Source organism: Rutidosis leptorrhynchoides, chromosome 9, assembly GCF_046630445.1.
Source record: "Rutidosis leptorrhynchoides isolate AG116_Rl617_1_P2 chromosome 9, CSIRO_AGI_Rlap_v1, whole genome shotgun sequence".
In the NCBI taxonomy this organism is placed as follows: Eukaryota; Viridiplantae; Streptophyta; class Magnoliopsida; order Asterales; family Asteraceae; genus Rutidosis; species Rutidosis leptorrhynchoides.
This window is the reverse complement of record NC_092341.1, coordinates 242412086-242484174: the sequence shown is the minus strand read 5'-3', so window position 1 is coordinate 242484174 and position 72089 is coordinate 242412086. Positions and strand designations below refer to the sequence as shown.

The 72089-nt window shown below is 34.4% G+C and overlaps 2 protein-coding genes, 1 long non-coding RNA gene and 1 other non-coding gene across 4 annotated transcripts; all 4 read left to right on the top strand.

The window, feature by feature from the left end:
• Window positions 1-35475: 35475 nt before the first annotated feature.
• LOC139867130 (uncharacterized) lies at window positions 35476-37057 on the top strand. Its single transcript, XM_071855464.1, has 2 exons — window positions 35476-36077; window positions 36750-37057. The coding sequence occupies exons 1-2, from the start codon at window positions 35532-35534 to the stop codon at window positions 37032-37034; spliced, it is 831 nt and encodes a 276-aa protein (XP_071711565.1). The 5' UTR covers window positions 35476-35531; the 3' UTR covers window positions 37035-37057.
• Window positions 37058-37344: 287 nt separating this feature from the next.
• LOC139869425 (uncharacterized) lies at window positions 37345-38077 on the top strand. Its single transcript, XR_011766056.1, has 2 exons — window positions 37345-37817; window positions 37903-38077. It is a non-coding gene; the product is annotated as an uncharacterized lncRNA (long non-coding RNA).
• Window positions 38078-38758: 681 nt separating this feature from the next.
• On the top strand, window positions 38759-39328 carry LOC139868632 (uncharacterized). Its single transcript, XM_071856964.1, has one exon. The coding sequence runs from the start codon at window positions 38759-38761 to the stop codon at window positions 39326-39328; it is 570 nt and encodes a 189-aa protein (XP_071713065.1).
• Window positions 39329-52645: 13317 nt separating this feature from the next.
• Window positions 52646-52752, top strand: LOC139869594 (small nucleolar RNA R71). The gene has a single exon (XR_011766197.1). It is a non-coding gene; the product is annotated as a small nucleolar RNA R71 (small nucleolar RNA).
• Window positions 52753-72089: the final 19337 nt, after the last annotated feature.

Genomic DNA, 72089 nt, shown 5'->3' with positions numbered 1-72089 from the left:
TTGTTGAGCGAGATGGAGTAGTGTGGCATATATGTATATACACATGTAATTGTCCTTTCGTTTTTATGGTTTAACCTATTTTGTTTTATAGAATGAAGACGAGAAACGGTCCCGATCATGATAACGGAAGTACAAGCGAGGACGCCGAGTTTTCGGCCAAGGTTGAGGCCGTCTTTAAAAAGTTAAAAGCGGATTTTCTTACGAACGTCCAAAAGGTCTTTCAAGATTCGGTTGATGAGCAAATAACCGATCTAATTAATGAACGAATGAAGGCCACTATCGAAGAGGCCCTTGACGCTAGGAATATCTATCCTCGCGGTGAAGGAGGCGAAGGAAGGCGGGACTTCCACTACAAGAACTTCAAGGATGCTCAACCCCCGATGTTTAATGGGGTGCGGGATCCTTTAAAAAGTACATGTTGGATCTCTGATATTGAGGGAGCTTTCCGTACCGAGGAATTTCCTCCCGAAAAGAAGACGAGGTATGGTTCTAGCATGTTACGCGAAGAAGCTAAGTTGTGGTGGGACGATAAAATCAACTTGTATGGTGAAGAACACTGTATGGGTTTGACTTGGGAAGACTTCAAGAAAGAGTTTTTCAAAGAATACCGAACTTCTTCCGACCTCGATAGAATCCGGGACGAGTTGCACCATTTGCAACAAGGTTCCATGGATTTGGTTACCCTCAAGTCTACATTCTTGGCAAAGACTCGTTTTTGCCCGGAATATGTTGGTGATGATCATAAGCTCATGAAGGATTTCTACCGTACTTTGAATGATGAGTATAAGGGGAAGATTAGTCGGGGTATGGCTAAGACTTTTGATGAATTGTTTGAGTTGGCTCGGGGTTTTGAGCTGGAGGTTCCAAGAAAGAGTGATTTCATGTTTTCCAAAAGAAAGTTTGAAGGTTTTAGTTACTCTAACACCTCAAGCAAGAAAAGCAAGAGCAAGAGGGGGGCCGAAAGTGTCAATAGTGCAAAGAAGGGCACTACCGGTGGGTTTTCTTATACGTGCTACAATTGTAGGCAACCGGGACATATGGCTCGTGAGTGTCCGAAACCATCTTCCGGAAACAAGTTCACTTGTTTTAATTGCGACAAAGAGGGGCTTAAGAAGCCGGAGTGTCCCGACTTGCGAAACGACAATGTGAAGCGGTTAGAGAGGGCGGCGGGTACGGCTAGGGGTCGTAACTATTTGATGACCAATGATGAAGCCAAACAATCGCACGAAGTTGTCTCAGGTACTTACATGGTTAATTCTAATCCGGCAAGGATTCTTTTCGATAGCGGTGCAAATTTGTCGTTTGTGTCTCCTAAATTTGTGCCTAAACTTAATAGACCGTTAGCTAAGTTAAGTCGTCCGATAGAAGTCAAAATAGCGGACGGCAAGACGGTGCTAGTGGTTGATGTGTGTGAAAATTATGATGTTGTTTTTGGTGCCGAAACCTTTAAAATTGATCTTATTCCAATGACCTTGGGCGACTTTGATATTGTCGTTGGTATGGATTGGCTCGATCGTTATAGAGCCGATATTGCATGCCATGATAAGTTTATTCGTGTGAAGACCCTAAGTGGGGGAGAGTTAATTATTCATGGTGATAAGCGAAGGAGACCGGTGCCGATATGCACTTTTGCACGGGCACGTCGTTTTGTTGTTACCGGTGGCATGGCTTTCCTTGCTCATGTTGTTGATACTAGCAATGACCCACCACCTATTCGTGAAATTCCGGTTGTTAGTGAATTCGAAGACGTTTTTTCGGACGAATTACCGGGTGTTTCGGCAGAAAGACAAGTTGAGTTTCGTATTGAGTTGGTTCCGGGAGCTACTCCCGTTGCTAAAACTCCTTATCGTTTAGCACCAACGGAAATGCAAGAGTTGTTAAATCAAACCCAAGAGTTGCTCGAGAAAGGTTTTATTCGACCGAGTGCTTCACCATGGGGCGCTCCGGTGTTATTTGTGAAGAAGAAAGATGGTAGTATGCGTATGTGCATTGATTACCGTGAGTTGAATAAAGTGACGATCAAGAATCGTTATCCATTACCTAGGATTGACGATTTATTTGATCAACGTCAAGGTGCAACGTATTTCTCTAAGATCGACCTACGGTCCGGCTATCACCAAATGCAGGTCCGTGAGGAAGACATAGAGAAAACGGCTTTTCGAACGTGTTACGGGCATTATGAGTTTGTAGTTATGCCCTTTGGTCTTACGAATGCACCGGCGGCATTCATGGATTTTATGAATCGAGTGTGCCAACCTATGTTGGACAAGTCGGTAATAGTGTTCATTGAAGACATACTAGTCTACTCGAAAGGTATGAACGAACATGAACATCATTTGCGTGAAGTATTGAAGACGCTACGAAAGGAGAAGTTGTATGCAAAGTTCTCCAAATGTGAATTTTTTCTAAGGGAAGTTCAATTCCTTGGTCATATTGTGAATGAAAACGGTATTCAAGTAGATCCGGGGAAGATCGAGACGGTGAAGAGTTGGGGACGACCAACTACGCCTACGGAAATCTGAAGTTTTCTCGGATTGACCGGTTATTATCGTCGGTTTATCCAAGATTTTTCTAAGATCGCTTCTTCATTGACGAAATTGACAAGGAAGAATGCGAGGTTTGTTTGGGAGAACGAGCAAGAAATTGCTTTTAAATTGTTAAAAGAGAAGTTGTGTCAAGCTCAGGTGTTAGTGTTACCGGAAGGTGTTGAAGACATGGTGGTTTATTGTGATGCTTCCTTAAATGGTCTCGGGTGTGTTCTAATGCAAAGAGGTAAAGTCATCGCTTATGCCTCTCGACAATTAAAGGAACATGAAACGAGGTATCCGACTCATGATCTTGAGTTGGCGGCGGTTGTGCATGCGTTGAAAATTTGGCGCCATTACTTGTATGGTGTCAAGTGTACGATTTATTCGGATCATAAGAGTTTGAAACATCTCTTTAATCAACGAGATTTGAATTATCGCCAACGTAGGTGGATGGATGCGGTGAAAGACTATGATTGTGAGATACTTTATCATCCGGGTAAGGCGAACGTTGTCGCGGATGCATTGAGTCAAAAGAGTCAACATCCGGCGATACGAGTTGGATCGTTACGCTTGATTATTACCAACGATTTTCTTGAAAAGCTTGGTGAGATTCAAATAGAGGCTTATGTTCACAACAAGCATACGGAGCGAATCGTGGGCCAATCGGAGTTTATTACTATGGGCCCGCGTGGTTTGTTGTCTTTCCAAGGAAGGGTGTGGGTGCCTAAGATGGGTGATTACCGACGAGTGCTACTTGATGAAGCACATAAGTCAAAATATTCCATTCATCTGGGCGCGATGAAAATGTATCTTGACTTGAAGAAAGATTATTGGTGGCCGGGCATGAAGCGTGATGTTGTGAAGTATGTTGAGCAATGCGTCACGTGTTTGCAAGTAAAAGCCGAACACCAAAAGCCGTATGGTAAATTGCAACCGTTAGAAATTCCGAAATGGAAATGGGAGCACATTACCATGGATTTCATAACAAAGTTACCTAAGACGGCGAGAACCCAATTTGATACGATTTGGGTGATAGTTGACCGGTTGACGAAAAGTGCTTTGTTTCTTCCCATTAAAGAAGCAATATCGTCGGAGGCCTTGGCTAAGTTGTTTATCAAGGAAGTGGTCTCTCGACACGGGGTTCCTATATCTATTGTTTCGGATAGAGATACTCGTTTTACATCTCGGTTTTGGGAAAAGTTTCACGAAGATATGGGAACGCGATTGAAATTGAGCACGGCGTATCATCCTCAAACGGACGGTCAAACCGAACGTACGAATCAAACTTTGGAAGATATGTTACGGGCGTGCATTATTGATTTCGGTGGTAGTTGGGATGAGCATTTGCCTTTGGTGGAATTCTCGTACAATAATAGTTATCATACTAGTATCGGGATGCCACCTTATGAGATGCTTTACGGGCGGAGGTGTCGAACTCCCATTTATTGGGGAGAAGTGGGTCAAAGAGAAATCGGGAGTACCGATTTGGTTTTAGAGACGAATAACAAGATTGATATTATTCGGGAACATTTGAGAAAGGCTCAAGATAGACAAAAGTCGTATGCCGACAAACGTAGACGAACGATCGAATTTCAAGAAGGCGATATGGTGATGCTTAAGGTTTCGCCATGGAAGGGTATTATTCGATTTCGAAAACGGGGAAAGTTAGCTCCTCGGTTTATTGGTCCCTTTAAAGTTTTAGCTCGTGTTGGTGAAGTCGCGTATCGTTTGGAATTACCCGAAGAGCTTGCGGGGATTCATAATACATTCCATGTTTCCCATCTCCGTAAGTGTCTTGCGGATGATTCATCATGGGTGCCGTTAGACGAAATTGAGCTAAACAATAAGTTAGAGTATATTGAGGAGCCGATTGCCATACTCGATGAGAAGGTCAAAAGGTTGAGGCATAAAGAGGTTAGGACTTTTAAAGTTCAATGGCTTCGTAGTAAGGGTTCCGAGTTTACTTGAGAGCCCGAAGAATTCGTGTTGGTTTATCTTCCCTCTTGTCATGCGGCTTGGATAGCGAGGACGCGCTCCGAATAAGTGGGGGAGAGTTGTAAGACCCTAATCAGTTTGTACACTAGTGTAAATATGTTACATAGAGTGTGGGTGATGTTGTGCAGTTAAACAGAAGTCACTGAGTGAGCTGAGCCTAGTGCGCACCGCGCACACTAAAAGGAGCGCGCCGCGCACCCCTTATTGTAGCCGGGTTCCAGCTTTTTAAATCAGATATTTTGATGGGCATTTTGGTAAATTCACTTATGGACGGGTTAAAGACAGATAGGTTAGTTTGTGGAGCACCATTACTCCATTATCAACAACCTTATCACTTTAACTTTAATTCTAGAGAGAGATTGCGATTTTTGAGAGAGAAAGCTTAAATCCAAGAGGAAGGAGCTTGTTTGGGTTAAAGTTCAAGCATTAAAGTCGTTCATCTTATCTCTAGCTTCGTTGTGGTAGTTGTGGTATGTTCTAATTTTATTTTCCTTACTTTGATTTAGTGTAAGGGTTAGGGTTTGAGAAAATGATGAACACAAAACCCATTATTGGTGATTTTGGGTGTTCTTGGGTAAAATTGAGTCTTGAATACTAATTGGTGACTAGTCTAGGGTTTCAAAGTATTAAATGATGTTTATGAACCCTAATAGGTGAGTTAATTGCTAACACACCTAGTTATTTAGTAAATGGGTGTTGGTTAGTTAGTGGATGACCCGAAATGGGTGTGTTGTCTTAAAATGGTTATTTGGGTAATAAATTGACCTAGTTTGGAAAGATGGGTATGAATTACCCTAATTATGTATTAGTTGGTGTTGTTGGACCTTAATCACTAGCTTTTAAGTGATTAGTAGTGGTCTTGACTTTAATTGGGCGGTTTTGGTATAAATGGGCGATTTAATACATTAAGTCATTAAATGCTCATGTGTAAGTGTTAGTATTGAGTCCACTTAGCTTGTGTGTTGATCAAGTACTTATTATATTAGGTACTTTGCTTTGAAGCTTGTGGAGGTTGAAATCGTCATCTAATTGTTAAGGTGAGTGGAATAATTATATGCGTATGTATATAATGTATCTATTTGTTGTAGCGTGAAAGGTGTAGTGTCGAGGTGTTAAGAAACCAAGTTTCACGTGAAGGGTGTAGCATCGAGGTGTTAAGGTGCCACTCTGGTGTAGCATCGAGGTGTTAAGATGCCACCTAGGAGTGTAGTGTCGAGGTGTTAAGACACCACTCCGTAAAATAATGAGTGTTGCATCGAGGTGTTAAGATGCCACTCGGGGTGATGTGCCGAGGTGTTAAGGTGCCACCCTAGGGGTTAGTGGTGCGAGATGTTAAGTGCCCTAATGGATGTTATGAACACCGATGGCATTTTCGCGAGCGCCATTCCCTTGTACTATTGGTCGACCATGGTTACTTGTGTTGTAAGCATATTATATCATTTCGAGTTATATTATTATGCGGTTGTTGCTAGCTTGTGGTATTGGAGATTATAGCTTGTTAATGTGACGATATGCTAATTGTGTTGCTAGCATGTTTGCGGTTTGTGTAAGTGTATGCAAGTAGGTATAATTATATATGTATTCGTATAATTATTGCATTCACTAAGCTTTGCTTACCCTCTCGTTGTTTACCATTTTATAGGTTCGGTTTTGGACAAGGGTAAGGGCATCGTATTGGACTAGAGATCCCGCTTGATACTAGGGGACGCTTTTGGCTTTAGTAGCTCTTGGAGTTTGACAGGTAGTTGGGTAGTTTAATCCCAAACGCCATGCTCATTGTGTAGTTTGGAACTTAAACTTTTTGGTGGTCGAAACTCTAAACTTGTATTAAACTTGTATTTTGGGTCGTGTGGGCCCCGCTTGTAAAACATCATTTTTATGTTTGATTCGTGTTAGTTTTACATATATAAGTTTGTTGTGAAAAGCATTCGGTCTAAAAATGTCGGGAAGTGGTCCATCTTTTTGAGTGTTAAAAACAGTTCGGACAGAAGCTGGAATGCTCTGTGCGCGCCGCGCACTACAGGGGATGCGCGCCGCGCACTCCCCTATCCAGCAGCTTTTAATTTTTTTTTTTGGGACTGTTTATGGTCGGTTATCGGGATGGGTTGTTACAGTAGTATTTGGAAACCGATGTATTATGGGGATTATTTCTTAAATAATTGCCCACTTGTTTAAAACATGCATTATATATAATAATGGTGTGCTTTTTATGAAACGAATGCAATAATTTCTAAAACGTATCATATAGAGGTCAAATACCTCGCTATGGGACCAATGAATAACGTACTGCATTTATAATGATATGAATAGGACGTTTCAGTTGGCATCAAAGCGGTGGTCTTAGCGAATCAGGTGTTGCATTAGTGTGTCTAACTGATAGTTGTTAGGATGCATTAGTGGGTCTGGACTTCGACCTTAGCTGTATGTCAAAAGTTTTGCTTATCAATTTTTGTCAGAAATTACCTGCTTATCATCTTAAGTCCAGACGCGTCTTACTGCATTCATTGCATAGATGGTGTATAGACAAATTCATATCTTTGCATATCTATTACAGTAAACTTTGTCTGACATCTTTCGAAAAATCCTCCGTAACTTATGAGATTCTGGTATTATAAATACATATGTAAATTATGTATTAAGAAATACCAAACTAGTCCTATAATTTATTTCATTTCAAAAATCTTTTCCCTACTCTGTACGAGATGGATCCTTCAACTGGTTCAAGTTCATCGGATTCCGACAGCTATTCCGATATGGATATTCACCTGAGCTCCAAAAGCAGTGTAACCGGAATGGATCAACTGATTAGCCATCATCTATTCTGGATGGATTGGGGATGGGTTTGTAGCCGACTCAGTCAATGGAGACGAGAAGAAGACGATCCTTTCCATCAACCAAATTTCCCTCTCGGCGAAGAACCTGAAGCACTTACTGGCGAACCAGTCCGAAACACCATTTTCACCCTCATTTCCAGAGTATCTCGCCACGATTATATATTATCTAAACTTCTAGATCTTATTCATCCTCTCGTTCCAACCGCCAATCATCCCGATGTACTAGAAGAAGTCAACGAGCTTCACGCTAGAGTGGTGGCTTTAGAGAATATGATGCAGAACTTACAAGCATCACAAGCCCCACAAGCACCAACTGTACCACCTGCATCCACACCAATGGTACCATTACCACCACCAACAACATCCGCATCGCAAGCCCCAACATCACAATCTGTCCCACGAGCATCAACGTCATACGCCCTGTAGATATCAAGGAATACCAACAATATCAAACGATGAAGTATTGATTCATAACTTCATCGGAGAAATATTCTACGGTGATTATGTAATCTCTAAAGTTTTAGTGATTATTTATTCTAATCATAACCTTAAATCTAGATGAGTGGATGGATAGAGATGATAGAGGGAAGAATAGAAACCCTGACAGAAATGGTGCGTGCGTTACAAAATAGACTTGTTATACAAGCAGCACCAGCAGTACCGACAACATCACCAGTACCAGCAGCACCTACAACATCACAAGCTCCGCCAGTTCCATAATCACCGACATCATCACAAATCAAGAACGAGCATATTGTATCAACGAGTTATGAAGTATTAACTCATTCCCTCTGAAAAAATTTATATATATATTATATATATATATATATATATATATATATATATATATATATATATATATATATATATATATATGAGTTTTTAAACCACAATATATCTTTTCGTACTAAGCTATTAGGTGTGAATGTTAAAGGGTAGATACTAATTCATATTACTAATATGCTATGATATACATCCTTCGTTAATGACTTAACAATCATTAATTATGATCTTTGCTTCAACTCAATAGATTCCATTTCATAATAAACCAAGTGTATTGTTCGAGTACGTGTTAGATTTCACACTTTCATTTTCGATGTACTCGAAACTTTCTAGAAAACGTCATTCATGTCTTGCGAAGTTCACAAGAATTCTACGAATACCAACATCAATCACCGAGGAAATATCAATAAAAATGAATAATGAAGTATTGATTCATAATTTCATTTACGTTGAAGAAATACTCCGCAAAAATTATGTAATCTCTAAAGTTTTAGGGGTTATTCATTCTAGCTCCAGCAAAAAAAAAAAATCAAATGAGTTTAATAGTATATTAACTCATTAAATCTATATTACATCTGCAAAAAATATAAAAACATATATTTTCATAAAGACTGTAATAAAAATTCTCTTGTACAAAATATTACTTGTGAAACTTTAACGGGTAGGTAATACCCGAGAATTATACAAATTCACAATTAATATGTTATACTGTACATTCTTCAATTCTGATTCAATAATCATTAACCATACTCACTACTTTCACAACAATGTACATTCTTTCATAGAAACCAGAACAACCATTCTCATTCAAATTCAATTACATATTCTGGTTTTGACAGATCAGAATCCAAGTCAAGATTAAACAGATAACATTACTCTTAGATTCCTACATCCTTCAAAATCATACTTTAAATTCAAACTATACTAGAACATCACTTTCATTCACAAAACTCATAAAGATATTCGTATCATTCAAGATTCACGACGAATTCATTATACAGATATTGACGATGACAACCTGCGTCTAAACCCTTCAAAATTCTTGAAAACACCTCAACTAAGGAATAATCGAGAGAATGAACCAATCACACGATACACACGAAGAATATATGCATATAGATATGCATCCGGAGGACACTTGAACCTAAGCAAAGGTTCAACACGTATCCGTGTCAGATCCTTTAGCATTATTATTACCCAAAATAACTTTACAATCCCTTTTCAAAATAGCGAATTTTGTCACAGCTCCAAAAAGACAACTTCGACTTTTCATCCGGAGTAGCCTTATTAACCTTGATATATACGTTGTCTTTTCGCCATCGTTACCAGGGAACCTTTTATATTCCACCACATTAGTAGTAAGCTTACCAGTAACTTTATTGCTCTTTGACTTAAATCTCTCTGAAAGATCACTATAAAACCTTGTCATGTACCCATCTACATCTTGTAACAATAATTGTCATACCAAACCCCAGGAAGCATCAATAATTATTCTTGAATCTCACATCATTTCTGCATATACATATAACGTTATTTCCTGAAATTATAATTCTGAAATTCGGAATAGCACTTCAGCCTACGAATCAGTACTATGAAGTTTTGAAAAAAAGAGCTGAATGAAGCAGCAGAAACTGTAGACAACCGTAACAGTCAAAAGTTGATGATAAAGAATATTGTGTTAGCAAAGCATAGAAAAAGAGAAGGTTTGGAACTGGAAAACGGATTGAGCAAACCCTGAAGGAGGCTGTGGACAAATCACAAGGACTAAATCTGCCTTCAAAGAATCCAAATAATTCAGTGTCTGCTGAAGCCTTTAGCGAATACCTTGCTCCTTACTCTAAACCCTTGTGGACAATATTCTTCATCATCCTCTGATCTTAGATATTCTAAGATATCATCGTATCTTTCATTATAAATATCCTCCATATTTCTGAAGATATTTTCATAACCATTCTTATCTGAAATAATTCATCTTTTCGCGCTATCTATGTTACATCATAAAAGAAACTATTTTAGTTTCTAAATTCTGGAACCTTCGAGTTTAAAATATGAATGTTTTGAAGTAGTGTTAGGAACTGAAGCATGAGTTAGTATAATATAATGACACTTGATCAACGTAATTATATTACAGTAAGTCATGATGAGTTTCTAAATGGATCGTAATGATTCACAGACCATAACGTCATCATGTGCCATGTTACATGACTCTTACATTCAATCTAATCTCTGAACATATCAAGAACATATTCTATTGATAGTTCTATCTTTTCCTTTGGATTCTGGTAATTTCACAAGTCAAATTGTGCTATTACAATTTCTCTCTTAGAGCATTAGCTATGTTCATTTCGAATTTCATATCTATGAATTCTAGACCATTATTTGCTTGACTTGAAGTCGGGAAAAGAAGACGGAAGCATGAAACTCCAAAATATAAGGAAAAATATAAGTACAACGACAACACATAAATTACAAACCGTGTATATCGATGCGTATAGCAATATAAAGACACGAGAAAACTAAGAACACTATAAACCCAAGAGCATAGTAGAAATTAACGGATTCCTCCGGTGGAAGATGAAAAAGAAGAATGACAGATGTGATAGTCAAGAATATATCAAGAATTAAAACTGGATGGAGCATATTGACAAATGTTTTGGAATTACGAAGAAAGGAAGAAAGTATAAAAGATAGGAGATGTGGAAATAAGGAAACGTAGGAGGTTGATTTATAGTAAAATATCCGACACAGAAATCGGGACAGATTATTGCATTAAATCGAAGAGGATCATAATTTCCTTAATCGTCGAAGAATCAAATCTTATATAGATTACAATGATTTTCTTTAATCCGGAGATCAAACGTGATGACGTCAAAAGATAAGACGAATTTGTATTTTCTCATTTCACTCTTTTACGATAGCTTCACTCATACGTTTCGAGTAATCGAATTATTTTATCCATATTTCTCAATCATAATAAAACCCTATGAATCAACTTATATTCGTCATAATAACATTCTTATTGTTAGCCATGACGACCTCGATCAGATTTCGGGACGAAATTTGTTTAACGGGTAGGTACTGTGACGACCCGAAAATTTTCGACCAAATTTAAACTTAATCTTTATATAATTCCGACTTGATAAGCAATGAATTTTAATAAATCTTGAACCTCCGAAAAGAGTTTTACACAAGCTTTTGGTCACCCTTTTATTCCGACGATTCACGAACGTCATAACTTGATTTAATTGTTTAATTGTTTAATTATTGTGTGTATATATATATATATATATATATATATATATATATTTAACTTGAAAATATGATAATTAAATATCTCATTAAGTATATTATATATATATATATATATATATATATATATATATATATATATATATATATATTCATACTACTAATTTAAAGAGTTTTCAAACAATATATATGTTACTATTTAAACAACGTAATTAACTTATGTTAAAATGTATTTACATATAATGTATTACGAGTGTAAATACATCCTTACAAGTACTGAATACACTTTATAATATACCAATACATATAAAGGATAGCTATACTCGTATTTCCATTCAATTTCCTCAAGAATTCTACTCGCATTCATACGGTATTTTTACCCGTATTATACACAGCTTCTAGAAGTATTTACTATTGGTATATACCAATAGAAATATGCAATTATTTGTGTAATATGTCATCCATGACCTAACCAATTTAATATGTCATGCATGACTTAATACAATTTAACTTATCTTAGATATTTTCACTAAAAGCCAAAATTATAAGCTTATAAATAAGGACCATTTTAACTCATTTTTACTCCACATTTTCTTAAACTAAAAACTCACACTTGAATGCTCTCATATGATACTTTAATCTCAGCAAATTTCCTCTTCATAATCAAGGTAAAATACTTCTCAAAATTCTTGTTCAATTCCTTGTATAGTTGCTATCTTATTATACTTATAAAACTTGTAAAAACTAGAACTTGTTTTGGTGAACACCAAGCTTTTTTGAAAAATTAATCTAGTCTTTATAACTTAACTCTAATAACACTTATTTATATGTATTATGATGTTATATTAAGTTAATATAAGAACTTATAACTTGTACATATGAAGAACACCTTGAAACTTAACATATATTCTTTAATCTCCATTTGGTAAAAAGCGGGCTGTTTTGGGTTGGGAATTAAAAACCTATCTTAGACTTTGAGTTCGAGGCTAAGACTTTGAAAATATGTTAATATATGTAAATAAGACTTCCAGTATTTTTTTCATGATTTTAGACAAAGTGGAAGTATTTTATCAAAAATCATATATTGGGTGGATGCAGGGATTTTTCCAAATCTATCCACCGACACAAAAGGAGGGTAAAGCTCTAAAAATTACTACTTGGGATAAACTTTTCGAATTGATTTTGTAAAATTTACTTCTTAATAAATCCATAGCAATTTGATTCACTTTAAACGGAGTTGTAATGAATATTTGACGAGCAAAACAAAATCTGCTAAAATTAACGTTGTATGGACGAAATTTATATTATAAAAACTATATTAACCATATCCTTGTTAACTTTTCCTATATCCTATATATATTTGGACATGTTATCAGTAGTATAACAAAATATTATAATCTTGGTTAATTATGTGATTGTATATATGTGTATAATAATATTCTTGGTACGTCCTAACACAATAAGTATACAATACGTTTTGATAAATCCTAAGACAATACATACATAATATGTCTTAGTTAATTCTAAGACAATACGTATACAATACGTCTCTGGGTTGATGCAAAGACCATACGTATACAATACGTCGTGGGGTAATTCTAAGATTATATATATATATATATATATATATATATATATATATATATATATATATATATATACACACATATATATATATATATATATACCGATTATTGGACTGTTGGACTTTTCGGACTATTTTGGACTACTAACAAAGGACTACTAACAATGAACTACTAACATAAAATGTTAAAAATTATTATATAAGTATTCTATGAACTTGCTTTATTTTATTCATATGTCGTATTATTATCTGAATCATTATTATTGTTATAGGTTCGTGAATCCAAGGATGACGGTCATATTTTAATAAGTTGAAAGCTTATTATTAATATACTTTTACTACTGTGAGTATATAGTCCCATTTTTAAACTCTACAAATATTTTGGGATGAGAATACATGCATTTTATGTTTTACGCCATGGACACAAGTACTTAAAATATATTCTACGTTGAGTTGTACCACTTTGCATATCTTCCCTAATAGCTTGGTAACTAATATTTACATGTTGTAAGAACATGTAAGCGCGAATCCTATTGATAGATCTATCAGGTTTGACAACCCCAACCGGGCTAGTCGCTCTAGTATCGTAAACGGTTGCATAGTACTTCGTTTTTACTACACTTGGTACAGTGTAGGGAGATTTCATAATAAAGGGAATATGCCACATTAATGGTTAAGTATGGTTACCGAAGCGCTCAACAACTTATAGAATACTTTTATACACTTGCGAGTGTACATATATTTATAACTATGAAATCTTGTGGTCTATATTTATATCGATGCTAAACCTATATATCTCACCAAACTTTGTGTTGACTGTTTAAGCATGTTTATTCTCATGTCCTTAAGAAAGTCTTCCGCTGTTGCATTATCTGAGCAAGCTGTGCATTGAGTCTCATGTTTTTGTTTAAATGAAGTGTTGCATTCAATAAAACCTTCGTCATGTATTATATTCAACTTTTATGTCACGTGTGTAGTATTTGGAAACCGATGTATTATGGGGATTATTTCTTAAATAATCGCCCACTTGTTTAAAACATGCATTATGTATAATAATGGTGTGCTTTTTATGAAACGAATGCAATAATTTCTAAAACATATCATATAGAGGTCAAATATCTCGTTATGGGACCAATGAATAACGTACTGCGTTTATAGTGATATGAACATGACGTTTCACCATAGGCTGTTGATATTTACGTATTTTATACTTATTTTCATAATTAAATCACGTTTGTATTTTAATTGTTTGTTGCGAAGAGCGTTTGTCTTTTAACAGATCTTTTGATCCTTATCATTTTATAATTTAATGTTATCAATATTTAGTTAATTTAGTTAATAATTAGGTAAGGCATATTGTGTCATTTTTAAATTGAAAAACGTGATTTAAAATTTATATAGATTAGTAAAATATATTATACCGTCTTATAGTTATAACTAAATAGAGTAAGGTTGTGTTTGGACGAAAGTAGCTGGAGCTGGAGCTTATAGCTGGAGCTGAAGTTTATGAGCAATAGCTGGAGCTGGAGCTTATTTTTGAAGCTGGTAGCTGGAGCTTATTATTTTTTATAAATGTTTGGTAAACTAGCTGGAGCTTATTTTCAAATTCTTAAGCTCTACTTTTTTCATAAGCTATTACAAGTAGCTTATTATTTCAGAAATTATGATTTTCATAAGCTCTACTTTTTTTGTCTACCAAACGAAGCTTATGACTTGAAGCTTATGAAAATCATAAGCTCAAGCTCCCATAAGCTTTCATAAGCTCCAATAAGCTACTCGCCAAACACACCCTGATGTCGAACGAGGTGTATATAAAATAGTTATTATTTTACTAGGAAAACACTATTAAATACGATACAATTTTACACAAGATATTTATTTATTTATAGAATGGATATACTTAAACCTTGCTACAACACTTATAGGCAGTGTACCTAATCGTACAGTAGTGTAGTTTTTAGTAAGTCCGGTTCGTTCCACAGGGAAATCTTTAAACAAAGCTCAACGCTATATTAGTTTACTTTTATAAAAATACAAATATATATATAAGTAATATTATTATTATAAAGGGGGGTTTTTACCGTTTAATGACCGGTTTGTCGATTTTAAAACTTTAGTCGTAGTTAAAACCTAATGTAAAATATAAAATAAATACAAGACTTTAAATTAAAGCGTAAAGTAAATAATGATAATGAAATTGCGAATAATAAAAATGCGATAAAATTAAATTGCGATAATTAAAAGTACGATAATTAAAAGTGCGATTAAATAACAATAAATAAAAGTGCGATAATTAGAAGTGCAATTAAATATAAAATAAAGGAAATAAAATATGAAATAAAAGAATTATGCTTATTTAAACTTCCGTAATCATGATGTTTGACGTGTTGATTTTAGTTTTATGCCCATGGGTTAATTGTCCTTTGTCCTGGATTATTCAATATGTCCGTCTGGTTTTTGTCCATAACAGTCCATCAGTCATAAATATAAATTGCAAGTGTCCTTGTCAAATTATTATTATACCCGAAGATAAATATTCCAACTAATTGGGGATTCGAATTGTAACAAGGTTTTAATACTTTGTTTAATGAATACACCAGGTTATCGACTGCGTGTAAACCAAGGTTTTACTACTTTGTTAACAATTACACCAATTACCCTTGAATGTAATTTCACCCCTGTTTTAATTATTCTAGTGGCTATTAATCCATTCCCGTGTCCGGTTAAATGAACGATTATTCGTACATATAAATACCCCGCCCATCGTGTCCGATCGAGTGTATATGGTAATTTATAGGGACGCCCAATTGTAAATCTTTATATTAACATTAACAAACTTTCATTTAGTTAAACAAATATAAAACCCATTAATAGCCCATAGTCTAGTTTCCACAAGTGTCGTTCTTTTGTCCAAACCCCAATTATGGTACAAAGCCCAATTACCCAATTTTAGTAATTAGCCCAACATCATGATTACTTCGTTTTAAATAAGCATAATAATAACTTAGCTACGAGACATTAATATAAAAAGGTTGAACATAACTTACAATGATTAAAAATAGCGTAGCGTTACACGGACAGAATTTCGACTTACACCCTTACAACATTCGCTAACATACCCTTATTATTAGAATTATAATTAAAATTAAAATATAAATTATAAATATAAATATATTTACGTATGAAGAGGAAGAGAAAAAGATGGATGATAAATTCGATCAGAATTCGGTTGGCTTTATAGCCAGAAGTGAAATTTGGGGCTCCGCGACTCGCGGCAAAATGGCCTTAAAACTCCGCGAGTCGCGGAGAGGTATTTACAGTTCACACCCTTGGAGTTTCTGGCTGCCGACGGTTTTTAATATATATATATAATATATATATATAATTAATATAATTAATTATATATTATATTATATTTATATACATAGTTAACTTGTAATTTTTAGTCCGTTGCGTCGAGCGTTAAGAGTTGACTCTGGTCCCGGTTCCGGATTTTCGAACGTCCTCGCGTACAATTTAATATCTTGTACTTTGTGTTTTGAATCTTGTACTCTTGTGATTTCGAGACGTTTCTTATCAATAATTGGAACCTTTTTGATTGTCTTTTGTTCTTTTGAGCTTTTTGGTCGTTTGCGTCTTCAAATCGTCGAATCTGTCTTCTGTCTTCACCTTTTATTTTTTAAACGAATATCACTTGTAAATAGAACCATTGCAACTAAAAGCTTGTCTTTCTTGAGGAATAATGCTATGAAATATATGTTCGTTTTTAGCATTATCAAATATTCCCACACTTGAGCGTTGCTTGTCCTCAAGCAATATTGTCTTGAAATACTAGAATCACTTCTTTATTCTTCACACTTTGTACATCAGTGATTTCTATACGGCGGTATAAACAATGGTAGTAACGATATGGTTTACAGTCCCACATGACTATAAAAATTTAGATCCATTAAGGAAATTGGATCTTTATGAAAACATTTGATCTTTTGAAAATTAAATCTAGTTTTTACCCTAGATAAGTTTTCCGGAATAACCCTTTACCGGTGTTTGCAAAATATTTTTGTGGGTTTGGTGGGTTTCAGATTTGAAAATTTTAGCTCAAAACTTGCGGTTTTGTGTCACCCACTTGCTAACCTTGTATTTGGAAAGCAACACGTCCAGTTTACTTGTTCCGTATATTACCTTTCGGCAAACTACCGTCCGGTTGTAAAGGAAAGCGTTGAACAAGCAACTGTTAAGGCAATGTCCCGTGACATGCTTTTGATTATGGTCTATAACGTGTCGGACGCAATTACTATCCTTGGTAGGAGCAATAGTAAAGCTCACCCTTATAATTTGTCGGTTTGGCACAAGGTCCTGTCTTTGACCATGCTATGCAACCACCGTTCTTACGGTTGACACCCGATTTGGTTCAGGTGACCTAATGAATTCCAGGTGAATTCCTAGGATTTTACGTTCAATGGTAATGAACGCATTGAAAATAGGGTTTTCAGAAAACAAATCGGTTTATAATTTTGATCAAAATATTTTCTCGTTTAAGCTCGAGTTTAGATATCATTGAATTCCATGAGTTTGTAATTCTCAATCTTTAAGGTCAATCTCTAGGATTGAGTAATATCAGTCTTAAAAGCTGATTTTTAATCTTTAAGGAGATTATCCTTTCTGGGGATTTGATTCATTAGTCTTATCCAGCTAATTTGCACGGTGCCCCCCCATTGTACGAGATAAATCCTTCTCATGGTTAGGATAAATCTGACCACTTGGCGACCCTGTTTAATGCTGAGGTCCGTGGATTTCCTGCTGATTTTAGTGATGACTTTTCTAGATTTTTCGTCAACCTACAGCTGGTCTGGACGACAACTTCATGACCTAAATCAAGAAGCACGTGTCTTTTTCGGAAGACTTTACTTCCTTTTAATGATGGAATTGATTCATCGTGTAGATCCATCTCTTCTTTTCTTTCATCGGGTAAAACAGTTTAGTTTAGTCCAAAGCAAAAGTATTTTCAGTTATTTGTTACAAATATATGTGGCATATGTTTAAAATAACTTGGTAAATTTTCCCACACTTGGCTTTTTATTTTTCTTTTTATCGTCCTCTATTCCATTTTAAATGAATTTTAACATTTTAGTTTGTTTCTCAATTTATGTCCTTTCCGAGGTAACAATAATTTCGGTGTTAAAACCTAGTTTTATCGTTCATAAATATGTATAAACATGATTTTGAATTCATTTATTTAAAAATTTTTACTAGAATTGGGTAGTCAGTATATAAGACTAGGGCTGTTCTTTTTTATCAGAGAGCACTAGATTCTAATACAACTACTGCTTTACTAGTATTTTTAATGGTAACCAAGTGTATAAAGTAAAAAATTTTAAAATCCGAAAGAATTTAACCCCTTCCCACACTTAAGATCTTGCAATGCCCTCATTTGCAAGAAATCAGTAACAATTTAAATTATTGAGGGTGATTTGTGTGAAAATGATTAAATTTTTACCAAAGTTTCCAAATATATTGGCGTTTGTTTGCTGAATGATAAATGGTGCACATCATTTGTTCATCCCGTCTTGTTGTTATTTCACATATATTTTTCATCTTGTCGTCAAAATTTGTTGCTTTTGCTGAACTTAATGCCAGTCTTTGAAAATGCGTTGTTTTACCCTGTTGTATACATAAGATAAACTGCAAACATATATACATATTTTTGAAGTTTGGTTTATTACCCCACATTCAAAAATTATTAAAATCTAAGAATAAAAGTTAGATAATTATAAAAATGATTACAATATTAACAAAAATATTAAATGTATCAATAATTACAAATTACAAAATAAAAAATAATAAATAAACTAAGGATGATATTGGTACCAATAGGGGTTCCACGCATAACCATAAGTGCTATAGAATGCTTCGGCAGGGTCATACGTAGGATATGGTGGCTGCATCTCTATCGACCAAGGAGGGAAGACGGGTTTCGGTGTAGGAATATAGTTTCTACCTATATGTTGGCAATGCGCTATGATCTGGTTCTGATGAACTTGCCAATCTTCAAATGCTCTCTGTCTAGCATTTTCGTATTCCTGAGAAGCTATAAACCTATGCATTTCTTGCATCTCATTCCCCCCTCCTACATTACCTTGTTCCTGGTTTCTCTCTACCTGTGGATGTCTACCATTGTATCGTACTGCGGCGTTATTTCGCCGCTTCAAAACTTTTGCACCATGGTATACATTTAAACCTATAGTGTCGCGGGGTTCCGGCTCTTCTACTAATAATCCCCCCCGACTTATATCCACACCGAGATATTCACCAATCAAAGTAATAAAAATACCACCTCCTATTATGCTATGTGGACGCATCCCTCGAACCATAGCTGATAAATAATAACCCACACAATATGGTATACTTACAGCGCTGTGTGGGTCTCGAATACACATATGGTAAAACAAATCTTGTTCATTTACCTTTTCTTTGTTTTTACCCCTTTGTGTAATCGAATTAGCTAAAAACCTATGTATTACTCTTAATTCGGCTCTATCTATATCCAAATAAGAGTAGTTTCCCCCTTTGAAACGGTGATGGCTTGTCATTTGACTCCACACACCGTGTGTATCAAAATTCTCATCTATCTTTCTACCGTTTAGTATCAATCCTCTACAATCGGCAGACGCTAATTCCTCAGGCGTGTATATACGTAAAGCCTGAGCCATGTCCAGTAAAGACATGTGGCGCATCGAACCGCCTAACAAAAATCTAATAAAAGAACGATCGGTTAAACTAGCTACCCGATCATTCAACTCTATACTACATAATAACTCTTCACACCATACTTTATATACAGGTCTGCGTATGGTGAATAAACATATCCAGTCATTAAAAGAAGAATTACCATACCTTTGTACCAGTAATTCCCTAATTGGCCCGGCCAATTCTACAGCTTCCAAGGGTCCCCATTCTATGACCCTCGGTACCTCAACAACCTTAGAGTGAAGAGTATGCAAACCCCGTTGATATTTTGGATAATCTATCCAAAGTCTGTCAAATCGCAGGTTCGGGTGCAACTGTTCCAAGTGCATATCTGAAAAGGTCATGACTGGATGAGGTACATCCTGCTTGTAGTAGTTATCTACCTCCTGTTGTTCCAAGTTCTCAGCAGGAGCATGGCGGGCTTGGGATGAAGATTCACCCCTTTCATTCGTTTTTCTTGAGTAGTTCTTAGATATCATCCTTCTCATCATGATTTTAGCAAAAAATTTGGTGATTAACGGTTAAAAATTGAGATTTTTGGGGTGATTTTCGTGGGTTTTCGGGTTCTTTTCGAGCTGTATTTGGGTGTTTTTGTGTGGGGGAGGTAACTGATCGTGCAGCTCTTTTATTTTTTTTTCTGGGTTTTGGACCCTCCGCGAGTCGCGGAGGTTTTGTACTGAAAACTCCGCGAGTCGCGGAGTTTACCCTTTTTTTTTTTTTTTTTTTTTTTTTATAATCTTTAACTTATAAAACAATTAAGAAATTAATTTTAAAATTTTGTTTCCCTTGTTATTTAGGACGAGGTCGTTTCGGATCGATGTCCTAGTCCGTCCCTCGACAAAATTTTAAAATTTGTCTTTTTGTAGCGATTGTTTTAAAAGCTAAGATTTTTGGGTTTTTTCAATGTTTTTGGCATACTTTAAATCAATAAGATTAAAAATAATGATAATAAAAGTTCTCGTCCCTCCCTCGGGTAAAGCAATTTCGGTTCAAAGACCTAGTCTTCAACTTACGACGAATTTTAAAAATCATATTTTTAACTTAATGAGATAAAGTAAATTTTTGTTTTTAAATTCACACAACTTAAATATAAAATTCAAAATTAATATTAAAAATTCACACCAAACTCAAAATTTAAAATTAAAAATTAATATTTTAAAAATTAAAAATTCACACCAAACTTAATTTAAAAATTTATAAATTCATACCAAACTTATATTAATTTTTCAAATATTTACAATTTTAAAAATATTGTTTTTACAAAGTTTACAATATTAATTTAAGATTTAAATATTAAGATTAAAAACATAATAAAATTAAAAATCTTTTTTTTCTTTTTATCCCACTTTAATCAATCAAATATTATCAAAATTATGCGCCCCTCTTTTCGGTAAAGTAATTTCGGTTCCAAGACCTAATTTAACTCATGACGAATTTTTGAAATATTTTGGTTTGATTGATTAAAGATATTTATACCTTAAGAATAAACGTTAAATTTCGCAGTGATGTAATAAATTTTTGAACGATATCAATAATTTCGGTCGCCAAACCTAATTTTATTTAATACCAATTTAATACTTTTTAGCGAACAAATTAGCGTTTATTATCAAAAGGTTAAAAATAAAAATAAAAATAAAAACTGTACAGACATACCTGTGAAATAGATTTCTTAGTTATATGATCTATTATATTCATAAGATAGTCGGTTTAATTGGTTTTCCATGGCTGCATAGGCGTAACCTCGAGCATTCATTGTCTTTTCTTCTAAACATATGAACGGTCCGTCTCTGCATAAAGTAACAAATTCGGTATTTGAATAGGTTTGATTATTTGAACATTTACCTCCATGTGACCATTTTCCGCATTTGTGACATTTTTCTAGGTGTCGTGCTCTTCTTTTCGCTGCGGATTTTGATTTTCCTTTACCAAATTGTAACTTATTATCTTCGCATCTGGATCCTTTTCTAACTCCGTCCATTCTTTCTCTGATTACTGATACTATTTCACTCGGTAGTATGTCATTATTACGTTTAGTGATCAAAGCGTGTAGCATTAGACCATGGTTTAGTTCACAGGCAGTCTTCATTTCGTAAAAACCTAAAAAAAATAAAAATTCAGAATGGGGGGAGAAGACTAGTTCTTTAGGGTCTGCTAGGGAAAGACCATACGTGTTCCATTTTCGAGAACTACACGAAAACAGACAATCTAACTCTAACAGAAATACATATTATCCTTTAAAGACTTGATTCTCCCTATACTTAGTTAGCTGTGGTATCGAAATTGTGATTAACTTCGTTGTCGACTTCCATCGGACCATGTATGTAATGTTTAACTCTGTGACCATTAACTTTAAATTCAATCCCATTTGAATTTATTAATTCTATCGTTCCGTATGGGAAAACTCTTTTGACTATGAATGGTCCAGACCATCTTGACTTCAATTTTCCAGGAAATAGCTTGAATCGTGAATTGAAAAGAAGAACTCTGTCTCCTTCTTTAAATTCCCTTGAACTTCTGATTCTTTTATCATGCCATTTCTTCGTTCTTTCTTTATAGATTAACGAATTTTCGTATGCTTCATGTCTTAATTCTTCTAATTCGTTTAGTTGACTTAATCGTAGACGTCCAGCTTCATGTAAATCAAGGTTACATGTCTTCAAAGCCCAAAATGCTTTGTGTTCAATTTCTACTGGAAGATGACATGCTTTTCCATACACAAGTCTAAAAGGTGTGGTTCCAATTGGAGTTTTGTAGGCTGTTCTAAAAGCCCAGAGTGCATCCTCCAATTTAATGGACCATTCCTTCGGATTTGATCCTACGGTTTTCTCTAGAATTCGTTTTAAAGCTCGGTTGGTATTTTCAACTTGTCCACTTGTTTGTGGATGATATGCGGTGGAGATTTTATGAGTTACTCCATATCTTTTAAGAACTTTCTCAAGTTGATTATTACAGAAATGAGTACCCCGATCACTTATTAAAGCTTTCGGTGTTCCAAACCTTGCAAAAAGACGTTTTAAAAAGTTGACTACAACTCGTGCATCGTTAGTTGGGAGAGCTTGTGCTTCCGCCCATTTAGATACATAATCAATGGCTACGAGTATATATAGATTATTATGAGATTTTGGAAATGGACCCATAAAGTCAATACCCCAAATGTCAAATACTTCACATACTTGGATGACATTTTGTGGCATTTCATCGCGTTGACTTATTTTTCCGGCCCTTTGACATGCATCACAGGATTTGCAAAGAAGGTGTGCGTCTTTGTAAATTGTAGGCCAATAGAATCCAGCTTCATAAACTTTTCTTGCTGTTAGTTGAGGCCCATAATGCCCTCCTGTTGGTCCTGTGTGACAATGGTTTAAAATTTTACTAGCTTCATCTCCAAATACACATCGGCGTATTATTCCATCGGGACAACTTTTAAACAAATGTGGATCTTCCCAGAAATAGTGTTTTATATCACTGAAGAATTTCTTTCGTCTTTGGTACGATAATCCTTTTTCAAGGAATCCACAAACTAAGTAGTTTGCATAGTCTGCAAACCATGGGATTTCTTTATAATCTATCTTCAATAGATATTCATCAGGAAAGTTGTCTTGTATGGCCGATTCATTCAGAACTTCTAATTCGGGATTTTCAAGACGAGAAAGATGATCAGCGGCGAGATTTTCTGCTCCTTTTTTATCTCGGATTTCAATATCAAACTCTTGTAAGAGTAAGATCCAACGGATTAATCTTGGTTTAGCATCTTGTTTTGAAAATAGGTATCTAAGAGCAGAATGGTCGGTATAGACCACCGTTTTTGCTAGAACGAGATATGATCGAAATTTGTCAAAAGCAAAGACAATAGCAAGGAGTTCTTTTTCAGTAGTTGTATAGTTCGTTTGTGCTCCTTGTAATGTCTTACTAGCATAATATATAGGTTGAAATCGTTTTTCAATCCTTTGTCCTAAAACGGCTCCCATTGCAAAATCACTTGCATCGCACATTAGTTCAAATGGTAGATTCCAATTTGGTGTTATCATGATTGGTGCATTAGTGAGTTTTTCTTTAAGAATATTAAAAGATTTGATACATTCATCTGAAAAGATGAATGGCGCATCCTTTTCTAGGAGTTTATTCATAGGAGTGGCAATTTTAGAAAAATCTTTTATAAAACGTCGGTAAAAACCGGCATGCCCTAGAAAACTCCTAATTCCTCTAACATTGGTGGGATGTGGAAGTTTAGCAATTACATCTACTTTAGCTCTATCCACTTCAATTCCTTCTTTTGAAATTTTATGTCCAAGAACGATGCCTTCTTTAACCATAAAATGGCATTTCTCCCAATTAAGTACTAGATTTGATTTTTCGCATCTAATTAGCATTCGTTCCAGATTAACTAGACATGATTTAAATGTATCACCGAAGACTGAAAAGTCATCCATGAATACTTCCATGCATTCTTCTATCATGTCATGAAAAATCGCCATCATACACCTTTGAAAGGTTGCAGGGGCGTTACAAAGTCCAAATGGCATGCGTTTGTAAGCAAAAGTACCATAAGGGCACGTGAATGTGGTTTTCTCTTGATCTTCGGGTGCTATTGGAATTTGAAAATATCCGGAAAATCCATCTAGAAAACAATAGTAACTATTTCCGGCTAATCTTTCCAACATTTGATCTATGAAAGGTAAGGGAAAGTGATCTTTTCTGGTGGCGTCATTTAATTTTCTATAATCAATACATACACGCCATCCTGTTACAGTCCTAGTAGGAATAAGCTCATTTTTCTCATTTGTAATAACAGTCATGCCACCCTTCTTAGGCACGCATTGAACTGGGCTTACCCATGGACTATCAGAAATTGGATATATCAAACCTGCATCTAGCAGTTTAATAATCTCTTTCTTAACTACATCTTGCATATTAGGATTTAGTCTTCGTTGGCGTTGCACATACGTTTTATGACCTTCTTCCATAAGGATTTTATGTGTGCAATACGAAGGACTTATTCCTTTAATATCATGAATCTTCCATGCAATGGCTGGTTTATGAGCTTTCAACACAGAAATGAGTTGTGATTTCTCATTTTTAGTAAGAGAAGACGATATTATTACAGGTAATTCAGATTCACCATGTAAATAAGCGTATTCCAAATGGTTTGGAAGTGGCTTTAATTCTAATTTCGGAGGTTCTTCTATCGATGATTTATATCGATATCTGTCTTCTTCTTTTAGCATTTGAATTTCTTCTGTTGTTGGTTCATATCCATTAGCTATAAGTGTAGCTAACATTTCAGCTTCATCAATTGGTTCATTACCTTCTCCTAAAGAACATTCTCCTGTTCCTTGTAATTCTGGAAATTCTTCTAATAATTCTGCATGTGCATCTATAGTTTGAATATAATAACATGTATCATCTGCAGATTGTGGTTGTTGCATTGCTCTATCAACTGAAAAGGTAACACTCTCATCCTCTATACTTAGGGTCAGTTTCTTACCGAACACGTCTATCATTGCTTTAGCCGTGTTTAAGAATGGTCTTCCTAATATGAGAGGAACTTGAGAATCTTCTTCCATGTCCAAAACAACAAAATCTACTGGAAATACTAAAGTACCAACTTTAACTAGCATGTTCTCCATTATCCCTCTAGGATATTTTATTCATCTATCGGCTAGTTGTATGCTTATTCTGGTTGGTTTTAATTCTCCAAGGTCTAGTTTAGCGTATAGTGAATACGGCATTAAATTTATACTAGCACCTAAATCAGCCAATGCTTCTATTGAACTAAGACTACCCAGAAAACATGGAATTGTGAAACTTCCTGGATCAGATAGTTTTTCTGGTATCTTATTCAACAGCACTGCTGAACAATTAGCATTCATAGTAACAGCCGAGAGTTCTTCCATTTTCTTTCTATTCGTGATTAGATCTTTCAAGAATTTAGCATATCTTGGCATTCCTGAAATCACATTAATGAAAGGAAGATTTACATTTATCTGTTTAAACATATCCAAGAATTTGGATTGCTCGGCTTCAAGTTTTTCTTTCTTCATTTTACTCGGATAAGGAAGTGGTGGTTGATATGGTTTAACATAAGGTTTAGCCTTAACTGTGTTATCTTCATTAACCTTTTCAACTACCGGTTCTTTTTCCTTATCTTGATCAGGTTGTGGTTCTTGTGGAGTAGGAATAGTTTCATCAGAAGTTACAGGTATTTCAGGTGGTTTAAGTGTTGTACCACTTCTTGTGGTAATAGCTTTAGCTGTTTCATTCCGGGGGTTAGCATTTGTATCACTAGGTAAACTTCCCGGTTTTCTTTCACCTATTAACCTTGCTAGGTTACTTACTTCTTGTTCTAGATTTTGAATAGAAGCTTGTTGATTTCTAAATGCTTGAGCATTTTGTTCATTGGTTTGTTTTTGAGATGTGAAAAACTGCGTTTGAGTTTCAACTAGCTTCGTCATCATATCTTCTAAATTCGGCTTTTTATCATCGGTTTGTTGTGGTGGTTTGTTTTGAAAATTCGGTCTTTGCTGATTATAAGTATTATTGGATACTTGTTGATTGCTAGGACCTTGTTGGTTGTTGTATGGGATATTTCGGTTATAATTCTGGTTTTGATTGTAAATCGGTCTTGGCGGTTGATAATTATTCTGATAATTATTTCCAGGCCTTTGGTTTATGTATGAAATATTCTCTCTTTGTTCCATTGTTAATTCAATGCTGAGACAATCTTTTGTCAAATGTGGTCCTCCACACTGCTCACAACTAATTCGTATTGAGTGAATATCCTTAGTCATCTTTTCCATTCGTCTCTCGAAAGCATCTATCTTTGCGGAAATGGAATCTAAGTCATGGCTAGAATCGGCTCTAGCTGCTTTAGATGATCTAATGATATCTTTTTCTTGGTGCCACTCATGTGAGTGGGAAGCAGTGTTATCAATAATTTTGTAAGCATCAGTTTCGGTTTTCTTCATAATAGAACCACCAGCTGCTATATCTATGTCTTTTCTTGTAGTGATGTCGCATCCTTGGTAGAATATTTGTACTATTTGACAGGTGTCTAAACCATGTTGCGGACATCCTCTTAACAATTTTCCATATCTTGTCCATGCCTCATATAGAGTTTCATTTGTTTTCTGTGTGAACGTAACAATTTCTGCTTGAAGTCTTACGGCTTTAGATGCAGGAAAAAATTGTTTAAGAAATTTGTCAATTAAAACGTCCCATGTATCGATCGCCCCTTCAGGTAACGATTCCAACCAATCTTTGGCTTCTCCCTTTAAAGTCCAGGGAAATAACATGAGATATATCTGTTCATCCTCCACTTCTCGTATTTTAAATAGTGTGCAGATCCTATTAAAGGTACGTAGATGTTCATTTGGATCTTCCTTCGGCGCACCACTAAATTGGCATTGATTAGTCACCATGTGTAGAATTTGTCCTTTGATTTCATAATCTGGCGCATTAATGTCTGGATGAGTAATTGCGTGACCTTGGCCAGTGCGTTTAGCTCTCATTCGGTCTTCCATACTTAAAGGTTCCAGATTCTCCATAATTGAATTTGTTGAATCGGTATCACTAGATGCTTCAGATTTAATGGTTCGTTCCTCAACAATCTCTGTTTGAATGATTGGTGGTTCTGGAGGAAAGTTTAATGGTTCAGGATCTACGAACCGTTCCTGAATATTTTCTGGATTCTCAATTGTGAGGTTGGGTTCAAAAAATGGATTATCGGAAATTTGAACTGAAGTACTTGGTCGACTGGATGACGATTCTAAAGAAAAATCAACGGCGGTTATATTTGTTAAACGATGTCTTGATCGAGTTACAGGTGGTGAACGTACAAAAGGTGATGAACGTCTTGCTCGGTGCATTCACTGAATATCCTATTAGTTTTTAAAAGGAAAGAAAAATTATAATAAGTTATCCAATCAATAGACTTTTCTGATTTTGCCCACGTTTCGAATAGCCAAAAGATGCAGCAGAGGGGCAGGATTCGTTTGGTCTCAATATAATTGAGGACTGTTTGGCTCCAATAACCCGGTCCACGTACAAATCCAACTATTACTACGAACCAGAAAATTTTGATGTCTATTAATTTAACTACTCAAAATAAATTTTCGTAATTTTTAGAAATTTAGATAAGAAGTAGAATAAAATTCTAAGTCCTAAAAACTAGAATGGCGAGAAATAAGAAAGAAAAAGAGTTCGTCGCAAAAGGTCGAAAAAGAAAAATGGTTGAAAAATAAAAAGTGACGGAAAAATAAAAGAAACTTATCAAAACTTAAAAATACTTAACTAATTTAACCTTATTACTACAACTAACTTAAAATTATAATCGCAAATTGAAATTACTAATTGGAATGATAATTGATACATAGTAAAAGGTGTCTAAAAATATTAAAGCTTACAGGAAAAACTAAATCCCAAATGGAAATAACTTAAAAAGAAACTAAAACTTAAAAAGGCGTCGCAAAATTCTAAAGCACCTAAATCTTAGTCTAAAGAAAAAGCACTTAAGGAATTCTACGGCAAAGCCTAAAAATCTAGGAGTAAAAATAACTATAGCAAAAACTAATTTTAAAATTAAATATGAGCTAAAAAATACAAATATTACGCTACAACGATTAAAAAGGTACAAAATATAAAAATATACAAAAAGTTGTAAAAAGTACAATTTTTATAAAAATATTATTTTTATATTAATATTTAATTAAAACTACTAATTTTAAAATTTTAATAAAACTAATTAAACAAAATACATAAATATAAAGTAAAAAGTAAAAATAAAACTAAAATTAATAATAATAATAATAATAATTAAGTAATTAATAATAATAATAATAAATTAAAACCCGTAATCAATGCTTGATTAGGGTTTTGTCCGTGTGTCAGAAACCCTCCGCGAGTCGCGGCAAAGAGAGAAGAAAACCCCGCGAGTCGCGGGGTTCAGAATTTGAGCTGACAGGTTTCACTTTTTACGCGTTTTTCTTTATATTTTTTTTTTTATTTTGTTTTCTGTTTTTTTTTAAATAATTAAAAGATATTAAAATTAAAACTTATATTTTTATAAACTAAAATAAAAATAAAGAAACTTATAAAACTTAAATATTTAACAAAATCCTAAAAATACTAATATTTTTGTTTTTCTTTTTATATTTTTGAATATTTAAAACGTATTTTTACAAAAATGACTTTTAATAAAAGTAGATAAAATTCTTTTTTTTTTTTTTTTTATATTAGCGTTGCGCTTCCGGCTTTTAAGAGTTAGTCCCCGGCAGCGGCGCCAAAAATACTTGATGTCGAACGAGGTGTATATAAAATAGTTATTATTTTACTAGGAAAACACTATTAAATACGATACAATTTTACACAAGATATTTATTTATTTATAGAATGGATATACTTAAACCTTGCTACAACACTTATAGGCAGTGTACCTAATCGTACAGTAGTGTAGTTTTTAGTAAGTCCGGTTCGTTCCACAGGGAAATCTTTAAACAAAGCTCAACGCTATATTAGTTTACTTTTATAAAAATACAAATATATATATAAGTAATATTATTATTATAAAGGGGGGTTTTTACCGTTTAATGACCGGTTTGTCGATTTTAAAACTTTAGTCGTAGTTAAAACCTAATGTAAAATATAAAATAAATACAAGACTTTAAATTAAAGCGTAAAGTAAATAATGATAATGAAATTGCGAATAATAAAAATGCGATAAAATTAAATTGCGATAATTAAAAGTACGATAATTAAAAGTGCGATTAAATAACAATAAATAAAAGTGCGATAATTAGAAGTGCAATTAAATATAAAATAAAGGAAATAAAATATGAAATAAAAGAATTATGCTTATTTAAACTTCCGTAATCATGATGTTTGACGTGTTGATTTTAGTTTTATGCCCATGGGTTAATTGTCCTTTGTCCTGGATTATTCAATATGTCCGTCTGGTTTTTGTCCATAACAGTCCATCAGTCATAAATATAAATTGCAAGTGTCCTTGTCAAATTATTATTATACCCGAAGATAAATATTCCAACTAATTGGGGATTCGAATTGTAACAAGGTTTTAATACTTTGTTTAATGAATACACCAGGTTATCGACTGCGTGTAAACCAAGGTTTTACTACTTTGTTAACAATTACACCAATTACCCTTGAATGTAATTTCACCCCTGTTTTAATTATTCTAGTGGCTATTAATCCATTCCCGTGTCCGGTTAAATGAACGATTATTCGTACATATAAATACCCCGCCCATCGTGTCCGATCGAGTGTATATGGTAATTTATAGGGACGCCCAATTGTAAATCTTTATATTAACATTAACAAACTTTCATTTAGTTAAACAAATATAAAACCCATTAATAGCCCATAGTCTAGTTTCCACAAGTGTCGTTCTTTTGTCCAAACCCCAATTATGGTACAAAGCCCAATTACCCAATTTTAGTAATTAGCCCAACATCATGATTACTTCGTTTTAAATAAGCATAATAATAACTTAGCTACGAGACATTAATATAAAAAGGTTGAACATAACTTACAATGATTAAAAATAGCGTAGCGTTACACGGACAGAATTTCGACTTACACCCTTACAACATTCGCTAACATACCCTTATTATTAGAATTATAATTAAAATTAAAATATAAATTATAAATATAAATATATTTACGTATGAAGAGGAAGAGAAAAAGATGGATGATAAATTCGATCAGAATTCGGTTGGCTTTATAGCCAGAAGTGAAATTTGGGGCTCCGCGACTCGCGGCAAAATGGCCTTAAAACTCCGCGAGTCGCGGAGAGGTATTTACAGTTCACACCCTTGGAGTTTCTGGCTGCCGACGGTTTTTAATATATATATATAATATATATATAATTAATATAATTAATTATATATTATATTATATTTATATACATAGTTAACTTGTAATTTTTAGTCCGTTGCGTCGAGCGTTAAGAGTTGACTCTGGTCCCGGTTCCGGATTTTCGAACGTCCTCGCGTACAATTTAATATCTTGTACTTTGTGTTTTGAATCTTGTACTCTTGTGATTTCGAGACGTTTCTTATCAATAATTGGAACCTTTTTGATTGTCTTTTGTTCTTTTGAGCTTTTTGGTCGTTTGCGTCTTCAAATCGTCGAATCTGTCTTCTGTCTTCACCTTTTATTTTTTAAACGAATATCACTTGTAAATAGAACCATTGCAACTAAAAGCTTGTCTTTCTTGAGGAATAATGCTATGAAATATATGTTCGTTTTTAGCATTATCACACCCTAAGAATTAAAATAACTAATACTTTAATATTCTAAGTAATAATACATTAATAATATTTTAAATTGAATAATATCTATCTATAATATCTATGATTCAAATAGATTAAGAATAATTAATAATAATTTTTAATTAATTAATAATGACATCATGATTAATTAAAGCTAAAGGATAATCAACTTAATAATGACATCATCATTTTAAAGCTTTATATGACTATATAGATTCAAAGTTTAAACATATTATTATGGAAAATACTTACCAAGTTATTCAAATTATCAAAGTTTATAAATTGCATATAGCAAATAATTACAATGTAAGCGTACCACAAATATCTTGCTTGGAACATATACATCTGAAATAATCAAATATAAACTACAGACATATTGATGTACTTAATTTGAGAATAAATGTACTATCTTTATTTTTCCACCACCCTCTTCCAACTTTTATTACAATTAATATTTTCCTGATCATAAAAGTCTACATTACAACCTTTTATTAAGACACATACTTCTAAAACACATGTAATACAGTTAAATTCGTAAAGAGAACCTATATTTGAATTTTAATAATAATAATAATAATAATAATTTTTTTATTATATGGTCATGAAAGTGTTTTATCATAAAGTTGTATATAATGCTTCAACTATTGTACATATGGTCATGGGAGTGTTTTACTGTAAAGTTGTACATAATGCTTCAAATCTTGTACATACGTTGATGTGGTGTTTTACCATAAGGTTGGACATAATACTTCCCTTATTGTACTTTTGTTTAAGATTTTTTTAATTTTCTTTAAATATAATTAATTTTTTTAATGACATCATCAACCATGTCTTAGAAATTATATTTTTTTCTTTTTAATTTTTTAAAGCATAGTTTTTTTTTTTTATACAACAACAACAACAACAACAAAACCCAATACCACATGAGTGGTGTATGGAGGAGGTGAGATGTAGACAATCCTTCCCCTATCCGAGAATAAAGACAAGTCATTTCTTCACCCAGAGTGAAACACTCTCAAGAGTAGAGAAAGTCATCCCTTTCTTTATTCAACGGATAAAGAGATTGCTTTCGAGAGGACCTTCGACCTTTAAGTAGAAAAAAGTTTTTTTTATAAAAAAATTAAATAAAAATAATAATAGACGCCATGAAAATGGTAGAATCAAATTTCTATGGGGTTTAAATCCTGCATGAAATTTAATTTAGGCTCTAAAAGTCAGTCAAGTCGCCAATAAATCGATGATTGTTGTGGACTCAATAGTGCCACTAGAATTTTTTTATGGCATCATTAAATTTGCATTTTAATATATAGTATAGATAGATACATATCACGAAGTGAGACATGAATAAAAATTAATTAATTGATCGATTGTGATCATTTGATCTTGCGAATTTCTACGTTAAATAATCGAACTTGAATAACTCATCTACTTTTATTAATCGCTTACTTGTGGTGTTTCTAGACTTTTTTCTTTACAGGATAAGTTCAGGGACTAAAGTGTAGATATCTGAAACTTGATGTCTGTTGCTGTTATTAAAGGTTTAGAGGGCTTAATGTTATTAGCTTATTTTTGTAGGAGTAATGCTGAACTTTGATGAATATATATCGATAAAGAGATGGGATGTCAGGAACCCTAATTCATTCATTCATATCATTCATCCGATAGCTTTTGATCTCTTATCTGTATTTAGCGATTTGCATAGTCTGTTTGGAATATATTCATCTTATCGTTGAATATATTATTCTTATTATTATGTTCTTTGTGTTCATTGAAGAGATTGATTAAGTTTGATTGTATCAGGTTGGTTAATTAGTTCTTTATGGTTGATTATTTGAATCTGGTGTTCTGTGTTGCTGCTTTGAGTTATGTTTACATGGTATCAGAGCGGGAACAATTCTAGTTCTTGCTTGTCGGTTGTTTCCCTTAATCGGTCAATTAGGGGTTTTGTTCTGGAATCTAGGGTTTCATCTTCTCTAGGTTGTTTTCTTCTCTTCTGTTTGGGTTACTGTTGTGATTTGTGGTTGTTCTATCGATTAATTAGCAGATTTTGAAGAAACCTTAATTTTCTGAAATTAACATTAGGGTTTATTGCTTCTTGTACTACGATTTGTAGTACATTACGTGTTGTTGGAAGGTTCTCTTTTTGTTCTTGCATGCTAAAGAGACATTTGAACATTCTCTGCAATATTTTGGAATTTATAACTCTACAAGTGATTCTTTATTCAGCTGTGCATTAAGGTGGTGTTTGTGATTGGCATTCTGAGCGTAGATTCCACTGTAAGGTGTTTCTTTTTTCCCGTGTTGGTGGCAAGTTACTGCGATAGGAGTTCTTGTACTTACAAGAATCAGCTGCCCTCACCACTCACACTTGGTCCATAGTCGAGGCTCTCTTTGTATTTGTGTGATTAATTATTTATTTGCAAAGTGCGTTTTTTTTATTTTCTTGCATTTGTGTGCGATTACTAGGTCGTTCTAACGTTTTGTGTAGAAAAGAGGATCCAAGGTAATCCTTTTATGAATCGACCTATCCGGTCCCTGCCAAAGCTATCCTCTAGGTTTGGCTGTGGTATTTAGGCTTGTGCTTTTGTTTGTTACTTCTGTATTTATGAGTTTTATATATCTGTTTGTTTTCTATTAAAATGGGTGATGAAACTGCTATTACTTTGATTAATAAGCTTGATTTTGGTGATCCATTATATCTGCATTCTAGTAATACTACTGGTACTCCTATTATTGGTTAAAAAATTATACACTACATATATAACAAATGTAATCTTGGTGTAGTTGTTAGTGGTATATTACGTGACTTGGTTGGCCTACGCTCAAGTCATATGCACCCTTTTTTTCTACTACACGTGCATTTAATGGTCTCTCCCAAAACACGCACCCACCCACCAAATATGGGAAATGATATATCCACCATTAAAATTACTCTTTCCACCAAATGTATGCATTATTTAGTTGTACAGTACAACTTACTAATGCACAGTTTATAGTGGAAGAAGTAATTTGGATGGTAGATATATCAATTCCAATAAATTTTTGTTGTTTAACTTTTTTCCTTTTAATTTTTTTAATTATATATATATATATATATATATATATATATATATATATATATATATATATATATATATATATATTAGCTATAGGCCCATATATTTTAATGGTCTCAACCAAAACATGCATACACTCAACTAAATAAATAGCTTGAGTTTTTGTTGTTTAACTATTTTCTTCTAGGTTCCCCTCGTGGCTATAGGGACATAGGGTACATCTGAGTCCGATCGCATAGACTTACTTACCTTGCTTGTAGACTAGAAATTATAATTTATACATATAACTTAATATATAACTTAATTAGACTACTCTCAACCATCACACCCGTCATACAACTACATTGTGCCACATCAACGCCACATCAACAACTTCTTTCTATCACTTAACCCATAACATTCCCTAACATTCAAGACATACCTTTTTACCATAAAATGGACCCACCAAGATTAATTAATACAATGTACCACTTTTTATCAGTAATGTACAACAAAAAAAACGTTGGGCTCAGTCTTTAAATATGCTATCCAATGACTTTCTCCAACACGGTTTTCAACGAAGCTCCAAAGACATTCGCTAGCAATGGAGCCGTTTGAAGGAAGCTCCAAAGAAGCTCCAACGGCGGCCGTTGATAGTAGTCTTATAGGTTCGTAAAATAATACAAAAAGAAAATAATAATAATAATAATAATAATAATAATAATAATAATAATAATAATAATAATAATAATAATAATAATAATAATAATAATAATAATAACTTAAAAAGCAATAGATTAAAGTAGGCCGAGGTATGGTTGAAGCAGGTGGTGCTTGAAGCTGACCGAGGTATGCTGTCTATTTGTAACTGGGAGTTTGTAAATGTCCTTAGAAAATTTGGCGGAGATGACTGGTTCCTTTATGGTTTGATTCTGCATTTGAATCTGATTTGATGGGGCTGGTTCGGTTCATTCATTCCATTTTTTTCGTCGTCGGGTCTTTAGTGGGCTTGATGTTGTTGCCGGCGTTGTCGTCATTGTTGACTTTGGTAAATTGGCATCGGGTTAGGTGTTTTTGGGTTGCCCGGTGAATGGTTTGAATTGGCGTTTTCTGCAGATGAATATGTGGGGTTGGATTCTGGACCGAGTTTATATGTCTCTATTTGGCTTAGATAAGGTGGTTGTCGTTGTTGTTTGGCATTTCATTTGTAATTCATATTATGCTCATTATGTATCTAATGTTTTCGTTCAGTGTGTTTAGAACGAATAGAGTGAGTTTCATGGAGTTTTGGTTATGTGTTTGACTTAAGTACTCAAGTTTACATATTGTTATGATTTGGTTATTATAATTACATATTGTTAAAAAGCAACAGATTTAAGTAAAAAACAAAAAGTGATTTTTGAGAAATTCCAAAATCCCAATTCTCACCCATCTTTTTAACTTTCTTTTCCGGTGTGCCATTATTTCAGTTTCAATTCTAACTCTCAAAAATGGAGTATTTCAAAAGGGCAAAATCTGTCCGGTTAAGAAGCCATCACCGGAAGTACCTATTAGCAGATGACGACGGTGAACACGTGTCACAAGACCGTCAATCCACCGTAAAAACAGCAAAATGGACCGTCGAATTCGATCCAGATTACGACAACGTCATCAGATTAAAATCATGTTTCGGTAAATACCTCACTGCATCAGAGGATCCACACATGCTTGGTTTAACTGGTCAAAAAGTCATTCAAACCGTTCCTAAAAAAGTAGATTCATCCGTTGAATGGGAACCGGTTCTAGAAGGTTCGAAAGTTCGATTGAAAACACGTTATGGTAATTATTTACGAGCTAACGGTGGAGTACCTCCTTGGAGGAATTCAATTACTCATGATATACCTCATAGACATCATGATTGGATATTGTGGGATGTTGAAATTGTTGAAGTTAGGGTTGATAAATTGAAAGAGGTTTCGGATCCTTCTGTGGATCCGGATCTGGATCTGGATGTTGGCAGTAATTCCTTTCATCTTACATCAGCTCCTACACTTTTGGTTTGTGATATTATTTATTTTATTCAAATTTTATGTTATTTATATTATTATTATTGTGAATTGTGATATGATATGGTATGGTGATTAGCACAATTGCACAAAAAATGGAACAGCTTTATTGGAAAGTGATTTCAGTGAATTTTTAGAGTTCATGTTAGTATATGATAACACATGAGCTTAAAAGTTAAAACTATTTTAACAAGGTAATACTCATATTTTAATATTTAAAAAAAAAAAAAAAAAAAAAAAAAAACTCATAATTTCACAAAACCTGTTTTTTATTTTTATTATTTTCGATCGTTGAACTTGAGTGTTTTCTTAAAGTTTTGATCTTTTTTATCCTAATGTGTTGTTATTTAGTGAAAGAAACGGCTGTCACCGTGTAAGCGTATTAGTTTGTTGAATAATTTATCAAAAACTGTTAAAGAAGTAACTTTTAACAGTTGAAATGCACACGAAAGTGTTGTGAATTGACATGAAAATTAACTATTATGTATGAATTACTTTTGTTATGTACCTGCTTATTTTTATTGCGAGCCACGAGTTAATATTTTTTGTTGTTTTTTATGCGAAATTATTGACGCGTTTTTATGGTGCTATTAATGTAGTTACTGGATTTAGGGTTTTTGTTATGAATAATGTAAGTTGGGTTGTTTGTATTTGAATTTGCAGGCGTGTGATCAAGGCTCTGGATCTTCTAAAAATGAGGGGAGAATGATTTATTACAAGTTGGCGGATGATGAAGGTGAGATTGTTGATGCAGAAGGATCGTTTTTGTTTAAAGGGAATACTGTAGAGGATCTGACTCGAAACTTGGAGGAAGAAACGGAGCGGGAGTCAGTAACAGTGTGTTCACGTAACCCGTTGAATGGGAAGCTTTATCCACTTCGGTTAGCACTGCCACCTAATAACACAACTATGCATGTTATTGTAGTGCCTGCAACATCTAAAGGTTAGTTTCTATCCAGTTCTTTATTGCAGTTTGATTTTGATATAGTTATATATAGTTTATACCCAATTTTATATGAAGTTTTTGACAATTGTTGATACAGTTTTTGACAAATGAGAGGATTCGATGCCGATATTGCCGTTCTAAAAAAAATAAAAAAATTGTTGATACAGTTTAGGTGACTGTTTTGACCCGCACAACCTGTTCCCATGCTAGTTAGGGTGTAAGATGTGCAAAATTAACCCGTTAGGAAAAACTTTAACTGAATTGAACTGTTTAGAGGCTTCTTTGTTTTTGTAGTAGGTCTAAATTGCCACCTAGAGCCGAACATGTATAGAGGCTTCTTTGTTTTTGTAGTAGGTCTAAATAGGAATGTGTGGTTATATGGTGTAATATGGTCGTTAAATCCTTTGTCAAGACCGTAAAGCAAACACTACAATAATAATAATACTAAGAGACAATAAGATAACATATATATGGTCCAGCAATTTTGTTTCTACCCATTCGTGGATAAGATATTATTGAAAAAAGAAATAGGAATGTTTTTTTATATGCATCTCACCCTTCTTCTGGTTCCTCTGGGTTTGAATATATTTTATTGATTTCTTAAATAATTTTTCTTATGTGTTACAATCAGCTGCAAAGGACTTCTAGCAGGTTTTAATGGGACTACTTCAAATGATTATTGTCTGCAATGAACTCCCAAGTGTGTACTCTATTTATATCAAAGCCAGAAACCCTAAAGCAGAGTAATTTATCTTGCATCGATGAATTATAAAGAATCTGTCGAGGTAACCATGAGTCCATGAGTGAAAAGTACGTAAATTTTGTGATCCATCCATGAAAATTAAAATCCAACACTCTTTACCTTCTCAGGTTTTGCAACATTAATTAAAGACAATGTATTTTTTTTGTTCAAATCTAATCTCATACCTTGATCATGATGGATTAGATTGTTGTCACCGGCTAAACAAGGTTCTGCAGCCCGATGAGCCTAGTTATTTGTAGAAATGTTTAATGATTATATTGTTGTCTTTCGGTGATGTAAGTCGATATTAGTTATTTTTTCATTTTTATTTTGAAGTCAAACACAAACGCACATGTTCACATGAGGAATATTAACAAATAGTTTCACCCAAAACTTGAATCCACAACCTCCAGGTTTATCGAATCAAGTTTAACAACTTCATTGGAGATAACAGCTGCAACATCAACTCACACATTTCATCACAAGCTAGTAGACATAGGAAGCATTTGGTATCAATGAGTCACATGTAATTTAGCTAAATTAACTCAATTGTTAAATTCAAAATTCAAAAGTCGCTTAGCTAGTTGTTAGTTAGTTACATATTCAAGAGCTGTATATATGTAGGCTATGTATTCAATACTTGTTCAATCAATATGTAGGCTATGTATCCAATCCTTGTAATTCAATTCAATCAATAAAAGAATTTTGTTGCACCATGTTTACTGGTATGGTATTATGTTATGGTATTAGAGTGGCACGATCATTGAGGTCCCAATCATCGTTCCGATCAAAATTCCGACAACATTCATCATCATGAACCATCCGCCATTAACATTATGCTATTAAGCAACATTTACAATACCAATTCAACTCAATTAAGAATCAAAATCATTCCGTCTCACACTTCTGAAGTCCTTTTAAATGTCAATTTCACCTCTCAAACGTAATCAATCAATTTGACCTAATTCTTCAATATCTGTTAGAATGACGATCAATGCTTCATCACTGGATGAAGATCTAACCTCACCAAATCACTCATCGTTTCTTCACCAGAATGATCACCCTGAACCGATCCTCATTTCAAAGAAACTCACGACATCAGATAATTACAGCTCCTGGAGGCGATCAATCATGATAGCCTTAAATGCGAAGAACAAACTGAAAATTGTAATTGGAGAAATCACTAAACCTACTGTAGACTCAAACATCAAAGCTCTTTGCGACAGAACGAATCATATGATCATATCCTGGATTCTAAACACCATCACAGATCAAATTGCAAACTCACTAAGCTTCATCAATTCATCATCTAATTTATGGAAGGAATTGCAGGAGCATTATTCACAACTGGATGGGCATAATATCTATCAACTGGCCAATGAAATATCACAATTAAAGCAAGGAAACTGCACAGTTGAAATCTACTATCAGAAGTTGAAGGGATACTGGGATGAATTGGATGCCTTAGAGGCTCCATACATGTGCACCTGCACCTGCAACTGTGAAAATGGGGAAGTCAATGGCGAAATGGAACAAAGAAAGTGGTTGATATAGTTTCTCATGAGATTAGATGAGTGTTATTCCAATGTGAGGGGTCAAATATTGCTTTTGCAACCAATGGCAAATGATGCCAAGGCATATGGTATGATTAGGCAAGAAGAAAATAAAAAGGAACAACATATCGTCAAGCACTCAATCTCAACTGCACTTTCTATGCAGTCAAACAACGAAAATACCTGAAGATGGAATACTCCAAGGACTACCAGCAATAACAGAAGAAGCGCATTCAAGAAAGGTATATGTAGTGATAACAGAAACCTTGAGGGTTACACAACAAATGAATGCTACAAACTTGTAGGCTAACCAATAGGTCATCCACTACATGCCAAACGTAAACCATCACATAAAGTCAACACTAACTCTGCACAGTCCACCAAAACAATTAATCTGGTCACTTCAAATGAAGAAACACCATTTAATGACTCTGCAACGAGTGCAAGGATAGACCAACTGCAAAATCAATTGAATCAAGTACTAATGATGATGCAATTCAATCAACAAGAGGCACCTGCAGCCGCAGGTTTACACAAGTTTATTGCTTCTCACATCAATATGCAAAGATACAAACTTATTGCTGTTGTCATTACATATTTTAAATATGCATGGATTATAGATAGCGGGGCCACTGATCATGTCTCAACCTCACTCACTCTAATGCACAACACACAATTGTGATGAACCTGTCTTTGTCACTCTTCCTAATGGCCACAATACATGAGTTAACCAATGTGGTTCTGTCACAATAAACAACAAAATCACGTTACATGATGTTTACTACATACCTAATTTTGCATACAATCTGTTATCAGTAAGTAAACTGGGTCAACATCTCCTATTATATGCCCTCTTCACTCCATTATCTTGCTACTTTCAGGACCACAACAAGAGGATTGCACATGGCATCCTCTGTAATGATCTATATGTGATCCAATAAGAGAAAGTCCATCAAATCCACTCCATCAATCAATCAACTTCTACTGAGCCAACAACCATTGTTGAAGCCTTACTATGGCACTCCAGACTTGGTCACTCCTCATTTCAAGGTTTAAAGCACATTAAGTCTTTGTCTTTTGTAATCAAATGTTCTTTCACAACTCACAATTGTACATCCATTTAATGACGGTAAATCTCATGCTAATTCTTTATTTTCACTAATTCATATTGATATGTGGCCATAATTATAGATATTTGTTGATGACTATTCAAGAGCCACATGGACTTACATTCTTTCATCCAAACACGGTGCCACAACACAGATCAAGATATTTCACTCTTATGCACTTAATCACTTCAAAATCAACATTAACCCGTTAGGTGAGATAACGGATATGAATTCCTCAACAATTCATTAAAAGATTTCGTCCAAACACATGGAATCATTCACCAACCCACCTGTTCATACACACCTCAGCAAAATGCTAGAGTTGAGAGAAAACATAAACAACTACTTGAAATAGCCATATCAATAAGATCCCAAACTCATTTACCAATACATTTCTGGGGATATTGTATCCAAGCTGTCACATATCTCATCAACACATTACCTACTAAATAATTAAACAACTGCAGTCCATATTAAATGATTTACAATGAACAACATGATCTATCTCGTCTCATAATCATAGGTTGCCTAGCCAATGCACACAATCTGACACTACATAAATTTGCACCTAGATCCATTCTATATGTTCTTATTAGTTATCAACCACTCAAAAAGGATACATTCTCTATAATCTTCAAACTCACAAAGTCTTCACAATCAGACATGTCACCTTCAATGAGAATACCTTTCCTTTCAAACCAAACTCCATATCTAACCTATCCAACAATCCCTCCATATCCACTGTTCCATACAACCATCATGAAACAAATGGGTCACAATTACCAGCCAGTATAACTCCAGCAACTTCAACACAATCTTCTGACACATCAACTCACAACCACAACACCTCTCCTACCACCACATTCATAGAATCACCAACTCATCAATCAACAACTGAACAACACAACTCCACTCCAAAACAGATCCATCCACTCAATCCACATCAGACACCAATCAAGACATCCACCAGCCAAATACTCCAATAATCACAAGAAGAATATCATCAAGATAACATAATCCACCAATCAAACTCAAATACTATCATTGTTCTTTACCATCATCCAGACTTAATTCCATCACTCCAAATACATTAATTACAACAACATATATTCTCCTGCAAAAGGCATCGTATTTGCTTCATTAATGCATTAGTGGAATCAGACACCTACAATCAAGTATAAAAAAAATGGAAAATGGATTGAAGTAGGCTCTAGAATAAAATAACACATAGATCATCACAACTTTAGCAGCAAATAAAATTGCAGTTGGTTGTAATGGGTTTACAGAACCAAACTCAAAGCATATGGATACATTGAGAGGTACAAGGAAAGATTAGTTACCAGGGTTTACACACAAAAAGAAGGAACAAATTACACTGAAACATTTGCTACAGTTGAAAAAATGGTAACAGTCAGGACACTTCTAGCAATAGCCACTCATTATGATTGGCATATAGAGCAACTGGATGCTAACAATGCCTTTCTACAGGTGGATCTCCATGAAGAAGTATACATACAATCCCACAAGCCTACAACAAAGACTTACCTCCTAACTCAGTTTGCAGGCTTATGAAATCACTATATGGTGTAAAGCAAGCTAACAGGCAATAATTCGGCAAGTTAACTACTTTCTTGATCAACAGTGGGTTCAGACAGAATTATGCAGATAGCTCTCTTCTCACATACAAAAATGGCTCACACTTTATAGCCATAGTCATTTACGTTGATGATTTAATCATCACTGGTAACAACAATCAACTGATTTCAAAAGTAAAAACCAACCTTGACAACACATTCAGGATAAAGGATTTGGGATCCATCAACTACTATCGTGGTATTGAATTTTTAAGGAATAAAGATAGTATTACTATGACCTAAAGAAAGTATGCCTTAGAACTCTTAAATGCAGCAGCCATACTTGATAATTTGCAAATGTTTGCATCTTTTTATGCTTCTAACTCATATATTCAAACGCGAATTCTTTGAAAGGACTTAGGTATGGATCATGGTTTCGTCGATAGTCATCCATGGACTATCCTCGGGGAATTTAATGCATCGTTATGTGTGGATGAATCAAAGACTAGTAGTTCAAAATTGATGAACGCTATGCATGAATTTAAAGAATGTATTGATGCAATACAAGTCATGGATTTGAATTATCCGGGTTTAAACTTTACATGGAACCAAGTTTCGTATGGAATGAATGGAATGTTGAAGATGATTGATAGGGTGTTGGTGAGTGAGGCGTTGATGTGTGCGAGGTGGTGTATAAAATAGTTATATTTTTACTACAAAATACTATAAAATACGATACAATTTTACACAAGTGATTTATTTATTTATAGAGTGGATATACCTAAACCTTGTTACAACACTTATAGGCAGTGTACCTAATCGTACAGTAGTGTAGTTTTTAGTAAGTCCGGTTTGTCCACAGGGAACTCTAGCCAAGTTTAACGCTATATTTTTTTTTTAACTTATAGTTGTAAAAATACAAATATATATATAAGTAGTGTTATTTATTATAAAAGGGGGTTTTTACCGTTTAATGACCGGTTTGTCGATTTTAAAACTTTAGTCGCAGTTAAAACCTAATGCAAAATATTAAAAATAAAAATAACTTAATTTAAAGCGTAAAGTAAATAACGATAATGAAATTGCGATAAATAAAAAGTACGATAATTAAAAGTGCAATTAAATACGAAATAAAGGAAATTAAATATGAAATAAAGGAATTATGCTTATTTAAACTTCCGTAATCATGATGTTCGACGTGTTGTTTTTAGTTTAGTACCATGGGTTAATTGTCCTTTGTCCTGGATTATTCAATATGTCCATACGGATTTTTCCATAATAGTCCATCAGTCATAATCATAAAATGCGGAAGTCTTCGTTAAATTATTCTTATTCCCGAAGTCAAATATTCCAACTAATTGGGGATTCGAATTGTAACAAGGTCTTAATGCTTTGTTTAATGAATACACCAGGTTATCAACTGCGTGTAAACCAAGGTTTTAATACTTTGTTAACAATTACATCAATTACCCTTGAATGTAATACACCCCTGTTTCAACAAGTCTATTAACTATTAATCCAGTTTCGTGTCCGGTAAAATGAACAATTATTGGTATTTATAGATATCCCGCCCACCGTGCCCAGTCAAGCGTATGTGGTTATATATAAATATGTCAAATTATAAGTCTATATATTAAATTAACGAGGTATCGTTTAGTTAATATAAAACCCATTAATAGCCCATAGTCTAATTTCTACAAGTGTCGTTCTTTTATCCAAACCCCAATTATGGTACAAAGCCTAATTACCCAATTTAAGTATTTAGCCCAACATCACGATTACTTCGGCATTAAATAAGCATAATAATAACTTAGCTACGAGACATTAATTTAAAAAGGTTGAACATAACTTACAATGATTAAAAATTGCGTAGCGTTACAGGGACAGAATTTCGACTTACACCCTTACAACATTCGCTAACATACCCTTATTTTTAGAATTTAAAATTAAAATTAAAATTATAATATATATATATATATATATATATATATATATATATATATATATATATTTACGTATGAGAGAAAGGAAAGAAAAAGATGGTGTAATGTTGCTCAAAACTGCGAAATTTATAGGCATGTAGCTTGGTACCTACTGCCATGCGATCGCATGGATTTCTCTCATCCAGGCCATGCGATCGCATGGCCTGCTTTTCCAGGTCACATGTCTTTGTTTGCATTCTGCCGACGGTTTATAAATATATATATAATATATAAATAATTTTAAGAATTATTTAAATATTATATTATATTTATGTGCATAGTTGACTTGTAATTTTTAGTCCGTTGCATCGAGCGTTGAGAGTTGACTCTGGTCCCAGTTCTGAATTTTCGAACGTCCTTGCGTACAATTTAATATCTTGTATTTTGCGTTTTGCGTCTTGTACTCTTGTAATTTTGAGACATTTCTCATCAATAATTTGAACCACTTTGATTGTACTTTGTACTTTTGAGCTTTTTGGTCGTTTGTGTCTTCAATTCGTCGAATATGTCTTTTGTCTTCACCTTTTATTATTTAAACGAATATTACTTGTAAATAGAACAATTGCAACTAAAAGCTTGTCTTTCTTGAGGGATAATGCTATGAAATATATGTTCGTTTTTAGCATTATCAAATATTCCCACACTTGAGCGTTGCTTGTCCTCAAGCAATATAGTCTTGAAATAAAAACATACTAGAATCACTTCTTTATTCTTCACACTTTGTACATCAGTGATTTCTATATGGCGGTATGAACAATGGTAGTAACGATGTGGTTTACAGTCCCACATGACTATGAAAATTTAGATCCTTTAGGAAATTGGATCTTTATGAAAACATTTGATCTTTTTGAAAATTAAATCTAGCTTTTACCCTAGATAAGTTTTCCGGAATAACCCTTCACCGGTGTTTGCAAATTGTTTTTGTGGGTTTGGTGGGTTTCAGATTTGAAAATTTTAGCTCAAAACTTATGGTTTTGTGTCGCCCACTTGCTAACCTTGTATTAGGAAAGCAACACGTCCAGTATACTTGCTCCGTATATTACCTTTCGGTAAACTACCGTCCGGTTGTAAAGGAAAGCGTTGAACAAGGAACTGTTAAAGCAATGTCTCATGACATGCTTTTAATTATGGTCTATAACGTGTCAGATGCAATTATTATCCTTGGTAGGAGCAATAGTAAAGCTCACCCTTATGATTTTTCGGTCTGGCACAAGGTCCTGTCTTCAACCATGCTATGCAACCACCGTTCTTACAGTTGACACCCGATTTGGTTCAGGTGACCTAATGAATTCCAGATGAATTCCTAGGATTTTACGTTCAATGGTAATGAACGCATTGAAAATGGATTTTCAGAAAACAAATCGGTTTGTAATTTTGATCAAAATATTTTCTCGTTCAAGCTCGAGTTTAGATATCATTGAATTCCATGAGTTTGTAATTCTCAATCTTTAAAGTCAATCTCAAGGATTGAGTAATATCAGGCTTAAAAGCTGATTTTTAATCTTTAAGGAGATTATCCTTTCTAGGGGTCTGATTCATTAGTCTTATCAAGCTAATTTGCACGGCGTCCTCCCCATTTTACGAGACAGATCCTCTCATGGTTAGGATAATTCTGACCACTTGGTGACCCTGTTTGATGCTGAGGTCCGTGGATTTCCAGCTGATTTTCGTGATGACTTTTCTAGATTTTTCGTCAACTTACAGCTGGTCTGGACGACAACTTCCTGACCTAAATCAAGAAGCGCGTGTCTTTTTCGGAAGACTTTACTTCCTTTTAATGATGGAATTGATTCATCATGTAGATCCATCTTTCTTTCAAATATATTACAGTAAATTTGGTAAAACTGATTAGTTTAGTCTAAAGCAAAAGTATCTTTAATTATTTATACAAAAATATGTGATATATGTTTTAAATAACTTGGTAAATTTTTCCCACACTTGGCTTTTATTTTCCTTTCTTTGCCTTTTTATTGTCCTCTATTCCATTTTAAATGAATTCTAACATTTTGGGTTGTTTCTCAATTTATGTCCTTTCCGAGGTAACAATAATTTCGGTGTTAACACCTAGTTTTATCGTTCATAAATATGTATAAACATGATTTTGAATTCATTTAATTGAAAATTTTTGAAAATTTTTACTAGAATTGGGTAGTCAATATATAAGACTAGGGCTGTTCTTTATTATCAGAAAGCACTAGATTCTAATATAACTACTGCGTTACTAGTATTTTTAATGGCAACCAAGTGTATAAGTCAAAAAATTTAAAAAAAAATTTAAAATTCGAAAGAATTTAACCCCTTCCCACACTTAAGATCTTGTAATGCCCTCATTTGCAAAAAATCAGTAAAAATTTAAATTATTGAGGGTGATTAGCGTAGAAAAATGATTAAATTTTACCAAAGTTTCCAAACATATTGGCGTTTGTTTGCTGAATGATAAATGGTGCACATCATTTGTTCATTCCGTCTTGTTGTTACATCACATTTGTTTTTCGTTTTAAGTGCCGTTTTAAAAGCAAAGATTTTTGGGTTTTTTTAATGTTTTTGGCTTACTTTAATTTAATAAGATTAAAAATAATGATAATAAAAGTTCTCGTCCCTCCCTTGGATAAAGCAATTTCGGTTCAACGACCTAGTTTTCAACTTACGACGAATTTTTAAAAATCACATTTTTAACTTAATGAAATAAAGTAAATTTTTGTTTTTAAATTCACACCAAACTTAAATTTAAAATGCATAAAATTAAAAATTCATATTTATTAAAATTAAAAATTCAAACCAAATTTATATTATATTTTTGTTTTTATACATACAAACTTATATTAAAAATATTAATTTTTTAAATATTTACAAACTTAATTATATTGATTTTAAAAAGTTTACAATAATAATTTAATATTAATTTGAAAAACAAAGTAAAAATAAAATTAAAAATCTTTTTGGTCTTTCATCCCACTTTAATCAATCAAATATTATCAAAAATATACGCCCCTCTTTTCGGTAAAGTAATTTTGGTTTCATAACCTAGTTTTACTCCTGACGAATTTCTAAAATATTTTGGGTTGATTGATTAAAGATATTTATACCTTAAGAATAAACGGTAAATTTTGCAGTGATGTAATAAATTTTTGTATGATATCAATAATTTCGGTTACGCATACCTAATTTTATTGAATACCAATTTAATACTTTATAGCGAACGATTTAGCGTTTATTATCAAAAGATTAAAAGCAATAAAAAAACTGTACATACTTACCTGTGAGATAGAATTCTCAGTGACCTGCTTTAGCCCACTCATAAGATAGTCGGACTAATTGGTTTTCCATAGCTACATAGGCATAACCTCGAGCATTCAACGATTTTTCTTCGAAATATATGAACGGTCCTTCTCTGCATAAAGTAACGAACTCGGTATTGGAATATGTCTGATTCGTCGAGCATTTTCCTTCGTGTGACTATTTTCCGCATTTGTAACATCTTTCAAGGTGTCGTGCTCTTCTTTTCGATGCGAATTTTGATTTTCCTTTACCAAAATGTAACTTATTATGATCGTTTCTGAGTTCTTTTCTTACTCCGTCCAATTTGGCTCTTATTACTGATACCAGGTCACTCGGGAGTGTGTCATTATTACGTTTAGTGATCAAAGCGTGTAGCATTAGACCATGGTTTAGTTCACAGGAATTCTTCATCTCGTAAAACCTAAAAAAAAAAAAAATTCAGAATGGGGGGAGAAGACTAGTTCTTTAGGGTCTGCTAGGGAAAGACCATTCGGATTCCATTCTCGAGAACTACACGGAAACAGAATATCTAACTCTAACAGAAATACATATTACCCTAAAAAGATTCGAACCTCCCCACACTTAGTTAGCTGTGGTGTCGAAATTATGATTAACTTCGTTGTCAACTTCCATCGGACCATGTATGTAATGTTTAACTCTGTGACCATTAACTTTAAATTCAATCCCATTTGAATTTATTAACTCTATTGTTCCGTATGGGAAAACTCTTTTGACTATAAATGGTCCAGACCATCTTGATTTCAATTTTCCAGGAAATAGCTTGAATCGTGAATTGAAAAGAAGAACTCTGTCTCCTTCCTTAAATTCTTTTGAACTTCTGATTCTTTTATCATGCCATTTCTTCGTTCTTTCTTTATAGATTAACGAATTTTCATATGCTTCATGTCTTAATTCTTCTAATTCGTTTAATTGACTTAACCGAAGACGTCCAGCTTCATGTAAATCAAGATTACATGTCTTCAAAGCCCAAAATGCTTTGTGTTCAATTTCTACTGGAAGATGACATGCTTTTCCGTAAACGAGTTTAAAAGGTGTGGTTCCAATTGGGGTTTTGTATGCTGTTATAAAAGCCCAGAGTGCATCCTCCAATTTTATGGACCATTCCTTCGGATTTGATCCTACGGTTTTCTCTAGAATACGTTTTAAAGCTCGGTTGGTATTTTCAACTTGTCCACTTGTCTGTGGATGATAAGCAGTGGATATTTTATGAGTTACTCCATATCTTTTGAGAACTTTCTCAAATTGATTGTTACAAAAATGAGTACCCCGATCACTTATTAAAGCTTTCGGTGTTCCAAACCTTGCAAAAAGACGTTTTAAAAAATTGACTACAACTCGTGCATCGTTAGTTGGGAGAGCTTGTGCTTCCGCCCATTTAGATACATAATCAATGGCAACGAGAATGTAGAGATTATTATGAGATTTTGGAACTGGACCCATAAAGTCAATACCCCAAACGTCAAATACTTCACATACTTGAATGACATTTTGTGGCATTTCATCACGTTGACTTATTTTTCCGGCCCTTTGACAAGCATCACAGGATTTGCAAAGAAGGTGTGCGTCTTTGAAAATTGTAGGCCAATAGAATCCAGCATCGTAAACTTTTCTTGCTGTGAGCTGAGACCCATAATGCCCTCCTGTTGGTCCTGTGTGACAATGGTTTAATATTTGACTAGCTTCTTCTCCGAATACACATCGGCGTATTATTCCATCGGGACAACTTTTAAACAAATGTGGATCTTCCCAGAAATAGTGTTTTATATCACTAAAGAATTTCTTTCGTTTTTGGTACGACAATCCTTTTTCAAGGAATCTACATACTAAGTAGTTTGCATAGTCTGCAAACCATAAAATTTCACTATAATCTATCTTCAATAGATATTCATCAGGAAAGTTGTCTTGTATGGCCGATTCATTTAGAACTTCTAATTCGGGATTTTCAAGACGAGAAAGATGATCAGCGGCGAGATTTTCTGCTCCCTTTTTATCTTGGATTTCAATATCGAACTCTTGTAAGAGTAAGATCCAACGGATTAATCTTGGTTTGGCATCTTGTTTCGAAAATAGGTATCTAAGAGCAGAATGGTCAGTATAGACCACCGTTTTAGCTAGAACGAGATATGAACGAAATTTGTCAAAAGCAAAGACAATAGCAAGGAGTTCTTTTTCAGTAGTTGTATAATTCGTTTGTGCTCCTTGTAACGTCTTACTAGCATAATAAATAGGTTGAAATCGTTTTTTAATCCTTTGTCCTAAAACGGCTCCCATTGCAAAATTACTTGCATCGCACCTTAGTTCAAATGGTAGATTCCAATTTGGAGTTATCATGATCGGCGCATTAGTGAGTTTTTCTTTAAGAATATTAAAAGATTTGATGCATTCATCTGAAAAGATGAATGGAGCATCCTTTTCTAGGAGTTTATTCATAGGAGTGGCAAATTTAGAAAAATCTTTTATGAAACGTCGGTAAAAACCGGCATGCCCTAGAAAACTCCTAACTCCTCTAACATTAGTAGGATGTGGAAGTTTAGCAATTACATCTACTTTAGCTCTATCCACTTCAATTCCTTCCTTTGAAATTTTATGACCAAGAACGATGCCTTCTTTAACCATGAAATGACATTTCTCCCAATTAAGTACTAGATTTGATTGCTCGCATCTAATAAGCATTCGTTCAAGATTAACTAGACATGATTCAAATGTATCACCGAAGACTGAAAAGTCATCCATGAAAACTTCCATGCATTCTTCTATCATGTCGTGAAAAATTGCCATCATGCACCTTTGAAAGGTTGCAGGGGCGTTGCAAAGTCCAAATAGCATGCGTTTGTAAGCAAAAGTACCATAAGGGCACGTGAATGTAGTTTTCTCTTGGTCCTCGGGTGCTATTGGAATTTGAAAATATCCGGAAAAACCATCAAGAAAACAATAGTAACTATTTCCGGCTAATCTTTCCAACATTTGATCAATGAAAGGTAAGGGAAAGTGATCTTTTCTGGTGGCGTCATTTAATTTTCTATAATCAATACAAACACGCCATCCTGTTACAGTCCTAGTAGGAATAAGCTCATTTTTCTCATTTGTGATGACAGTCATGCCACCCTTCTTAGGTACGCATTGAACTGGGCTTACCCATGGACTATCAGAGATTGGATAAATTAAACCTGCATCTAGCAGTTTAATAATTTCTTTCTTAACAACATCTTGCATATTAGGATTTAGTCTTCGTTGGCGTTGCACATACGTTTTATGACCTTCTTCCATAAGGATTTTATGTGTGCAATACGAAGGACTTATTCCTTTAATATCATGAATTTTCCATGCAATAGCTGGTTTATGAGCTTTTAAGATAGAAATGAGTTGAGATTTTTCATTTTCAGTAAGAGAAGATGATATTATTACAGGTAATTCAGATTCACCATGTAGATAAGCATATTCCAAATAGTTTGGAAGTGGCTTTAACTCTAATGTCGGTGGTTCTTCTATCGATGATTTATATCGATATCTGTCTTCCTCTTTTAGCATTTGAATTTCTTCTATTGTTGGTTCATATCCATTAGCCATAAGTGTAGCTAACATTTCAGTTTCATCAATTGGTTCAGTTCCTTCTCCTAAAGAACATTCTCCTGTCCCTTGTAATTCTGGAAATTCTTCTAACAATTCTGCATGTGAATCTATAGTTTGAATATAATAACATGTATCATCTGCAGATTGTGGTTGTTGCATGGCTCTATCAACAGAAAAGGTAACACTCTCATCCTCTATACTTAGGGTCAGTTTCTTACCGAACACGTCTATTATTGCTTTAGCCGTGTTTAAGAATGGTCTTCCTAATATGAGAGGAACTCGAGAATCTTCTTCCATGTCCAGAATAACAAAATCTACTGGAAATACTAAAGTACCAACTTTAACTAGCATGTTTTCCATTATCCCTCTAGGATATTTTACTGATCGATTGGCTAGTTGTATGCTTATTCGTGTTGGTTTCAATTCTCCAATGTCTAGTTTAGCGTATAGTGAATACGGCATTAGATTTATACTAGCACCTAAATCTGCCAATGCTTCTATTGAACTAAGACTACCCAGAAAACATGGAATTGTGAAACTTCCTGGATCTGATAATTTTTCTGGTATCTTATTCAACAGTACTGCAGAACAATTAGCATTCATTGTAACAGCCGAGAGTTCTTCCATTTTCTTTCTATTTGTGATTAGATCTTTCAGAAATTTAGCATATCTAGGCATTCCTGAAATCACATCAATGAAAGGAAGATTGACATTTATTTGTTTAAACATATCCAAGAATTTGGATTGCTCGGCTTCAAGTCTCTCTTTTCTCATTTTACTTGGGTAAGGAAGTGGTGGTTGGTATGGTTTAACATAAGGTTTAGCTTTAACTATGTTATCTTCATTAACCTTTTCAACTACCGGTTCTGTTTCCTTATCTTGCTCAGATTGTGGTTCTTGTGGAGTAGGAATAGCTTCATCAGAAATTATAGGCATTTCAGGTGGTTTAAGTGTACTACCACTTCTTGTGGTAATGGCTTTAGCTGTTTCATTCCGGGGGTTAGCATTTGTATCACTAGGTAGACTTCCCGGTTTTTTTCCACCTATCAACCTTGCTAAGTTGCTTACTTCTTGTTCCAGATTTTGAATAGAAGCTTGTTGATTTCTAAATGCTTGAGCATTTTGTTCATTGGTTTGTTTCTGAGATGTGAAAAATTGAGTTTGAGATTCAACTAGCTTCGACATCATATCTTCTAAATTTGGCTTTTTATCATCGGTTTGTGGTGGTTTGTTTTGAAAATTAGGTCTTTGCTGATTATAAGTATTATTGGGTACTTGTTGGTTGCTAGGACCTTGTTGGTTGTTGTATGGAACATTTCGGTTATAGTTCTGATTTTAATTGTAGATCGGTCTTGGCGGTTGATAATTATTCTGATAATTATTTCCAGGCCTTTGGTTTATGTATGAAACATTCTCTCTTTGTTCCATTGTTAGTTCAATACTGAGACAATCTTTTGTTAAATGTGGTCCTCCACACTGCTCACAACTAATTCGTATCGAGTGAATATCTTTAGTCATCTTTTCCATTCGTCTCTCGAAAACATCTATCTTTGCGGAAATGGAATCAAAGTCATGGCTAGAATCGGCTCTAGCTGCTTTAGATGATCTAACGATATCTTTTTCTTGGTGCCACTCATGTGAGTGGGAAGCAGTGTTATCAATAATTTTGTAAGCATCAGTTGCGGTTTTCTTCATAATGGAACCACCAGCTGCTATATCTATATCTTTTCTTGTAGTGATGTCGCATCCTTGGTAGAATATTTGTACTATTTGACAAGTGTCTAAACCATGTTGCGGACATCCTCTCAATAACTTTCCAAATCTTGTCCACGCTTCATATAAAGTTTCATTTGGCTTTTGTGTGAACGTAACAATTTCTCCTTGAAGTCTTACGGCTTTAGATGCCAGAAAGAATTATTTAAGAAAATTTTCAACTAAAACGTCCCATGTATCAATCGCCCCTTCAGGTAACGATTCTAACCAATCTTTGGCTTCTCCCTTTAAAGTCCAGGGAAATAACATGAGATATATCTGTTCATCCTCCACTTCTCTTATTTTAAATAGTGTACAGATCCTATTAAAAGTACGAAGATGTTAATTTGGATCTTCCTTCGGCGCACCACTAAATTGGCATTGATTAGTTACCATGTGTAGAATTTGTCCTTTGATTTCATAATCTGGCGCATTAATGTCAGGTTGAGTAATTACGTGACCTTGGCCAGTGCGTTTAGCTCTCATTCGGTCTTCCATACTTAGAGGTTCCAGATTTTTCATGATTGAATTTGTTGAATCTGAATCACTAGAGTATTCTGATTTAATGGGTTGTTCCTCGACAATCTTCGTTTGAATGATTGGTGGTTCCGGAGGAAAGATTAGTGGTTCAGGATCTCTGAATTGTCCCTGAATATCCTCCGGATTCTCAATTATGAGGTCGGGTTCAAAAAATAGACTATCGGAAATTTGAATTGGAGTACTTGGTTGACTGGATGACGATTCTAAAGAAAAATCAACGGCAACAATATTGGCTAGATGTCTTGATCAAGTTACAGGTGGTGAACGTATAAAAGGTGGTGAACGTTTTGCTCGGTGCATTCACTGAATATCCTATTAGTTATAAAAATAAAAATTATATAAGTTATCAAATTAATAGACTTTTCTGCTTTTGCCCACGTTTCGAATAGCCAATAGATGCAGCAGGGAGCCAGAACCCTTTAAATCGGAAGCTCACAACTCAGCCACTAACAAATCCAACTATTACTACGAAACAGAAAATTTGAATGTCTATCAATTGAACCACTTAAAATAATTTTTCGTTGAATTTCAAAGAAATTTTAGATAAGAAATAGAAAATTCTATGTACTAAAAACTAGAGCGACGAAAAATAAGAAAGAAAAAGAGCGCGTCGGAAAACGTCGAAAAATAAAAGGTAGAAAAATAATAAAAAGAATGTAGCGCGTCGAAACTTAAAAGTCTAAAAACTAAGAATTAAAAGTTGCGTCTAAAAATATTAAAGCTTAAAAGAAATTCTATATCCAAAACAGCAATTACTTAAAAAGGTACTAAAATATAAAAACGGCGTCGCAAAAATCTAAAGCACCTAAATCTTATTCTAAAGAAAAAGCACTTAAGGGATTTTACGGCAAAGTCTAAAAATCTAGAAATAAAAATAACTATGGCAAAAACTATGACTTAAAACTAATTATGAGCGAAAAATACAAAAATTACGCTAAAACAAATAAAAAGATACAAAATATAAAAATATACTTAAAGTTGTAAAAAGTACAATTTTTTTAAAAATATTATTTTTATATTATTTATTTTATAAAACTATTAATTTTATATATTTATAAAACTAATTAAACTAAATAATACAAATTAATTAAAAACTAAAAATAAATAATTAAAAACATTAACCCTAATTAGGGTTTTAATTAAATAATAATAATAATAATTACCCCGTAATTAATGCAGTACCAGGTCACATGGGACGTGTCAGATCACTTCATGCGGTCGCATGAAATTTTGTTAACAATTACACCAATTACCCTTGAATGTAATCCACCCCTGTTTCAACAAGTCTATTAACTATTAATCCAGTTCCGTGTCCGGTAAAATGAACAATTATTGGTATTTATAGATATCCCGCCCACCGTGCCCAGTCAAGCGTATATGGTTATATATAAATACGTCAAATTATAAGTCTATATATTAAATTAACGAGGTATCGTTTAGTTAATATAAAACCCATTAATAGCCCATAGTCTAATTTCTACAAGTGTCGTTCTTTTATCTAAACCCCAATTATGGTACAAAGCCCAATTACCCAATTTAAGTATTTAGCCCAACATCACGATTACTTCGGCATTAAATAAGCATAATAATAACTTAGCTACGAGACATTAATTTAAAAAGGTTGAACATAACTTACAATGATTAAAAATAGCGTAGCGTTACACGGATAGAATTTCGACTTACACTCTTACAACATTCGCTAACATACCCTTATTATTAGAATTTAAAATTAAAATTAAAATTATAATATATATATATATTTTTACGTATGAGAGAAAGGAAAGAAAAAGATGGTGTAATGTTGCTCAAAACTGTGAAATTTATAGGCATGTGGCCTGGTACCTACTGCCATGCGATCGCATGGATTTCTCTCATCCAGGACATGCGATCGCATGGCCTGCTTTTCCAGGTCACATGTCTTTGTTTGCATTCTGCCGACGGTTTATAAATATATATATATATAATATATAAATAATTTTAAGAATTATTTAAATATTATATTATATTTATGTGCATAGTTGACTTGTAATTTGTAGTCCGTTGCATCGAGCGTTGAGAGTTGACTCTGGTCCCGGTTCCGGATTTTCGAACGTCCTTGCGTACAATTTAATATCTTGTATTTTGCGTTTTGCGTCTTGTACTCTTGTAATTTTGAGACGTTTCTCATCAATAATTTGAACCACTTTGATTGTACTTTGTACTTTTGAGCTTTTTCGTCGTTTGCGTCTTCAATTCGTCAAATCTGTCTTTTGTCTTCACCTTTTATTATTTAAACGAATATTACTTGTAAATAGAACAATTGCAACTAAAAGCTTGTCTTTCTTGAGGGATAATGCTATGAAATATATGTTCGTTTTTAGCATTATCAGGCGTTCTTAACGAAATACGCTACTACATACGCTATTTTCCAGCCTTATAGAATCTCGGATCATAGTCCAGCTGTGATACAGACTCTATCTATAGAGAAGTTTAGACCTAAAATGTTCCGGTTTAATAAATATGTAGTGGACAACCCCGATATTCTTAAGTGTGTGGATGAAGGGTGGCGTAATACAGTGGGTGGTCATAATACGTGTAAGGTAGTTGAGAAACTGAGGCTGCTTAAAAAACTGATTCGTAAATTAAATTCTAGCTGAGTGGTATCGAGCCTTTGTAGGGCGGGCCCGCGATTAGTTGCCAAGCAACCCGGGTTCGATTCCGAAGAGGGAGAGGTTTTCTTCAGATTCTAGTGATTAGTTGCCAAGCAACTCAGGACCCATGATTAGCTGCCAAGCAACCTAGGTTCCATCATTGAAGTTTCCTACCTAGCGTGTGTGGGTGGAAATGAGAGCATTCGATGGATCTCATTTCGTTCAAAAAATAAAAAAGTAACATGCACGCTAATGTCATTAGGTTAAGAGGTAAGCTCGATGCAATTCGGTTGCAGTTAGATAAGGCGTCGGGTCCGGATGGATATACGTATACTTTATCCAAAAAAGCATGGAGCATCGTTGGTAATGAGGTTTGTATGGAGGTAAGAGATTTTTTCAATAATGGTCAGTTGCTCAAAGAAATTAATCACACAATTCTGACTCTTTTGCCGAAAGTAGAATCTCCGTCAAAGGTGAATGATTATCGTCCAATTTCATGTTGTAATGTTATATATTAATGCATTAGTAAAATAATCATGAGCTGGTTAAAGGGGGCCTTAGATGTTATTATTAGTAATAGCCAATCGGCGTTTGTTCCTAGTAGAAAAATTATAGATAATATATTGATTACTCAGGAAATTATGAAGAATTATCATTTGTTCCGAGTAGAAAAATTACAGATAATATATTGATTACTCGGGAAATTATGAAGAATTATCATTTGGACCGAGGAATTCCTAGATGTGCGTTTAAAGTTTACATTTAAAAAGTGTATGACACAGTTGGTTATGTGTTCTTGAAGGATATTCTTCATGGTTTTGGATTCCATCCTACAATGTTCAAATGGATTATGAAATGTGTGACGCCGACTTCTTTTTCAATTAGCATAAATGGAAACTTACATGGTCATTTTAAGGGTAAACGAGGACTACACCAAGGAGATCCTATGTCCACGTATTTTATTTACTATGGTCATGGAGGTTCTAACGTTGATGATAAATTGCAACATTAGAGGACCTGGAGGTTTTATGTATGATCCGAAATGTGAACGACAAGAGATTGTTAATGTTTGTTTCGCGAAAGATCTTTTCATTTTTGCTCGAGCTAACATTGAATCTGTACATGTTATATTTGAAGCTCTTAATGAATTTAAAGAGTGTTCCAGATTTTTTTCGAGTTTTTAAAAGAGCACGACATATTTTGCTCATATTCATACCACTTTAAAGAGTGTTATTTTTGTCGATTATGTCATTCGAAGGAAGGACATTACCTGTTAAGTATTTGGGAGTTCCTTTATTTTTTTAACTTCTATATCATTAAGATTGCAAAGGGTTGATCAAAAGAATGCGTTTGAAACTCGAAGATTGGAAGAACACGTATTTGTCTTTTGCGGGGCGTGTTCAACTTATTATTTTAGCTCTTTCTGCCATGCAAGTTTATTGGTCATTGGTGTTTATTCTCCGTGATAGTGTCATAAAAGAGATGGAAAAGATTATGCAAGGGTTTTTATGGTGTCAAGGAAAAATGAAGAAGGGTAAAGCCAAAGTAAAATGGTCGAAGGTATGCTTACCGAAAGATGAAGGCGGGCTTGGGATTAAAAGACTTAAGACTTGGAATATTGCTCTCATGATGTATCATGTATGGAGTATCATAACCTATAAACAATTCTTATGAGTAAAATGTATCCATACTTGTCATTTAAGTCATCGTAATTTTTGGGTGGTGGATACCGTAACATCATCGAGTTAGTATTGGGGTAAAATATAAAGCATCAGGGAAGGTATTTGACACTTGTTTATTCATGTGGGTGGGAACGGTGATGAAACATCTGCTTGGTTCGATACTTGGACGGACTTTGGTCCGCTTGCGGATGTTATTACTTCAAGAGACATACACAGCGCTAACCTACGGGAGGATAAAAAGGTGTCAGATTTGCTTGATAATTTAGGCTGGAATCGGCCTAATCAATGGTCCATTAAATACCCAATGTTGTTGCATATTCCGGTGCCGGGAAGAGTGTGCCAAGTTATTATGGAAGGCTCATGATGGTAGTTTGGTGGAATTCTTAGCGAAGCAAGCATGAGAGTCCATACGTCCGCATTTTAAGTGGAATGGTACTCTTTTGTGTGATTTGCTCACGGTATTTGATGTGTAAAATCTAGTATATAAATTATCTCTGAAAAATGCCGGTTTAAAAGATTTGTACACACTAACAGGCAGTGTACCTGATCGTGCAATAGTATTAAGTTGGTAATTCCGAAATCGTTTCAAGGACAGTTTAAAGTGAGAATTAAAATTACGACTAATGAAATAACCTAAGTTAATCTATGAAAATTGAAAGTACGAGATAATGGTTTTTGTGGCTATTTAACGATTAGCCAAATCAAGATTTGATTTGAAAACAGAAAAGAACAATATTTTTGGTATTTTAAGATTTAAGCTTTAAAGCAAACGAATAAAAATAAGAAAGTATTAATCAATAAAAGAACAAATGTTCGTCTAGCCCTTTTACACCTAGTATTGGATGCATTAAGATTAAGCCCCAGTTATAATCTAACATGTAAGACCCTGTTTCAATTTCAGTCTTGTGCAGTTGAATGGGACACCGTCCAGATGGTGGGACGCCGTCCAGTAAAGAAAGACTGGATGCCGTCCAGATTATTGGACGCCGTCCAGATGAACTGGCGGGCCAGCTGTGCAGTTTTGTTATATTAAGAGGGGTATTTGTGTCTTTTCACTTGAAGCCGGATTTGTAGCCATATTATCAGTTGGGATTCAGTTTTGGATCACTTTTCACATCCACAAACACTCCCACTTCATTCTTAGAGAGAGAGAGAGAGAGAGAGAGTGTGTGTGTGATTCTAGAGAGAGATTTAGAGATTTGGGGAAGAAGGAGCTTGAATCGATCGAAAGCTCGGGTTTCAAAGTTGTTCCTTTCATTCTCGGCTACGTTGTGGTAGTATTGGTAAGTTCTAACTCCGAATTTCATTTGTTAGATTTGAGTTCCAAGTTAGGGTTTTGATTGTGTGTTCTTGAATAAGACCCACTAGTTGATAAATGGGTGTTTAAGCGAGTAAATGGTGTTGATGACCATTGTTGGTGGGTTTTGTGTTGGATGATGAGATTGATTAGTTGATAATCATGTTTGGGTGTGAAATCACTAGTTAACTTAGATTATAAGTGACTAGTGGTGTAAGCTTGCAAAATGGGTGTTTTGACTTTGAGATTGGGTCAAAATGAGTTTTGTGTCAAATGTTGCAAGTAATGTGTTTTGATGATGAAACCTTGAGTGAAATAAGTTATTGGAACCTAATCACTAGTCGATTCTGATTATAGGGGTATTCGGGTGAGATATGGCTTAGTCAAAGTGGAAGTAAGTGCAAATGGGTCAAAATTGCACTTATTGGTGTTTTGGGCATAAGCTAGAGTATTTAGCTTATTTGTTTGTAAATTACTTAGGTGATTTTCATTTGGACGTTTAGGAGCTCAAGCGGGATTGCTTTTCAAGTAATCGAGGTGAGTGGAATATTTATACGTTTATGTATATAATTTGGTTGCTTGTGTGCGGCGTGGTAAGTGACATCCGTTAGGATTCACTTTTCGGGGACCACAATTGGGTTGAAAAATGTAGTGAGTGATTTCCGTATGGATAACTCTTCGTTGGCCATATTTGGTTGCGATACGTGGTGAGTGATATCCGAAAGGAATAACTCTTTGTCGACAACGATTGGAGGTGAGGCAAGTAACGAATGATTAATGTTTGACCCATCGCTCTTCGTTGGTCACATGTGCGTGTTTGGTTATGTAGCGAGTGATTAAGGGTTGACCTATCACTCTTTGTCGGCTACATGTGTGCGTTTAGTTATGTGACGAGTGATTAATGCTTGACCTATCACTCTTCGTCGGTCACATGTGTATGTTTGGTTATGTAGCGAGTGATTAACGTTTGACCTATTGCTCTTCGTCGGCCACATATGTGTGTTGGGGTAAGTGGTGAGTGTTATCCGTTTAGGGATCCGCTCTTCGTTGGCCACTTATCGTAGGATGGTAAGCGGTTACGCTTTTCATCGGTCATCCTTGTGATTGAGGTAAGTGTTAACGTTTTGGTTGCACTTTTCGTCGGCCTCATGGTGCGTAGTGGTGAGTGGTTAACGTATTTGACCTACCGCTCTTCGTCGGCCACGTACGCGTTGCGATGTGTGGTGAGTGGTTAACGTATTTGACCTACCGCTCTTCGTCAGCCACCATCGAGTCGAATATCGACATTGTGTATGTTGGGGTGTGTAAGTTTCACTAGCATTGTGCGTATTTTGTTGTTGGCACGTATTATTGTTGAGATTTCTATGCTAATGGTGTTGACGTGTTGTATGTATGATTATACGTGTATTGCAGTTTGCTAATGATATTGTGTTGTTTGTGTAGAAGTATATAAGTGATTGAATTATGTATGTATGCGTATAAGTATTGCATTCACTAAGCATTAGCTTACCCTCTCGTTGTTTACATTTTTAGGTTCGAAGGCGAACGTGGTAAGGGTATGCTCGAGATTAGATGATTTCCCTTTTGATGCTTGCTTAGATTACCGTTGGATTTAGCCTAGGATTGGGTAGTTTATCCCCAAACATCATGCTCGTAGTTGTTTGGAACTTAAACTCATTTGGGTCGAAATTCGTATTTTTGTTATTACGTAAAACGGCCGATGTGGGCCCGATGTCGTAAAACTTGTTTTGATGTTGGAAATCTCTTAGTTTTACTTATCTTGATATGTTGTAAAAATGTTGTCGTTTAAAATTGTCGGGAAGCGGGTTTTCCGGTCATTCAAGTTGGACCACGGGGTCAGAACTTTGCAGTTCATTTAGACGCCGTCCAGATCTTCTGGATGCCGTCCTGGTCTTCTTTGCTGGACGCCGTCCAGATAACTGGACGCCGTCCAGATGTATTGGTTCAGAATTTTTTTTTTAAGCGTGTTTTTGGAATAACGAAGTCGGGTCGTTACAAGTGATATCAGAGCATGGTCTAAGTGATTTAGGTGACTTGAGATAGATGCCTAGACTTAGACTTTTTGTGCGTGCTTATTTGTTGCGGGACTTGTAGGATTACGGGTCAGCTCAGGTTTTAGCTAGTGCCTTAGATTGTAGGTGAACTAGCTATGTATTGATTATGTTGTTATTAATCACGTTGTTTGTGTTGAATATCTAGCGAGATGGTTGTTGTATTCATGAGCTCGGCATGGCGTGTGAGCGTAATAATGCTTCGCGACCATTATTGCAGTTGCAAGCCAAGTTATGCAAGTGATGTACAACAAGTATTGAACTAGATGGGATGTACGAACGGTGGCATATTTATATGATTGTGAATATAGATCTTGGCGGTGTATGTAATTCACTTGTGTTGCATTTCTAACCGAGTTCATTTCTTAGAATGAAGACGAGGAACGGACATGATAAGGATGATCAAGGCGAAGACTCCGAGTTCACGGCCAAGGTTGAGGCCATTATACAAAGGCAACATGCGGCCTTTCTAGAGGACGTTAGGAAGATGTTCCTAGATTCGATTAACGAGGAAGTAGTCGGTCTAGTTAAGGAACAAGTTAAGATTGTCCTTCACGAAGATAATATGGGAAGGCGAGACTTCTACTACAAAAACTTCAAGGATGCTCAACCTCCCACTTTTGATGGCGAACAAGACCCACTCAAGAGTGCTCGATGGATCTCCGATATGGAGGGGGCCTTTCGTACTAGTGAGTGCCCTCTCGATAAGAAGATGAGGTATGGTAGTAGTATGTTAAGGGGTGACACCAAGTTGTGGTGGGATGCGAAAATCCAACTCTATAGTGAGGAACAATGTATGGAGTTCACATGGGACGAGTTCAAAGCGGAATTTTTCAAGGAGTATCGAACTTCGGCCGATCTTTCTAAGCTTAAGGACGAGTTGTGTTCTTTGAGGCAAGGGTCAATGGATTTAAACACTCTCAAATCCGTTTTCTTATCGAAGACCCAATTTTGCCCGGAGTATGTCGGGAATGACCACATGTTGAAGGAAGACTTTTACCGAACCTTGAACGATCATTACCAAGAAAAGATTAGTAGGAACTCAGTGAAAACTTTTGACGAGTTGTTTGACATGGCGAAGGGTTTTGAGACGCTTGTTCTGAAAAAGAGTGGTTCCGATGTTAGTAAGCGAAAGTCCGAAACTACGATGCAATCGAACAAAAAGAGTAAAAGTATTTCCGAGGGTTTCGGAAGCGTGAAGAAGAGTGGTACCGGTGGTTTTATACCCACGTGTTATAATTGCGGACAACGGGGTCATTTGTCGCGCGAATGTACAAATGCGAAGTCTAACAAGGTTACATGTTTTAATTGTCGAAAGGAGGGACACCGAAAGTCGGCATGTCCGGAATTAGTTGGTGATGCATGAGAACCTGACGACGATATTCAGGTACTTTTCGATATTTCTTTTGAAATGTACTTATGATTTTGTTTAATGCATTTTGTGTTAATGCGTAGTGTGATGAGGGGTAGCGTTCCTTATGGAATTATGTGACGACCCGAAAATTTCGGACCAAATTTAAACTTAATCTTTATATAATTCCGACTTGATAAGCAATGAATTTTAATAAATCTTGAACCTCCGAAAAGAGTTTTACACAAGCTTTTGGTTACCCTTTTATTCCGACGATTCACGAACGTCATAACTTGAATTAATTGTTTAATTGTTTAATTATTGTGTATATATGTGGATTTATATATATTTAACTTGAAAATATGATAATTAAATATCTCATTAAGTATATTAACAAAGTATTATATATATATATTTTTATACTACTAATTTAAAGAGTTTTCAAACAATATATATTACTATTTAAACGACGTAATTAACTTATGTTAAAATGTATTTACATATAATGTATTACGAGTGTAAATACATCCTTACAAGTATTGAATACACTTTATAATATACCAATACATATAAAGGATAGCTATACTCGTATTTCTGTTCAAATTCCTCAAAGAATTCTACTCGCATTCATACGGTATTTTTACCCGTATTATACACAGCTTCTAGAAGTATTTACTATTGGTATATACCAATAGAAATCTGTAATTATTTGTGTAATATGTCATCAATGAACTAATCAATTTAATATGTCATGCATGACTTAATACAATTTAACTTATCTTAGATATTTTCACTAAAAGCCAAAATTATAAGCTTATAAATAAGGACCATTTTAACTCATTTTTACTCCACATTTTCTTAAACTAAAAACATACACTTGAATGATCTCATATCATACTTTAATCTCAGTAACTTTCCTCTTCATAATCAAGGAAAAATACTTCTCAAAATCCTTGTTCAATTCCTTGTATAGTTGCTATCTTATTATACTTATAAAACTTGTAAAACCTAGAACTTGTTTTGGTGAACACCAAGCTTGTTTGAAAAACTAATCTAATCTTTCTAACTTAACTCTAATAACACTTATTTATATGTATTATGATGTTATTTTAAGTTAATATAAGAACTTATAACTTGTACTTATGAAGAACACCTTGAAACTTAACATATATCCTTTAATCTCCATTCGGTAAAAAGCAGGCTGCTTTGTGTTGGGAATTAAAAACCTATCGTAGACTTTGCATTCGAGGCTAAGACTTTGGAAATATGTTAATATTTGTAAATAAGACTTCCAGTATTTTTTTCATGATTTTAGACAAAGTGGAAGTATTTTATCAAAATCATATATTGGGTGGATGCCGGGATTTTTCCAAATCTGTCTACCGACACAAAAAGAGGGTAAAGCTCTAAAAATTACTACTTGGGATGAACTTTTTGAATTGGTTTTGTAAAATTTATTTCTCAATGAACCCATAGCAATTTGATTCACTTTAAACAGAGTTGTAATGAATATTTGGCGAGCAAAACAAAATCTGCTAAAATTAATGTTGTATGGACAAAATTTATATTATAAAAACTATATTAACCATATCCTTGTTAACTTTTCCTATATCCTATATAAATTTGGACATGTTATTAGTAGTATAACAAAATACTATAATCTAGGTTAATTATGTGATTGTATATATGTATAATAATATTCTTGGTACGTCCTAACATAATAAATATACAATACGTTTTGATAAATCCTAAGACAATACGTACACAATACATCTTAGTTAATTCTAAGACAATATGTATACAATACGTCTCTAGGTTGATGCAAATACAATACGTATACAATACGTTGTGGGGTAATTCTAAGATTATATATATATATAAATATATATATATATATATATATATTCCGATTATTGGACTGTTGGACTTTTCGAACTATTTTGGACTACTAACAATGGACTACTAACATAAAATGTTAAAAATTATTATATAAGTATTCTATGAACTTGCTTTATTTTATTCATATGTCGTATTATTATCTGAATCGTTATTATTATTATAGGTTCGTGAATTCAAGGACGACGGTCATATTTTTAATAAGTTGAAAACTTATTATTAATATACTTTTACTACTGTGAGTATATAGTCGCATTTTTAAACTCTAAAAATATTTTGGGAAGAGAATACATGCAGTTTATGTTTTACGCCATGGACACAAGTACTTAAAATATATTCTACGTTGAGTTGTACCACTTTGCATATCTTCCCTAATAGCTTGGTAACTAATATTTACATGTTGTAAGAACATGTAAGCGCAAATCCTATTGATAGATCTATCGGGTTTGACAACCCCAAACGGGCTAGTCGCTCTAGTATCGTAAACGGTTGCATAGTACTTCGTTTTTACTACACTTGGTACAGTGTAGGGAGATTTCATAATAAAGGGAATTTGCCACATATATGTAACGATTATCGTTCTAACGACATTTAAATGTATATATATATCATATTAAGATATATTAATATATCATAATATCATGATAATATAATAATTTAACATCTCATTAGATATAATAAACATTGGGTTAACAACATTTAACAAGATCGTTAACCTAAAGGTTTCAAATCAACATTTACATGTAACAACTAACGATGACTTAACGACTCAGTTAAAATGTATATACATGTAGTATTTTAATATGTATTCATACACTTTTGAAAGACTTTAAGACATTTATCAAAATACTTCTACTTAACAAAAATGCTTACAATTACATCCTCGTTCAGTTTCATCAACAATTCTACTCGTATGCACCCGTATTCGTACCCGTATAATACACAGCTTTTAGATGTATGTACTATTGGTATATACACTCCAATGATCAGCTCTTAGCAGCCCATGTAAGTCACCTAACACATGTGGGAACCATCATTTGGCAACTAGCATGAAATATCTCATAAAATTACAAAAATATTAGTAATTATTCATGACTTATTTACATGTAAACAAAATTACACATCGTTTATATCTAATCCATATACCAACGACCAAAAACACCTACAAACACTTTCATTCTTCAATTTTCTTCATCTAATTGATCTCTCTCAAGTTCTATCTTCAAGTTCTAAGTGTTCTTCATAAATTCTATAGGTTCTAGTTTCATAAAATCAAGAATACTTCCAAGTTTGCTAGCTTACTTCCAATCTTGTAAAGTGATTATCCAATCTCAAGAAATCTTTCTTATTTACAGTAAGATATCTTTTTAATACAAGGTAATACTCATATTCAAAATTTGATTCAATTTCTATAACTATAACAATCTTATTTCGAGTGGAAATCTTACTTGAACCTGTTTTTGTGTCATGATTCTGCTTCAAGAACTTTCAAGCCATCCAAGGATCCGTTGAAGCTAGATCCATTTTTCTCTTTTCCAGTAGGTTTATCCAAGGAACTTAAGGTAATAATTATGTTCATAACATCATTCAATTCATATATATAAAACTACCTTATTCGAAGGTTTAAACTTGAAATCACTAGAACATAGTTTAGTTAATTCTAAACTTGTTCACAAACAAAAGTTAATCCTTCTAAATTGACTTTTAAAATCAACTAAACACATGTTCTATATCTATATGATATGCTAACTTAATGATTTAAAACCTGAAAACACGAAAAACACCGTAAAACCGGATATACGCCGTCGTAGTAACACCGCGGGTTATTTTGGGTTAGTTAATTAAAAACTATGATAAACTTTGATTTGAAAGTTGTTATTCTGGGAAAATGATTTTTCTTATGAACATGAAACTATATCCAAAAATCATGGTTAAACTCAAAGTGAAAGTATGTTTTTCAAAATGGTCATCAAGACGTCGTTCTTTCGACTAAAATGACTACCTCTTACAAAAATGACTTGTAACTTATATCTCTGACTATAAACCTATAATTTTTCTATTTAGATTCATAAAATAGAATTCAATATGAAACCATAGCAATTTGATTCACTCAAAATGGATTTAAAACGAAGAAGTTATGGGTAAAACAAGATTGAATATTTTTTGATTGTTGTAGCTACGGGAAATACTGTAACTATTCTATACAAATCATATCCTAGCTAAATTATATTGTATTATACATGTATTATAATATATTATGTAATCTTGGGATACCATAGACACGTATGCAAATGTTTTTACATATCATAACGACCCATGTATATATATTATTTGGAACAACCATAGACACTCTATATGCAGTAATGTTTGAGTTAGCTATACAGGGTTGAGGTTGATTCCAAAAATATATATACTTTGAGTTGTGATCTAGCCTGAGACGTGTATACACTGGGTCGTGGATTGGGTCAAGATAATATATATCAATTTATTTCTGTACATCTAACTATGGACAACTAGTTGTAGGTTACTAACGAGGACAGCTGACTGAATAAACTTAAAATAGCAAAACGTATTAAAAATGTTGTAAATATATTTTGATCATACTTTTATATATATGTACATATTTGTTATAGGTTCGTGAATAAACCAGTGGCCAAGTCTTACTTCCTGACGAAATAAAAATCCGTGAAAGTGAGTTATAGTCCCACTTTTAAAATCTAATATTTTGGGATGAGAATACATGCAGTTTTATAAATGTTTTACAAAATAGACACAAGTAAATGAAACTACATTCTATGGCTAGATTATTAAACCAAATATGCCCCTTTTTAGTCTGGTAATCTAAGAATTAGGGAACATACACCCTAATTGACGCGAATTCTAAAGATAGATCTATCGGGCCCAACGAGCCCCATCCAAAGTACCAGATGCTTTAGTACTTCGAATTCATCATATCCGAAGGGAGTCCCGGAATGATAGGGGATATTCTATATGCATCTTGTTAAGGTCGGTTACCAGGTGTCCACCATATGAATGATTTTTATCTCTATGTATGGGATGTATATTGAAATATGAAATCTTGTGGTCTATTATTACGATTTGATAAATATATAGGTTAAACCTATAACTCACCAACATTTTTTATTGACGTTTAAAGCATGTTTATTCTCAGGTGATTATTAAGAGCTTCCGCTGTTGCATGCTATTATATGGACAAGATTTGGTGTCAGCATGCTTGTATAATATTGTTTAAAACTGCATTCGAGATTTATTTTGTTGTAACATATTAATATTTGTAAACCAATATGTATTGATAGTGTGTAAGTATGATATTTGTTAGATTATCATTTTTGGATAATCTAAGTGGTGACTTTTTAACCTTGTTGATAAAATAAAGGTTATGGTTTATTTTAAAAACGAATGCAATCTTTGAAAAACGTCTCATATAGAGGTCAAAACCTCGTAACGAAATCAATTAATATGGAACGTTTATGATCAATATGAATGGGACATTTCAGTTGGTATCCGAGCGTTGGTCTTAGAGAACCAGAATTTTTGCATTAGTGTGTCTTACCGAGTTTGTTAGGATACATTAGTGAGTCTGGACTTCGACCGTGTTTTTCTTCAAAAACGATTGCTTAACATTTTTTTTGTTGGAAACTATATATTATTAACATGTAAATATTATGTGATATATTAATCTCTTAACGTATTTGATACTGTGTGATAGATGTCTACCTCTAGTACAAATCCCATCAACTCACCTAATAATAATGAAGAGTCGAATATACTATGGGAAGACTCACAAATTCTCGAAGAAGAGGAACCGGAAGAGGAGGAATCGGAAGAAGAGGAACCGGAAGAGGAGGAACCAGAAGAAGAGGAATCGGAAGAGGAGGAACCAGAAGAGGAAGAACCGAAAGAAGAAGAGGTTCCGGAGGAAGAAATATTGATACCTACAGTAAATCGGTTTAATAAAAGAAAATCCTCAACCAACGGACCAAAGTCAATAATGGTCAATGGTGTTTCCGCCAAGGAAGTAAAATATTGGGAAGATTACCAATTTTCCGATGAATCGGATCCCGATGAGGATTCCGATGATGTTATAGAAATTACCTCGACCCAATTTAATAAAGCAAAAGAAAATGATAAGGGAAAACGTATAAAAATAGAGAAACCCGATTCCAACCCCGGTGAACTTTATATGTATCGGCAACGTCCGTATTTCCTAAAATGTAACAATAACCCGGGAACCTCTAAACCACCAGGTTTTTCTAAATCATTGTGGAAAACGACGGCTCGTATTAGAGGACCACCATATATCCCTAGAAAATTAGGAAAACAAACCAAGTCCGAAGAAGAAGAAACCATTGATTCAGATTAGAGGTTTGTAATCATGTTGTGTATTATATGTATTGTAGTGTGCTTATACTTTTATGTTCTATGTAAAAATTGCTTGTATTGTTTGTTAATTATCTTTTACAATCTAATCCTTGTCTGTTTTACAGTATAAAAACAAAATAGACGTTAAGGGTAGACAACCGAATATTTTAGAAGACCTACCAGAGGATATGATTGAGGAAATCTTGTCTAGAGTCAGTCAGAATTCATCAGCACAATTAGTTATGGCGAAATTAACTTGTCAAACATTTGAAAGACTTTTCAGAAATGCCTTAGTTTATAAAAGGCTTTCCTTTGATAGGTGGGGTATATCACATTGGGGAGACTGTAAGTTACGCCGTGTTTTCTTTAAAGCGTTAAATGCGGGGAACCCAAACGCAATTTTTCGCTACGGGTTAAGAACCTATTTTGACTCAACATATCCCAACATAGGATTTCGTGAATTAGAAAGAGCTTCTAACATACAACATAAAGAAGCATGTTATGCTTACGGGTTAGTGATGTTCGCTTCTCACCAATGTGAGAAAAAAAACATCGGATTACAACTATTAAATGAAACATTCCCACAAGTGACGGACTCAGTAGTTGGGGTAAGAAACAAGGTTTTTAGATTGCTACGAGGCTGTTGGGAATTACAAAACACTCGTCCTTTTGACGACATTACAACATGCTGCCTAGCCAATGGTCATAACGGTTACTTTCCACAAGACCAAGGATGGGAAGTCATTTTAGTAAAACCAGAATGCATGACCTGTTTCTGGACTTATGAATTACGTGTCTTTATTGCCCTTGCTGAACAACTTGCGTATTAATTAGAATTACCTTTATAGCTGCCGTGTAGCAAGTTATTATGTGCTATATTTCATCCTATATGTATAATAGTGGTATTATAAGTTTGTAAAATTTTGTATAAAATTTGAACGCGAAATTTTATTATAATCAGTTTTTTCATATAGAATTGTAGTAGTTGAATTGTATATTAGCTACTAAGTATGAACTTAACGGGTAGGTACTACCCAAATTAAAACTATAAAACGCTAATATGAAGAAAAAGCTTTTATAAATGAGTTCATACTATGCTACGAAATACTATTGACTTCTCTTAAAATTCTATATGATTAACTTAATTCTTTTGGCTATTTTTGAAGGAAATGGCACCGACGACTCGTCAGAACTTGAACATGAGGAAGGAAGACTTCCGTGTTTTCCTTGCTGCGAACATAGCCGCAGTGCAGGCCGCAATGCAAAATAACAACAATAACTCTGGTTCTAGCAGTGGAACTAATTCTACAAGAAATCGTGTAGGATGCTCCTACAAAGAATTCACTCCCTGCAAACCTTTGGAATTTGATGGAACCGAAGGACCAATTGGATTGAAACGGTGGACCGAGAAGGTCGAATCGGTGTTTGCCATAAGTAAGTGTACTGAAGAGGACAAAGTTAAGTACGCTATGCATACCTTCACAGGTACTGCGTTAACGTGGTGGAACACCTATTTTGAACAGGTAGGACAAAATGCTGCTTACGCACTACCGTGGTCGGCATTCAAGAAATTGATGAACGAGCAGTACCATCCTAGAAACGAAGTCAATAAGCTCAAGGTAGAGCTTAGAGAGTTACGAACACAAGGGTTCGACAATACCACGTATGAATGACGATTCACAGAGTTGTGCCTATTGTGTCCGGGAGCGTTCGAAGATGAAGAAGAGAAGATCGACGCGTTTGTAAAAGGGTTACCAGTAAGGATTCAAGAAGATGTGAGTTCACACGAGTCCGCTTCCATACAGAAGGCAAGTCGAATGGCTCATAAACTCATAAATCAGATTGAGGGGAGAATTAAAGAACAGGCGGCCGAAGAAGCTAACACGAAACAACTCAAGAGGAAGTTGGAGGAAAACGGTGACAAGAGTCACCAGTACAACAACAATAACAATTACAACCACAACCGCAACAACAATTGCAACAATAACCGTAATCCTAACAATAACTACAACAAACGTCCCAACAACAACAACAACAACAACTACAACAACCGTTTCAACAACAATAACAATCTCAACAACAACCTCAATAACAACAAACAACAGAAACAACCATGCTTCAGGTATGCAGAGTACCATCCGAATGCGTTTTGCATAAAATTTTGCACCAAGTGTAAGAGAAGTGGTCATGGCGCGGAAAAATGTGAGGTTTACGGACCAAAGAACAGCAAAAATAAAGAAACAAATAAGGTCGGAACAAATAATGCCGACGTAGTTTGTTATAAATGTGGAAAACCGGGCCACATTATTAGAAATTGCCCAAACCAAGGGAATACTAATGGGCAAGGCCGCGAAAGAGAGTTTTCAATATTAATGCGGCAGAAGCGCAGGAAGACACGGAGCTTGTTACGGGTACGTTTCTTATTGAAAATACATCTGCTTATGTTTTATTTGATTCGGGTGCGGATAGAAGCTATATGAGTAGAGATTTTTGTGCTAAATTAAGTTGCCCATTGACGCCTTTGGATAGTAAATTTTTACTCGAATTAGCAAACGGTAAATTAATTTCAGCAAATAATATATGTCGGGATAGAGAAATTAAACTGGGGGATGAAATGTTTAAAATTGATTTAATACCAATCGAGTTAGGGTGTTTTGATGTAATAATTGGAATGGACTGGTTGAAAAAGGTGAGAGTAGAGGTCGTTTGTTACAAAAATGTGATTCGCATTATGCGTGAAAAAGGAAAACCTTTAATGGTGTACGGAGAAAACAACAACGCGAAATTAAATCTTATTAGTAGTTTAAAGGCGCAAAAACTAATAAGAAAAGGTTATTATGTCATTCTAGCACACATCAAGGAAGTTAAACCTGAAGAAAAGAACATCAGTGATGTTCCCATTGCAAAAGAATTTCCCGATGTATTTATGAAAGAATTACCAGGATTACCCCCACATCGATCCGTTGAATTTCAAATAGATCTTTTACCAGGAGCTGCACCAATAGCTCATGCTCCATACAGACTCGCACCCAGCGAAATGAAAGAATTACAAAGTCAGTTACAGGAACTTTTAGAGCGTGGTTTCATTCGACCAAGTACATCACCATGGGGAGCTCCTGTTCTGTTTGTTAAGAAGAAATATGGTACATTCAGGTTGTGTATCGACTATCTAGAGTTGAACAAACTTACCATCAAGAACCGTTACCCATTACCAAGAATCGACGACTTATTTGATCAAATACAAGGCTCGTCGGTTTATTCGAAGATCGATTTACGTTCTGGATATCATCAAATGCGGGTGAAGGAGGATGATATTCCAAAGACTGCTTTTAGGACGCGTTACGGTCATTACGAGTTTATGGTTATGCCATTTGGATTGACTAACGCACCAGCTGTGTTCATGGATCTCATGAACCGAGTATGTGGGCCATATCTTGACAAGTTTATCATTGTTTTCATCGATGACATACTTATTTACTCAAAGAATGACCAGGAGCACGAAGAGTATTTGAGAAAAGTGCTAGAGTTGTTAAGAAGAGAAAAACTGTACGCTAAGTTTTCAAAGTGTGCATTTTGGTTGGAAGAAGTTCAATTCCTCGGTCATATAGTGAACAAAGAAGGTAT

Coding starts and splice junctions, on each gene's coding strand:
- LOC139867130 (XM_071855464.1), top strand. CDS start 35,532: ATGGAGTATTTCAAAAGGGCAAAATCTGTCCGGTTAAGAAGCCATCAC. Junction 36,078..36,749: donor CATCAGCTCCTACACTTTTG/GTTTGTGATATT, acceptor TTGAATTTGCAG/GCGTGTGATCAAGGCTCTGG.
- LOC139868632 (XM_071856964.1), top strand. CDS start 38,759: ATGACGATCAATGCTTCATCACTGGATGAAGATCTAACCTCACCAAAT.